Below are 60,000 nucleotides of genomic sequence, written 5' to 3'. Positions count from 1 at the left end.
CACAAAAAGAACAGAATAAAATACAGAATAATTAATGATGATGCCAAACTAGTTCATTATAATTTCATGTAATTATAATAACATTAACGTGTCTAAATAATGGCAAACTATACATTTTTATTATCATTTCATTTCAATTTAAAATATTATTTTTAATGTTTGTTAGTAATATTTTTAAATATTTAAATTGTAGTTCTCATTAAAATACTTCAGATTATTTTATTATAATAATTAGACTAAGTAATATAAATGTTATTTGTGTAAGTCTACACAATGATGCAAAACTATTTAATTTTAATATTAGTATAAATGTGTAATGTAAATTGTTATAAATTATGATACCACATTACATATTATATTTTTTAAATTGTTTTGAAATGTTTTAATTATAATATTATTATTGCATGTCACATGTTAATTGTTTTGGATAAATAAAGAAATAATAAATGATGCTAATGATTCCAGAGCATCAGGATGAGTGTCGGCAGTATTGAGAGTGAATGTGATGGTCCTCTCGTTCTGCAGCTGTTTCCTCATCAACACAGCGGACCGCATCATCCGCGTCTACGACGGCCGCGAGATCCTGACCTGCGGCAGAGACGGAGAACCTGAGCCCATGCAGAAGCTGCAGGACCTGGTCAACAGGTGTGTGTGTGTGTGAGAGAGAGATTGTGTGTGTGTGTGTGTGTGAAGAGACTGTACTGTACATGTGTGTGTGTGTCTCAGGACGCCGTGGAAGCGCTGCTGTTTCTCGGGTGATGGAGAGTATATCGTGGCAGGATCGGCGCGACAGCACGCGCTCTACATCTGGGAGAAGAGCATCGGGAACCTGGTGAAGATCCTCCACGGGACGCGAGGAGAGCTGCTGCTGGACGTCGCTGTACGCTCTCATCATCACTTCATATACTACCCATGTTCTTGATCTGATTCATATTCTTAAAGGAGACATATGCCTATTTTTATATATGTAATATAAATCTCAGGTATCCCCAGAATGTGTCTGTGAAGTTTCAGTTCATCGTCATTATGAAAATGCCTGGTTTGAGTGGAAGCAGAAACACGCTGTTTATGGTGCCTGTGTCTTTAAATGCAAATGAGCTGCTGTTCCCCGCCCCCTTTTTCAGAATACAATTGAAGTTTTTAATTTCAGCTTCAGTTTTAGTTGTTTATATGTAATCGCAATTTTTTTTATTTTTTTGTTTATATTTCGCAGTCCTGATTTTCTAAATTCAGATTGGTCTGAAGTTTCTAATTTGATTATAATAGCATTGTATTTTTGTTTGTTATTTTAACACATTTTTTTGAAACATATATATATAAATAAAGAAATATAGCAATGAATGATGATGCCAAAATAATAATTTTATAATTTTTATTTAGTAATACTATTACTATACTTAATCTTATTCAAATGCATAAGATAATAGAATTAAGAAACTGATGCCAAACTATTTATTGTATTTTTTTTAGATTACAAATATATATATATATATATATATATATAAATACAATAAAGTATAATAAACAATTATGCTATATATTATTACATATTACAGATAAATATTTATTCATATTCATTATATTATTATGATTTACATTTTTAACAAAAAATTCTGAATTGTGAAATAAAAATTGAAATTGCAAAAAAATTGCCATTACATTTTTTTTTATGTATTCCATTTCTGTAATTGTAGCGCTTGACCTCAAACTTAAGAAACTGAGAAATGTTGCCTTGGCCTCTAAAGGATGTTTTGATAGTTATCCTTTATTCTGCGGAGCATGTTTTGAGCTGAGTGTGGTGTGTTTGCAGTGGCATCCGGTGCGTCCCATCATCGCCTCCATCTCCAGCGGCGTGGTGTCCATCTGGGCTCAGAACCAAGTGGTGAGTGCTTCAGCTCAGAGCTCAGAGCCGTCTCTCGTCTTCCTGTGTGTGCAGACTGTGTGTGTCTCTGCAGGAGAACTGGAGCGCGTTTGCCCCGGACTTTAAAGAGCTGGACGAGAACGTGGAGTACGAGGAGAGAGAATCAGAGTTTGACATCGAGGACGAGGACAAGAGTGAGCCGGAGCAGACCGGTAAACACACACACACACACTCTCTCGCTCTCTCGCTCTCTCTCACACACTGCTGTATGACACTGATGTGTGTGTGTGTCAGGAGCGGACGCTGCCGAGGACGAGGAGGTGGACGTCACGTCCGTCGATCCCATCCCAGCGTTCTGCAGCAGGTCAGTCACACGTTTGTTTTCATGTTTAATCAGGTTTTAAATAAAATTGTGGCATTTGCAAAATATTTTTACATTTCATCCAATAAGTTGACGTTATTGTCAATATCATCAAACAGTTTCAAGGGACATTTTTGTTTGTTCAAATCGTTTAACCCAGTTTATTCTGTGTAATTCATGTTGTTTGTGATGTTGTTTTTCAATGTCAGGTTCTGGCGTTTTTTTTTTTTATCCAGTTTATTATGCCAAATCAATTTTAAATATAATTCACTAAATTTCATGTTTTTTTAATATCATAGTTAAAAATGTGTTTTTGTTGTTAATTTATAGTTTTGGCGTTTTAAAATTACTTTTTTTTTTTTATTGTTTAAATTTGTTTATTTTTGGCGAAATAACATTTCAATGCAAGTAACTAAATTTTGTTATTTTTAATGATTGTCCTACAGTGCAAATGTGTTTGTGTTCATTTATTAGTTTTTGATTGTTCAAAACATATATACGTTTATTTTGATATTCACATTTTAAATGTTAAGTGCACAACTTTATTTTAGATTATCTTAGTGTTTGTTTGTTTTATGTTTTTGTTTGTATTGTTTAATAAAGTTTTTGACATTCGCCAAATGAGTTTAGTTTGTTATTTTACATAATTTTAAATATTGTACAGTTTCATATGTATTAGTTGTACGTTTTTTAGTTATGTTTCGTATTGTTTTAATTTAGTTTGGCAGAATTTTTTATCATCATACCATTTTAAATTTGTATTTGTTAGTTTTCTCATTTAGACGTTTTTTTTTTTTACATCATTCGCAAAATGAATTTATTTTTTTACATAATTTTAAATATCTTACAGGTTCAGGTGTATTACGTTTTGTGTTTCTTCAAATTGTTTTAATTTAGTTTCACAAAAAATTGTACTTCACTATTTTACATAATTTATAAGATATTGCCATTGTTAGTTTCCTCGTTTAAATGTTTTTGTTTGTTCATATCGTTTAATCGGGTTTTTGCCATTTACAGAAAAGTTTTCATTAAACTTGCTGTATTTTACATTATTTTTAGTTTCATACGTGTTCGTTGTTTGCTTGAATCTGTTTATTTTTCACAAAATAAAATTTAATGTAAGTAGCTAAATTTTGTTATTTTTTTATGATCATGTTACAGCGCATGTGTGTTTAATTGGTCGTTTTGCTTTTTTTTTTCAAGTTTATTTTAATATTCACATTAACATTTTAAATGTTAATTGCACAATTTTCTAAATATTATTTTTTTTTTTTTTAATATTATTCAATCCAGTATTTTCAGAAAATGTAGTTCACTGACGTTGTTTATTTGTAACCTTATAGTAGTTTTTAGGTGTAATGCGTGTGTTTTCATGGCGTTTGCAGTGACGAGGAGCTGGAGGATTATAAAGCGCTGCTGTATCTGCCCATCGCTCCGGAGGTGGAGGACCCTGAGGAGAACCCGTTCGGTCCTCCACCCGACGCCGCGGGTCAGAATGCCAAGCCCGACGATAGCTCCGCCCACAGCGGCCCCGGTGACAAAAAACAGCGGCAGCCGTCGTCCGACGGAGGGCCACCCAAGAAGAAGATCCGCACCACCACCATCGAGTTACAAGGCGTCCCAAACGACGGTAAGAGCCGCTCGCTGCGGACCCCTCGCTCGCCGTGATGTCACTTCCTCTGACGTCTGTGTCTGTCTCGCAGAGGTCCATCCGCTGCTGGGCGTGAAGGGCGACAGTAAGTCCAAGAAGAAGGCGGCGGGGAGGCCCAAGGGATCGAAAGGTAAAGACAAAGACTCTCCGTTCAGACCCAAAGTCTGCCGGGACAGAGCAGAGGGGCTGGGGACGCCAGGTAAGACTACCTTTGACCCCTGTCTCACCTGTGCTCAGCTGTGATTGGCTACTTCCTGCTTGCCTTCCTGCTCTGACCTACTCCATGTGCGAGCGAATGCTTCAGGTCTACCGTCCTCCCCCGAACATTCCCATGATGCCCTGCGGCAAAACTCGTGTAGTAAAACTGTCCTACTAATTCATTCAAGATACTAGATAAAAACAAAGTGTGTCACTTGAATTAGTTTTGAATGCAAATCTTTGAAAGATTCAGATTCAAACGTGAATCAAGATGAGCGAATCATATGCTTAATCACGATTCAAAATTGTTTTTTGTTTAATATATTATTATTTTTACATATTCATGTTTTCATTTAAATAATATTAAATTAAATTATAGATTTATTTATTTTTAGTTTTGGTGCGTTTGTTTTGTGCTTTTGTAGTTTTCTCATGTTTTCCTACTTCGCTTTTAGTTTGCTTTAGTCTTAGCCACTTTAGTGCTTTTTTTTTCTTAAATGTAATAGTGACTTATTTTATTATTTCACATCACCATTTCTAATTTACAAGTTTTTCATCAAATATTTAGATTTATTTTATTTACTGAAAATTAATTTTAATAATAATAATACTCGTAGTAGTCATACGATTTCCAGCTGTGATTTTTATGTTATTCTATTCTTGCATTGAAGCATGTAAATATATTCAATACATGGATTGAAATTAGCTTTGGTGCAAATTTGCATTGCTTTGTTGCTTCGCTCTTTGGGGCTTTACATTGACCTGAAGGATTTAACAAGAGTTTTTATTTAAAAGATGTTAGTTTAACATATAGGTTTGTTTAATTTAACCGTATGAATGCTTTCTTTCAGGAAATCTGATCTCGTCCATGTACAAGCAGCATGAGGTTCATGGTTTGGACTGAAGCTGAAGGCGTGTGGCGCCCCCTGTCTGTGTGGATGAATGAAGAAGCTCTTTAGTGGGACTCTATGGACTACTTTTTTACGAAGAACCTTACAGCTCAACACCACAGTTTGAAGCCCGTCTGATCTGTAAAATCGCAGAGAGAGAGTGATAGGAAGAGGGAATCATTTATTTTTTATGTCGAGTAGATGGTTGTCTCTGTATGTAAGCACTAGTTGGGAAAGATGTCTTATATTTGTTTTGAATTTTCTTTTTTCTGAGACTGGTCATGTTTTATTTTTTATACATATTAAACCAGTTTTGTTTTTTGAGAGTGGTTTGTGTGTGTAAAATGTGTTTTGGTACAATATTTTTAGAGTTATGAAGGACATCTGCGGAATAAATCAACCCAGTGAGCCTCCTGCTCGGCAAGATGGCGTACTGAGTAGTCACACTCGCCGAAGGTCTGGTGCTAAAGATACCTCTAAGTGGTATTTGAACTGTGATACCCTCCAAAGGTGACGGTGGTTTTACAAAATGCCAAAGGAACAAAAAAAGAAAGACAAAAACGACAAGAGGCCAAATGAAGAAGAAACGGAGGGGAATTCCCCATCCCTTGCTGAACATGATTACTGCGGGTCAGAGATGGAGACGGAGAATGGCAGCGGAGGAAAGAGGAGTTTTGAGGATACGTCTGATTCTCCACCTCAAACTCCTTCGAAAGGAGAGCACCAGAGGAAATTACCCAAACAGAGTCCAACTGCAACTGATATATTGAATGCCGTTCAAGCTCTTCACATAAGATTCGATCAACAAGATGACAAGATGGCGGATTTAAACAAAAAGCTTACCGAAAACTCTGTGATGATAGCAAGTCTGGCAAAGTCTCTTGAATTTCAAGCTGGGGAAGTACAAGAATGCAAAGGAAAGATAGTCGGTTTGGAGAATGAGGCTCTTCTCCTGCGTAAAGAAGTTGATATGCTGAAAGAGAAAGCGAGAGAGAAGGATCGTTACTCCAGGAGATGGAATTTAAGGATTAAAGGATTGAAGGAGGTCATGGGAGAAGATATTAGAAATGCTGTCGTCAAACTCCTCGGTAGGATCGCTCCCGAATGGGCAGATGTTATGGAGCACTCGGTGGACACAGTTCATCGGCTTGGAAGACAGGAAGACGGGAGGAATCGTCAGGTGATTGTCCAATTCACCAGACGCCTACATCGTGACGGAATATGGAGAAAGTCCAAGGAATCATCCATCTGTAAAACGGAAGGCATCCGTTTTGCTGAAGACCTGTCCAAGGAAGATCGCCTTGAAAGAGAGAAACTTTGGCCAAAGATTTCTCAGGCCAGAAACGCGGGACAAAAAGCATACTACAGAGGTGCCTACGGTTATATCGACGGCCGTCGCATTCTTGCGGATAACTGAAGAGATTTAAATGTGATAGTTTCACAAAACTGATTATTCTTCGTAAGAATTTTTTTTTTTCTCCTTTGGTCTAAAATAGATAAGAGGGTTGGATTGGTTTTAAGAATATAAGTTAGAGGTGTCTTCACCAGTTATTTATGTTTTAAAGAGAAAGCAGTATCTTTCTATTTCTCATTTGTATTCATTTTTACATATTTGTTTGACTTGTTCTACTTGATTTTGTTTTCTATGAATGTTGAGCACAAGTATATCCTTCATATCATTAAATGTAAGAGGTATTAGAGACAATTTAAAAAGAAAAGCATTATTTTTGTTTTGTAAAGGGCTAAAGGCTCATTGCACTTTGTTTCAAGAAACACACTCTGTTGCTGCTGATGCCACGTTTTGGTCAAACCAGTGGGGTGGAAAAATGTTATTCAGCCATGGTACTAATTATTCCGCCGGGGTGGCTATTTGTTTTAATGGATGTCCAGGAAATGTGGTGACTTCTCAGAGTGATGAGTTCGGTCACTGGTTGGCAGTAGTGCTGAATATTGAAGGTTCTTACTTGATTTTGGTTAATGTTTATGGCTATGCTTTACCCTCTCAAAATAAGAACATGCTAGAGAAAATATCTGATGTTTTATTTGAATTAAAGCAGCAATACCATACCAGTAACATCTTATTAGGTGGGGATTTTAATCTAGTGCCCAATGAATGGCTGGATAGAAGTCCTCCCAGACACAATGTTGATCAGTGGAATCCAATAATCTTTGATTTTTTAAATTCTAATAGCTTAATCGACCTGTGGAGGGAAAGGAATTTACAGTCCACTCAATTCTCTTGGATAAAACCAAATGGGAATTATAAGTCCAGAATTGATTTGTGGTTAGGTACTTCAGATATATTTAACTGCAGCTCTGATATTTCTATTTCTACAGCTCCTTTAACTGATCACAGTGTTTTAGTCCTGCAGTTGAGTCCTGAAAACAAACCAACTTTCAAAAAGGATTATTGGAAATTGAATGCAGATCTTTTGAACTGTGACGAATTTGTAAGCACTGTTAAGGGTTTGATTAAAAATATTTATATTGATGTCAGTATTGGTACATACATGAAAAGATGGGAATATTTAAAATATAAGATCAGAGAATTTGCCATTGCATTTGGTAAACAGAGAATTAAACAACAAAAGGAATACGAGTATAAACTGATCCAAGATATAAATAGCTACTCTATTAAGACTAGTACCACAGAGATGGAAAAAAAAACTTTTTTAAATTTACACTCTCAATTAGACTTATTGTACAAGAAAAAAGCACATGGAGCTTTCATTAGATCCAGAGCTAAGTGGTTGGAGGAAGGAGAGAAAAGTACCTCCTATTTTAGCAATTTAGAAAAAAGAAGGCAGGAAAAAAAATCTATAAATGCTCTAATTATTGACGGTCATGAATGTACAAAAGAAGGGATCATATCAGAAGAAATTTACAAATATTATTCTACATTGTATACCTCGGAGTACTCTGCTACTGACTCTTCTAATTTTTTTAAGTTATTGGAAAGACACATCCCAAAGATTGATTCCATCAGTAAAGATATTTGTGATTCTGACACAACTATCGATAATCTAGATAGGGTGATTAAGAAATTAAAAACTGGTAAAGCTCCCGGTCAGGATGGTTTAACTGCTGCTTTTTACAAATTCTTCTGGGAGGATTTAAGAGACTTTCTATTTAAAGCCATAAACGATGTTATTAATAATGAGATGTTGACATCCACAATGAAACAGGGTCTTATTATTCTTATTCCAAAAGCAGGGAAAGATAAGAGGATTGTAGATAATTTACGTCCAATTACTTTGCTAAACACTGATTATAAAATACTCTCTCATGTTATAGCAGACAGATTAAAGGAGGTTTTACCGCAAGTAATCAGTGAGACACAATCAGGTTTTCTAAAAAATAGATCTATTTTTAACAATATTAGGCTTGTATTGGATCTACTAGATTATAATCACCTCATTAAAGATGACGGAGCTATTCTCTTTTTAGATTTCTACAAAGCGTTTGATACTGTTGAACATCCTTTTATTTTACAAGCTCTGAAATATTTTGGATTTGGCGATACATTTTTGAAATTAATTTCTACCCTCTATTATGACATCAATAGCTCAATTTCCTTGCCATTTGGGACTACACAACGTTTTATGATTAAAAGAGGTATTCGTCAAGGATGCCCCACATCACCGCTACTCTTCATTATAGTTGCTGAGCTTTTGGCAATTTTCTTAAAACATAATCGAAATATAAAACCTTTGACTGTGATGGGAACTTCTTTGATCATTAGTCAGCTAGCAGACGACACCACTCTTTTCCTAAAAGACATTTCACAAATTCCTCCTGCCTTGTTTGAGATTTCACTATTCTCAAAAGCCTCGGGTTTGAATCTGAATAAAAATAAATGTGAAGTTTTAACTATTCATGACCAGTCACAAGTGGTTGTAGCTAATATTCCGATCAAAACTGAAGTTAAGTATTTAGGAATTAGAATTTCCAAAGAAAAAAATTCAAGAGAACTTCTGAACATTGAAAATAATGTGACCAAATGTAAAACTATATTGAATAGCTGGCTTCAGAGGGATCTTTCTATTTTTGGACGCATTCTTTTAACTAAAATGGAAAGTCTTTCCAGACTTATTTACCCTTCATATTGTTTACCGGTGTCGGACAATATGATGAAAAAAATCAATCAAAATCATTACAATTTTATTTGGAAAAATAAATATCATTACATTAGGAAAAACGATATAGTGAAATCTCTTCAAGATGGAGGCTTAAATGTGATTGATTTTGAATCAATGAATGGTACCATTAAACTCAAATGGCTGCAGTCTTTTTTGAAAAATAGTAATGGTTTTTGGTTTTCTTTCCCTAAGATGATCTTTGAGAGTGTTGGCGGAATAGATTTTTTACTTAAATGTGATTTTGATATTTCTAAATTACCCCTCAAATTGGCTGATTTTCATAAACAGGCTCTCCAATACTGGAAGATGTTATACAAACATAACTTTTCGCCACATACAACTTCAATATGGAACAACAGATACATTTTGATTAATAGAAAGTCAATTTATTATAAGGACTGGATGGATCAGGGAGTGTGGTCACTGTTACATTTATTTGACTGCAGTGGTAACCTACTAGGACATAATGACTTTATTGTTAAATACAACATTTTATGTTCTAGAACCAAATATAACAAAATAATTAAGGCTATCCCTTCAGCACTAATTCAGTTAATTAAAGGGACATTACTGTATATATCACCTGTAGTACAAGTACCTAGTCTTTCTTTTGATGGTGTCCAATTTGTTGACAAAAAATGTAATAACAAATTGTTAAGGTCTCTCCTTACAGCTACTTACTTTCCAGCTCAACTAAAGAGGCATTTTCTTCTCAAGAATTTCACTCCGAAAACCATTTCAAAGATAAGAACTAGTTATCTTTCTTATCCAGTCTCACCGAAAGTTAAGGAAATTCACTTTAAATTACTGAATGACATTTATCCTTCAAATGATTTCCTACACAATAGATTCAATATCGGTATTAATACATGTACTTTCTGTCATTCTCAAATTGAAACGGTGGAACATCTCTTCTTTTCATGTGCTCACACCAAATTGTTTTGGTCAACTCTCCAGAATTGGTTAGCCTGTAAAACTTTTTGTCCAGCTCTAACTTTTGATATTATCAAATATGGTTTTCAGTTGGATGATAAATCTACAGAATTTGGAAATAATAATCTTCTTTTATTGGCAAAATTTTTTATTCATAAATGTCGGTTTTTGAAAATGTCTCCCATCTTTGAAGCTTTCAAAAACGAGTTAATTTTGATTAATAGTGCATTGGAAAAATGCAAATTTTCTAAAGCCCGGCTGTTAAGAGATTTTATTTTAGTAATACTTTAATATCTATGTTTAATTTATTTATGTGCTCGTATTTTTATATATTTTATTTATTTTATTTTATGTTTTTGAACATTGTTTTCATATTTTTATAAATGTTGAAAAGATTTGTGCTACTCTGTACTGTTCTACATAGCATTTTGTTTGTGCTCTGTTATTTTACATTTTGTAATGCCTTGTTGTTTAATAAAGGTTTATTAAAAAAAAAAAAAAAAAAAAAAAAAAAAAAAAAAAAACCAGTGAGCCTCCATTTTGTTTCTTGCACTGACAGTTTCCGTCCAGCAGGCGGAGTCATCGGCGCGGGAATGAAACCGAGCCAGGGAAAGACATTTTTCTGTTATTCGGTTCCATTTTGTGCTTTTCTACTGTTGGATTCCATTTTGTGTTTCTATGTTTTATTCACAAAGATCTAAAGACTGAAAATCGGACGAAAGTAAGTGAACAAAAGTAAGAAAGTCAAGTTTCTCTGAAGTCATCTCGTTAGTGATTCCTGCTGAGGCTCAAAGCATCACTGTTCCTCACATTATACTTTCTAATGTCTCTAAATAGTTTGAAAGTACATTTTCGCCAAGTAAGGAAAAAAAAATCATGCAATACAGTAAGTGTAAATGACCATGAGATGAAAGTAGAAATTATTACTTCAAAAGTCTAAAATTACGATTGTGAAAAGTATTAAGTCATAATTAGTAATTTTACATCATGATTATGACTGTCATAATTTCAACCTAAAATCATCATTGACTTAAGACATGATTTCAACCTCTACTGATTATAATGTAAAAGTCATAACCTTTTTACCTCATGAGTATAGCTTGTCATAATTTCGATGTAGTATGTCAGTTTAGAAATACATTTTTAATTTTACGTCAAAATTTCTACTGTTATGAATTTTATTTATTATATAATAATTTCGTATTGTCTCATAAATGTTCGACTTTTTTAATTGCATGATGTCGGCGTTAAAATCCATAATTTTGATAACAATTATGACTTTTAATGTCATTTTTAAGCGTTTTTTTACGAGGCAGAAATTACATTAGGATAAATATGAGTAGCCTGTTATTTGTAAAATATTAATAAAAAATAGTAATTACAAACCATTTGTTTGACCACAAAAAAAAAAGAAAAGAAAAATGCTATAAACAATGGTAAACACAAATTTAACGTTTTTTTTTTTTGTTTTTTTTTTTTTGCTACATTAACCATGAAATTTGTAGTTAATCTACAAATGGTAATCAATACGCTCAAAAAAAGAAAAAAAAACATGTTAACTACACTTTTACTACAATAAACCTTGGTTTAATAAGCTGCTGAGCATGTCAAGGATTTTTTAATCAATATTCATACTCAAGCTAGAATAAGCCAAAGATGCTCCTCGAAAATCTGTGATATTCATGAACTATAGGAAAGTCTTGTGTGAAAATGAGCGCGGGATTTCACTCGCTTCATTCAGAGACTCTCCGTTTCCGATATAAATGAAGTTTGTTGTCATGACAGATTTCACTTAGGAATGCCCACTTCAATAGCGTTAAAAAAAAAAACTCAACAATCTTGAAGTAGCTAATTAAAATCTCATCTTTATTACAACCACATGTACATCATATTCCAAGAAAGTGATTTCTAAAAGTGGAAACGAGCAAAATCCAATGAGAGGCAGTTTTTCTGTTAATGTTCCATCCGTTCACATCCATTATTCACGGCGCTTGACTCACGGTGGAAATGACGTGATTTCACCTCAGAAACGAGGGCGCGAGCGCGAGATGTGCCGCAGAGTCACAGTTGTGAGGGAAAATTGTAAACACCCCAGTGCTCCTTGTGCACCACAATAGTGCAGGTGGGAAAAATCCTGATTTTCTGCTTAATTAATAAAAAATAATTAGGTTTCGTTCATGAAATGCGATCAGAACTACTTTGATTAAATCATTCAGAACACCGTTTGATAACTGCTATCACTTTTATCAATTTCCAGAATTAATTCTGCTGGCGTTTCACGAGGCTCGTTGTGAATTGAAACCCCATAATTTAAGGAACGGTGTGCAGAAAATATCTGACATTTGCACATAAAAAAAAAAAAAACACCCACAGCTCAGCGCCTCATCTGTCTCTCCAAATTAACACTACTAATAATTCTTGTTTGAATCTTTATAAAAGTTCTTTGTTTCTTTTCGTGACATCAATTGTGAAGAGCACAAGAAAAATAGCTTTAAAAATACTCTACAGAACTACAGTTATAGTGCAAGAACCCGCACACATTCACAACACACGCTCATGTTTCCGCTGCCCGATCTCCAGCATGACCCTGCACACCCAATCGCGGCGACTCGTGATCCATCGATAGATTATCCAATATTATTCCCAGAGAATCAGGTTCATGATTGAAAATTGGGGCTGTGCTAATGCCACAAATTAGCTAGAGGAAGACAGTCAGAAAGGGATTAGTTTTTTGTTTTGTGTTTTTGTGCAAAAGTGACGTAATTCAGATGTCGTTTATAAGCTAGTTGCAAATAATGTTGAAGGAATGAATCTCTCGTTTAGCACCACCTTAAAATGATCCGTAACGTAAACTTTTCTTGGCACCAAATGAAATCCGCTTTGCCTGGCGTCGGTCTCTGTTGTATTGCTTCACGCGGTCGAATCAAACTGCAGTGAATTCTCTTCCTAATGAATCATCTCTTCACAACACAATGCAAAACAAGATACTGCAAACATAACATTTAAAAATCAATGTACTACGGTGCTCGGAAACGTCTGTATCTACAGTAAACCTCAATGTCAGGAGGTAGCTTTGTGTAGTGCGGCTGGTCCAACACACACAAACACACACACGTCAGTCTAAACACACGCTAGGTGGGTGTCGCTATACGGTTGTGACGGTGAGCAACGACGTAGGCAGCTGCCGGGCATCTTCGCTGGGACCCAGGCGCGTTCCGTGCGTTAGGAGTTCCTCTACGGTGGTCCAGTCGTCCAGCAGCTTCCGGGTCCTTAGACGACTAAGTTTCCTCTGGCTCAGCTCAAGAAGGGTACTACAACTGTCTCCAATAGTTCCTCCCAAGACTCCGCCGCTATGCACCAATCCTGACGCGGCTATGCCGCCGCCGCTTCTAGCCTGCAGCTGTCGCTGTTTCTGCAGCATGTGTTCGCGGCGCTCAGTGCGGCTCCAGTAGCGACCCATTCGGACCTCGCTGTGACTCTCTTCATCCGTGCTCATGCCGCTACGCTCGTCCGCCAGACGGGATGCTCTATCCCGCAGCATCTGGTTTCTTAAGGCCCGCAGGTTCCCGGCGGAAGGTTTCCTGATGGCAGCAGTGGGTGTGTGGCCCTCCAAGGTGCTGTAGAGACCGCCTCCGCCCCCTGAGCCTGCACGGTTGGCGGGTTTGGGCCAAGTGTCATTGGCATCCTGACTGGGCGTGTGGCTTAGGGTGTGGAAACGCCCGTCCCTTTGCCAGATGGGCGGCTGTTGGGTCACAAAGCTGTTCTGTAGCTGAGGTTCGGTGGATGCTCGGATCCTGCTGCTGTCATGGAGATCTGGAGGGATATAGCAGTGCTCATCAGCTGGAGAGATCAGAGACGGTTGACTCATTGCATGTGTAGCGTGTACAGTCTGTGTAGGGTGTGCAGTGGGGAGTACAACAGGGTGTGCTGGGCGATTGGCGGTGTGCATAAGTGCCAAGTCCGTCTCCTCGGGTAGATTCATGGGCGGGTCGACTCTGTGGCCGCAGGGATGCAGCGTGCCGCTACAGTAGTTGGGCGAGGCTGGGTGACTCGCCCGTCTGCGGTACTCCATGGGTGCAGGACGGTGATGCAGTGTCCTGCTTCTTCTCAGCATTCCCGTAGAACTCGGATGAGGTGGCAGCCGTCGCTGGCCGGAGGGCGTACTGCAGGTGGAGTACAGTGCGGGATTGAACAGCGAGCCGCTGCTGGAGCTGTGCCTGTTCAAACACGGCCGCTCCACTTTACGGTACTGCACAGACGACACGCGCGACAGACCTCGCGATCCCAGGACGGGCACGCAGACGTTTTGAGGCTGGACCGTCAGCGTTTCGGGGATGGCCTCTAGGGGGTGTTTTATCTGACTATCCCGCCGCTCACGGGAACAGGGCTCCCCCTGGTGGTGCATGCGGGCGTTGTAATGGCGCATGCGTTTCTCGAGCAGACGCTGGAAGCGCATAAACTCGCCGGTGCTGACACTGTAAAAACCAGAGTCGCTAAGTTCAGACGAGATGAATGACTCGGACGATGGCGACCCGCCCCGGCCGTGACCGTGGCATTCCTCAAGCCCCTCCTCCGTCTCCACCCCCGACAGCTCCCCCTGGTGGAAACTACCATCCGTCCAGCCGAGCCCACTGTCCAGCTCATGGTGAAGAGGCAGGTAACCCAGCGGTTTCTCCATCATGTAGTCATCGTCATCAGTCTGCCACAAACACACACATATTATTATGGCATTAGAGCAATAATATACTAGAAGTGATGAATTACAGTGATTTTACCATGGCAAAAAGCCATACCTAAAGCAACCTCTAATGGTGAAAAGATTTACTGCAGTGTTTTACCAAAGAGCAGCAATATGATAAAGACACAAGTATTCAACAACTATTTATTTTATATACTATAAAAACTATAAAATTTTCCATGACGTGTAAGTGAGTTATTTAACCGCAAACTCATATGTGCTTCATCCAGTCAGGTTTTCTCAGTATATTAATACATGCATTGACGATTTGATGAAGAATTTAGTACTTTTAAATGGCTGACAGAAATGTGCAATGAAAAAACATTTATTTTTAATGAGTTGGCAATTTGAGGTGACACGGGCGTCCATTGACTATGCAACAAAATTACGCAGAGCTTAACTATATGAAATGAGCAGCGACACCCAACAGCATTGGATACAGTAGATACTGCAGTAGAGTAGAAACGCCTACCATTAAGTTAACCCACAGAGTGTGAACGCACCTAAATAAATAAAGAAAAAACGTGCTTAAAATTTTAATTCATCATGAATTCTATTGATTGAGCGGTCCTCTATTGGAGCGAGAGAGTCAGTCTGGTGGCTCACAGTCTTCAGCTGTATTTATGATCGCTAGTTGCTTGGTAACACATAACTTACATAATATGTGACTCCTCGCCTCTCGGTCTGTGACGGATGAAGAGAATCACACGAGAACCAGAAAAAAGACTATCCCTCAGATGTGAACCTGCACCGCTGCTCTACATTCTAGAACGCTGCTTCTAGATTCCTCCGGTCTTCATTAATTGGTTGCCATCATATTCTGACTGCACTACACCACATTATTTTTAAAGTAAGACACTGGAGGCAAAAAAATTCATCAGGAATTTTCACACACTTTTTTCAAGGCTTCTTGGCTTTTCAAAACGTTGTTTCAGTTACATCCAAAATATAAGTGTCTGTAAAAAAACTAAGTGTTTATTTCATTGTATTTGATCTATCAGCTGGAGAAGTATGATGATATATATATTAGGTTTCAGTTTATTTTACTCTATACACCATGGGATGTACTGCCTTAAACGTACACTTTGTACACTACCCAGAGTGCTCACTGAGTGTTCAATAATTCAATGGTTGGTTCTTCGTCCATTATTCCTCAAGTCCCAGTCATACATTCACACTTTAAGTCGTAACTCTCACCTGACTCTGGAAACTTCTGGGTTCCTCCAGGTTGGCGTTACAGCATCTGATCAGACAGTTTTGTGCCGGAGACACGCCGCTGGAGAACTCTGAGTCCTGAAACCAGCACATCATTCAACGTTTCATTGACAGAACAGTTACTGAATGAGATGATGGTATTATCTTACATTGTAGGCCAGGCGTTCTCTGTGCTCTGGGTCTCTGGGCACGTTTGGTAGGTACTCGTATCTGCTTCCGTCTCTATGGGTGCCGGGCAGGGTCATGTGATTGTAGTACGTCCTGTCAGAACAACAAACACTTATATATTACACTTATAAATGTCTAGGTGGATATTATAAGCTGATAACACAAGCCACGCCCCCTCCCTCCAGCACACATCTCTGGCTCCGCCTCCTTCATCTTGTGAGCTGCTGACCTCATTCTGATAGAAAGAACCAACAACTGCATAAAGATGCCTGGAAAGAGTATGATGGCTATATGAAATATGAAGGTTACATCTCATATACAATAGTGATATTAACAATAGTTGGTCGTTTAATTATAATAATGATGCTTGTGTTAATACACACTATTAAATATAACTATATGGTTGTCATGACCATAGGTCATGACCATGAGCTGTGGGTCATGACCGAAAGGACAAGATCCCGGATACAGGCGGCCGAAATGAGCTTTCTCCGTAGGGTGGCTGGGCGCTCCCTTAGAGATAGGGTGAGAAGCTCGGTCACTCGGGAGGAGCTCAGAGTAGAGCCGTTGCTCCTCCACATCGAGAGGAGCCAGCTGAGGTGGCTCGGGCATCTATTTCGGATGCCTCCTGGACGCCTTCCCAGGGAGGTGTTCCAGGCACGTCTCACCGGGAGGAGGCCCCGGGGAAGACCTAGGACACGCTGGAGGGACTATGTCTCCCGGCTGGCCTGGGAACGTCTCGGGGTCCCCCCGGAAGAGCTGGAAGAAGTGGCTAGGGAGAGGGAAGTCTGGGCGTCTTTGCTTAGACTGTTGCCCCCGCGACCCGGCCCCGGATAAGCGGCAGATGATGGATGGATGGATGGATATATGGTTGTCATATTTTTAAAGGAACAAAAATAAACTGAATTTTGTTTTTACAAAAAATCGGCAAAAAAAGTTTCCTTCATGTTCTGTTTTCACTTAATGTATATAAACTTCGACTATAATAATATATGTTTACAACAAGATTTTTAAGAAATGAGTTCACTTTGAAAATCTGAGAAACTTCGCGCACATCACGTATACCTTGTTTGCGCGCGAGCCGCTAGGAGATTCTCCGATTCGCGCGCAAATGACTCTTGTGAACCAGCTCTTTTGAATGATTCCGTCAAAAAGAATCATTGAACAGTCTAGCAACTGTATTGAATCGTACTCAAGCAGCGAATCATTCAGAGCCGTTACGGAGTTCCCAAATTAACTGACTCCCTCACTGAAATGCGCGCCATTTGTCGAATTTGAAAACCGGGAACCGTTACTGCGACTAGGTTAGTGAATCTTATTAATATATTTACTAACTATTTGTTCATATGTCTGCTTGTAATTAAAGATACATATTCAAAGACTATTGTTTTGTATAAAAATATTATTAGTTATGGTTTAGCATATAGTGAAGTCCAATGTAAGGTCAACAGGTGGATGAGCATAATCAAACCAGCATTTACCTCTCTTAAATATTCTTACAAAACAGTGTGATATTTACATGGCACAAATACAGTCAGTGACAGCATCAAATTGAAACAAACAACACTTATTAGTCTAAAATATCCTGTCATCCCAATGCACACTTATTAACTTAATGCTAATGTAAGGCTCTATGCACTCAAATCTTCTTCCCAATTGTTGAATTTGGCAGCAAAACGGTAATTTGGCAACTAAATGTTTTATTGTAGAAGCTAATGACTGCGTAATCATGGTTTTAATCTGGAGCTACTGCATCATTGGCGTTTCCTTCTAGATTGGAAGGGTTCTTAATAATCCAAACCTCTTCTCGTGATATGAATCACTGGTGAGCGTGCAAAGCTGTTAAATGCAGTGAACAAAATAATATGCTTGCATGCACATTCACATGCGGATGAATGCAAAACCTATAGCATGACTGTGCCTTAAGGCCGCTCACATGCTAGAGATGGCTCTTGACGGAGCGCGAAGGATGAGAACATGTCAGATGTGTTTTGAGTTTAAAATCCAGTGAGAAGGCATAAATGGACCTGCCCCTCGGACAACTTTTGGTTACATGACCAAGCATTACAGTCGAAAACCTATGTGTTTTTTGTCCTTGATTCACAAAACGGAATGTATGTATGTAGTATCCATCTTTGTTTTGCAATGCAGAAGCTACTTTCTGTGAATTGACAAGACTTGCGATCCATTGGGTTAATAGTTAGAAGAATCATGTCATGTACTATTCACATTCAAATGGCTCTTGTGAACCAGTTCGTTTGAATGAGTCAATCAAAAAGATTCACCTGAAACTTGTTTTGGAGTTCAGATGAATTAAATAAATAACTAGAAGAATAACAAAACATGCAATGAATGGTAAAACTATTTACATTACATCAATGTAATACAACCACAATCAGTGTGGTTTTGATAATAATGAAAATAATATGATAGCAAATACCAGTTCCAGCAGCATAATGGACTGTTTTAGTTCAGGAAAAATGACTATAATCGAATAAAGGCCAGTTTACCTAGGACGATAACTGTAATGATAACTATGCTTTAATAATCGTTCAAATTCAATGAGAACAGGGAAGTACACACTACAACTATAACGAAATCACAATCACAAATGAAACCGTTGGAACCAGGATTTTTATTTTTTTAACAGCGATCAGAATCCGGTTCAAGCATTTAAAGGTGTATAATAAACATAACGTATTGCTGTGTTGGTGCGGACGCTAATATAGCTATCGTTCTACTTATCGTTTTTGGAATGAACACCATAAACCTTGCACATCCACGTTAAAAATGGCTGTGTTTGCTCTAATGGTTAAAGTAAGTACGCATGCACTCAAAAAAAATTTGTTCACGCACGACACATTCTTAATTTCGGGAAGCAACATAATTTAAACGAATGTAATAAGTAACGAATTTTCCCATGACAGAATGTTCAAAACGCAGTGCTTGAATATGATTAGACGAAGTGTATTTTAAGCAACAATTAAAACGCAAGAATGCATTGTGCGTGAACGCTTCTGAAGTGTACGTCTGTGTTTGTCCTGCAGGTGTCAGCAGTGAGCTACAGGTGTGTCGCACCTGTCCGAAGGAGGCAGTCGTGGCAGGGTGCACGAGTGCGGACGGAGAGGATCCCACGGTCGCTCCGTCTGCGTGCTGCAGTCCGTCGTCCTGTTATACTGCAGGCTCCGCCCCCGGCCCTCAATCTGAAGCGTGATTGGCTGCTCGTAGCTGGCCAGGATACGGAAGGCCTCTTGCTTCTGCAGGCGGGTCAGATCCTGACCGTGCACCTAAAGAAGACAGGACAAACGACAGACAAACGCAGTGACCAGAAAGCTTGTGATTAATTTGAGTCCCCGTTTATGCAGATATCGTGCGTTCAGTCGTTTGGCGTACGCTCTATTTCACCAGATTCGGTTTATCTTACGCACACACTACTATAGTGAAGCACAGCTGTGTAAACATATTTCCCTGCCTGAAGACCCGATCCGTCCGGGACTGAGCTGAACCTCAGGCTCACACACACACACACACATCTCATGATGAAAATAATGCTGCATCTTCATACCAACACACATCACTGCATGAGTCACGAGAGAGAGAGTGTGTGTGTGTGTGTGTGTCTGAAATAAGATGTGGTGTATCAGCATCAGTGTCACTCCTGATCACCATCAGCACACACAATCATGAGCATTCACACACACACACACACACACACACCGGACTCACCCCCATCCTGTCGCCCATCCACGGCCATGACAGTCGACAGCCCATCACCACGGCAACAGATGAGCGGGATCGTGTGCCGATGCTGTGAATTCACTGATGAAGATGATGGTGATGAAGGAGCGACGCAGCCTCTGCCGGCACACATGAACACACACACACACACACACACACAGAGAGAGAGCTGCAGTGAGAGAGACGCGCAGCAGAGTCAAACACACAGACGGAGCGTTGTCTGTCCTCTCTCTCTCTATCTCTGTGAGCACTCGCTCCAGAACACAGACACTCCAGCACTCAGGCCCCGCCCACCTCTGCCACGTCCTCGCTGTGATTGGCCGGGCCGCCACGTCTGTTGGCGTAACGCGAGAGCTGATTGGCTGGTGGGGTTCAGCCCTCATCAGACGCTCGTGGACTGGGTCTCCAACATCCAGTCGGAGCTGTGAAGACATAAATGTGCATTTAATTAATGAGAGGAATTAATTAACGCACTCATCACTAGACCTAGTATTAAAGAATTAAAGTTGAGTGTGTAAGAGCTGTGGTGCTTCATTAAGAGATCAGGTGCACCATTTTCACCTGATAAACCAAATCTAGATATATATATCTATATCTATATATATTTAAAATAAACTGTAGAGCATCCACAACACAATGCCCTGACATCACCAAGTTTGGATTCTTGATTTTTTTTGTCAAAGGAGTGATACTTAAATGAGAAAATCTAAAGATATGAAATAGCAACTAAACAAGAACAAATGTCTGTTTAAAGACAAGAACTTAACAAATTGCTTAACAACTCATGAGACTTAATGGATCATTTATGCATCAACTAAGTCTCAGATTATTCTCCTGACATACCTTGAGAGAAATAAAAACGTCACAGTCCCAGAGTTCATATTGAGATCTCAGTCGTTCTCACATTGTGCTCAGGTTTGCCATGAGATACCAGAGATCTCTTCTGTGTCTCTAGAGGACACGACACTTGAGATCACAGGAGAAAGAGAGCTCTCTGCCCATGCAAGCGTGTTGGGTTTTAAAGGTTTGGAGATGCCCTGCTAAACTCTCCGGTGTGAGATCCTGGACGTGAGCGGAGCTGACAGGCGTCAGGAGAACATGCACGCGTCTCTCCTGCGGCCAGCACATGCAGCGAGGACAGCACACACCACAGCAAAGTGCAGATCTGTGTCAAGCCATCAGAAGTTCCACTAAACCAGAAGAGAGGCATGAATAAATCAACCCAGTGTCCTTAAAGTCAGGGCTCTGCGAGCAGCTCGGAGGAGAAATATGGGAGAGAGAGAGATGTTCAAGTCAGGATTCAGACACAGCATTCGAGGTTGGGTTGCTTACTGGTTATATATAAACACACTGGAAAATGCTCACTTTGTCACATGTTTCTGCTTAAAGATAAGACACATACACACACACACACTGCTGGAGGGACGTGTCAGCTCAGATCAGAGGAGACAGCAGTTGCACTGCAGGCGGTGTGTGTGTGTGTGTGTGTGTGTGCGGGAGGACACACTCCTCCTCTGGGATTACCCATAATGCCCCAGCTCACCTCCAGGTGGCGACGTCTCACTCCTGTCTCCGAGGACACGCAGGAGCACCGCGGGTCAGACGGGTCACCAGACCCCAAACCAGAGACACGAGTGTGTGTTACGTGCATCCTTCATCAGGACACATTCATACACACACAAAGAGAGAGTCGTGTCTCCAGCCGGCGCTCGGAAACACAGGTGTGTTGCCATGGTGAGAGCCCTTCACGTGAACCAAGACAACTTCTGCAACACACACACACACATACACACTACAGCCAAATATAGACAATCCTGCTGTCAGTGCACATGACAAACACACACACACAACAGCAGAACCGCCATCTGTGTGCACACCAACCAAACTCACACTATACACTGTAGTATATTTAAAGTATGTAATAATTAGTGTGTGTGTGTGTGGATAAATATATATGACCGAATATATAACATGAAATCCTGAAGTATCAGTGTGCAGCAGAGGATTATTGTAACTGGTTTGTGTTATATCACTGAAATGAAAGCTGCTGGAAGAGGATGTGAGCGGTCGCCATGGTAACAGATACAGGGAAGGCACAGTGACAGAGATGAGATGCTGCGCGAGTCAGACTGAGATATCTACAGGAGTTAAAGGTGTGGTAAATCAAATGTAAACGGAAATACAAACGAGAGAATGTTTAGGTTGGATTAATTAAGGCTCGACTCAACATCTGTTTGTCGTGACGCGCGCTGCCGGCAGATGTCGCTGACGCGCCTCTAAATACAGATTCACGACTGAATTCATCATGTTTTACATATATATATATATATATATATATATATATATATATATATATATATATATATATATATATATATACGTTATCACACAGAAAACATTGTGTTATGTCATTCACACAACTAATAGGATTGAATGCATATAACTAGAAAATTAACAGGAGTTAGAAACTTTTTGTCTGTTATGTTTTGTTGGATTAGGGTTGGTCGTTGAGTTTGATTCTTTCTAGGTCGTGTGTAAGTTTCTGCTGAGGTGTCTCCTACGCTCGACAGATGATAAAAGAGAGGAAAACCAGCTCCGGACGCCGCACGCTTCTATAATTAAACGCTTAGGCTTTACGGTAAGCGCGCGCGTTCACGCGGTCTTTGTTTTTCCCCCTGAATGTCGTCACGCATACCGGAGCTACGTTTGACGTAAACTTCCATATTTGGACGCGGACGGAAGGCGAGCGTCATCACAACACGCAGTGTTTTCCATCCTGACAACCAATCAGTCGAGTGAGGAAGCCCCGCCCTCCGTTTCATTGGACGCTGGGCGTGTCGCTCACACCAGCGCGAATGACGTCGACGGCTTTGTGCGTATTTATGAGCGGAACCGCTTCTCTTCGGGACAGATCAGAGCGCAGCGGAACAGATCCGACTGGATCGGGGAATGTAGATTGCTTCATCCTCATTAAACCTGCCGCACTAATTCACCAGCATCAAAGGACAGCAGCTCCTGTGGGTTTTCACTACCAGCGGTTTTATTTGAACGGAATACAGTGATGCACGGCACCGGAGCAGAGATGATCCCGGAGGTTTCTGCCGCCGCGAGTTTCGTTTGCAGACTCTTGCGGAGCCGCGGACGCTTGAGTGACGCGCAGCTGCACTTGTTCAGAGACTGTCTCGCGCACGCGCTCTCAGGTACGTACATAAATGCTTTTATACTTCGTTTAAAAAATATTACAAATATATCAGCTTCTTTCAATATTGATTCACTGATCATATACTTTAGTAAAAGATAGTTTGGATTTTAACAAAAGTGTTTATTTTTCTGCAGAACACTACCAGCACCACTGGTTCCCCGACAGGCCGCAGAAGGGATCCGGTTACCGCTGCATACGGATCAATCATGAAATGGACCCTCTGATTGGCCGAGCAGCCGGTCACATCGGACTGACCAGCGGGCAGCTGTTCTCGCTCCTGCCGCGTGAGCTGACGCTGTGGGTCGACCCGTACGAAGTGTCCTACCGCATCGGCGAGGACGGCTCCATCTGTGTACTCTATGAGGCGGAGCCACCCAGCTCAAGCCACGCCCCCTCTGCGTACGACCACACGGCGAACTGCAAAAGCCGCTTCATGATGAGCGGTCGCACGAGTCCACCCAAAAACTACCTGATGATGGTGTCCAGCTGAACGCACGCGACCGGTGTCCCCCGGTGTCGCGCCTAACCGCCGAAAGTCTACCGTTCCTGCGACTTCACATTTCAGGCCTTTATTTACGACTAACTTTAAAACACTGGTTGTTACGCAACCGGACAACTGACTCTAGAGATATTCAGCACTGTGACTGCCACTGTGTTTATTTTTACAAACCCAAAACAGGTTTTGGGTGTTTCCACTGGTGCTCGCGCACGGTTTCAGTGCAATTACGATGATACCTCACGACTCTCGCAAGAATGTAAAGCAATTTGAATCGGGCTTTGCGCAAACCTTTTAGCAATTTGACTTCAGATTTCTGTACGTTTGCAAAGCTCACTCATGATGATAACAATAAAACTTGTTTGCGCTTTTGCTTGGTATAGCGCCACCTGTGGTGACTTTGAGAATGCAACTTATTTGCATATTTCAGGCCTTTGCAAACTCCCATAATCCCCTCTGCCTTAACCACAGCGCCACCACTCCCCTAATAAACGTCACTGCCTGGTTCTTTAAGTCTTACTGTGCAATACTCAGGCAATACGCTCTTTAACTTCCTCTGGTGATGTCATGAAATGGGTCGCACGGACTGAAGGCTCCACCGCTGACGTCTCTGGGGAAGTGATTGTGTTTTCCCAGGATGCTTTGTGTGTGTTGGTTGGTTTCGGGGCCGGAGTGCGTCTGTAGCATCTCGTGGGCTGCTGAGCAGCTCCTTTACTGTTTTAGATGTAGTTTGTAAGCTATTTTGAAGCAGGGTTGCATTTAATGTAAACATTTTTTAAATGCATTTGTGCAGATATAGAGCTTTTTATTACAATAAACCTTTAATGAATGAAATGTTCCTCTCTGGTCTGATGTCATTATGGTGTTGTAATGGAGGTTTGATATCTCTCATCTCTTGTAAACTCCCTCGAGCGGCGTCTGGTTGGCGTTCGGTGGGCATGCTGGCGTTATCTGGATGTGTCTGGGCTTGTTTTTCTCCTACACACACTGAGATGGGTGTTCAATTTTACTTATCAGCAGCCACTGCCCTCGTGAACTGAGCTGCCAAACTAAACACCATTTTCAGGCATCAAAGGTGTAATCAACGAGGTTTAATTCATGCCGCTTTATGAGAAAATGAACTGACAATTACATGAAGTGTTTCATGAAGTGTGCAATCCCAGAATGCACTACATGCAACACTGGATCATATTCAGAAATTCATCTAACTATGTTTATCTAATATGTTGTACCTCAGTAAATTTCTTATTATATTTGTACACTTGTTACGCACACGTAATTTTAGGTCTTCTATACTTATTTTTTTCTTCTCATATACATTACATTATATATACTATATAATATACTATATATATATATATATATATAATTCCCATTGTTTTTTATATTAAAATTAATGTTTCACTTTGTAAATATTAGTATAACAACCTTGTAGACTGTGACAAAGAGATGTTGAGTAGGAAAAAGTGAAACTTGATCCATTGATAAATTCATTTAAAATAGAATTTTACTTAACTCAACTGTTTAAAAAGTTTGCTTATTGTTTGTCAAATTATTTAAATGAATCAAAATTTTGCTACAAACTTTTAAACTATTGAAATTAGTAATTGAATTGTCATGTTATTACATGCTAACAAACTATTGATCCATTAAATGTTAAACTATAGCAGTCAGTAAGTCAGTTGTCAAGCTTTATTGAAATGAACGTGTTATTGTCAGATATCTGGAATGATTTATCTACAGTAAATCACTGTGTTCTGTGTGAGTCAGGCGATCAAAGCTGATTCCTGGGTGAAGTGTTTCACATCGTCCCTCATGAGGTGTTGTTTGGGTTTAGCACGCTAGCTTTCTGAAAGGCTAGCTGTTTATTTAGCAGTAGGCTAGGCAACGGCAGCAGTGCTATTGTGTCCCTCTGGCTGTTTTGTTCTGTTTGTGAGTGATTACACACAGCAGAGGATTTAGGAGGGTTTCTGTCCTGACGTCATAAAAGCTCAATCGCTGCTTTAACTGAGGCTGTTGTGAGCGACTCAGACACAAACACACACGGCCAGATGGCCACACACATATGGAGATCAACACTATTGTTCAGAGACTCTACTGACGCTTACACACACACTCACACACACACACCATTGGTTCAGCAGAAGAGAGAGACACACAAAGAGAGAGAGATACTCTTTACTTACAAGAAATGATTTGAGATATTTTTACGTGTTCAATGATATCGGGACATGTTGAGTGTCTCATTTGTTTGAGTTGTTGTCATCTACTGTGTTTAGATGTTGTCCGATGTTGTGATGGGGGTCCTGTGCGACCTCTGACCCTTCAGCTGCTGTGTTTTCTGGCCGTGTGATTGGCTGAGATACACTTATATGCTCTAACTGCACTTGTGTTTGTTTGTCTTTTAGCTCTAGCGTGGTGTCCATCCAAACAATGCAATATCTCAAAGTTTGAGCTCATATAAAGATCACAGACCAATCTGAGCACAGTTTGAGACGTTATTAGACACTTCAACCTTCCCCCGAACATCTAACATCTGCTAATGTGTTTAAAGTGTGTTTTATGGGTGTATCTTGCTGTATTTAGTGGTGATCTGGACTGTTTCGGGTGTTTGTGAATGTGATTTGCGTGTGGCATCCCCCCCTTACCCCCGTGTTTCTGGATCAGAGAGTCGCACACAAATGATTTGCAAATCAGACTTGTTGAGCTCAAAGCTCCTGGAGTTTCAGCAACAGCGTCCCGTGGGCGTGTGAACGACGGCCATTCACTGTGTGTGTGTTTAATGCCTCACAAAAGAGTCTCAGGCTGCTGGAGGAAGGGCACAGGAACTGCTAGATCTCAGATGTTTCTCCTAAAACTCCTCAGGAGAATAAAACAGTGCCAAATGAGTCGCTAGTCTTCATCCAGTTAAAGTATACAGCTATTAAATGAATGCAGAGGATCTCAAATCTGAGCCTGTTTGAGACATTATTGTATTTATTTATATTTTATCCATAGTGCAATAACTACGTTTTCTGAGTATTCTATTTTTTTCTTGTCTGTCTAAGCTTTAGAAGATTTAGAACTAAGCTTTCTAATTTTTTCGACTGTTTTCTTAGTTTTTGGACTAAATTTTCTAAGTTTTAGAACTAAGTTTTTATGTTTTTTCCCCAAAGTTCCCCAAAGTTTTCTAAGATTTATTTAAGTTTCTTCTAAGTTTTAGTACTCAGTTTGTACGGTTTTTTTAACATTTCTAAGTATTCTGACTACGTTTCTAAGGTTTTTTGTCTTAGTTTTTGAATCTTTTAAGAAAAAAAAATGTTTTTCTCTCTATGAGATTTAGAAAAAAAATTCCAAGCTTTCTACATTTACTAAGTTTTCTGAGTTTTAGTTCTGTTTTTTTTTTTTTTTTTTTTTTTTTTTTACGACTACGTTTCTAAGTTTTTTCCCCAAAGTTTTCTTGTAATTTTTGTGTGTCTATTTTAGTGTGTTTTGATGTTAAGGCTGATGTTAAATTAATCTTCATTTTCTATCACTACGTACTAGTGACCATAAGTAGATAGTAGATAGACCATAAAGTTTTTGATCTGAATAGATTTAATAAAAATCTTCCTTTCAGTCCGTTGATTAGCCCTTGAGACTCCAGCAGGATCGTCTGTGGAAAGAGTCCAGGAAGAAAACAAACCACGCGGAGGAAAGTGAAGAGGTGTGAGCAGATTTAGTTTTGTGAGAGTTTGTAAAGTGATTTAGTCGTGTTGACGTGTTTAGCAGCTGCTTGCAGAAGTCTCACAGTGTCTCATTGTCCTCAAGTTCCCGGGACCCTAAACCAGCAGCTGTCTCTCCACACACACACACACACACACACACACAGACACACACACACAAACACAGACACACACACACACACACACAAACACACACACACACACACACAGAGACACACATACACAGAGACACACACACACACACACACAAACACACACACACACACACACACACAGAGACACACACACACACACACACACACACACACACACACACACAGAGACACACATACACAGAGACACACACACACACACACACACACACACACAGAGACACACACACAGAGACACACACACACACACACACACACACACAGAGACACAGACACACACACACAGAGACACACACACACAAACACAGACACACACACACACACACACACACACACACAGACACACACACACACACACACACACACACACAGACACACACACACACACACACACACAGAGACACACACACACACACACACACACACACACACACACTACCCCCAGATCCTAACACAACTAAACCAAACCCCATCACAGTCCAAACAGTCCCTCAGCTGTTAACCCTTCGTACACACGCTGAGTATAGATCACACACACACTCAACAGATCCTCTACACTCGGCTCAGACTGGCTCTAAATACTAAAAGCACTAAATACTCAGAAGTCATTGGTCTCAATATGAACTAATTTAAGCTGCTCTCCGCTTTAATACTTCAGTCTCAACTTATTTTCTGTTAATTGCAAATGGTACATTTATGCTTTTATTAGTTTTGTTTAATTTCTATTTAGCTTTAGTTTATTTCTAGTTTATTCTTTATTTCAGTTTAGTTTAAGTAGTTATTGATATGTTAATAATGCATCTTTTTCAGTACCTTCCTAAGAAAACATTTCAGATTTGAGCTTGTTTTAGTAATGTTGTTATGTGCTTTTGTCATTTAAAATATTTCTATTGAACTTTAATTCATTTTCATTTCAGTTTTAATAATTTATTGGTATTTTAACTCAATTAATAATTCGTAGCTATTTGACAAGGGAATAATTCTAATTTTCTTTTCTCTTTTTTAAAAGTTTTTTTGTAACTAATATTGCTGTCATGCATTAATATGTGTGACTAGTGACACGTCTGTAAAAATGAGCATCATCTGAGTCTCTAAAGTGAAGTTTCTTGATTAATTTGGCCATGTACCTGATCTCTGTTCATGACAGGAAGAGATGAGCCCAGAATTCAGACTATTTCCTGTTTCTACCACTTGTTTTTTCAAACACTAAAAGGGCTTAAAGAACTGAATGACTAAACTAACACAGATTTAGAAGTACTTTACTTAGACACACACACACACACACACACACATGTTGGTCCAGCACACAAACACACACACACACCGTTCCATAGAACAGACTTTTGCAGAAATTCAAGATTATTTGTATTGTTGGCATGTCACCTAAACACACTCCACCCTCATCAGCTCAGATAATAGAACTCAACACCAGTGTGTGTGTGTGTGTGTGTGTGTGTTCTGGTATGATCTTAGTCTGGGTGTGTCCTCGGTTTAACGTTCCTCTCCTGTACACACACACACACACACACACACACACACATAGAGAAAGATATGTTTCCAGTCTGAGGAGGAAACCCCAAAACCGCAGTTTTTTCTTGTCCCTCGTCACTGGCTGACGTCACAACAGCTCAGCCAATCACAGACTGTTGTCGAGGAAGAACTGAGATCAAGTGTGTGTGTGTGTGTGTGTGTGTGTGTGCGTGTGTGTACTGTAAAACAGAAATACATCAAATTCAATTTCAAATTCCGTCTTTGCTGACAAAAATGACAAAAAGGCTTTTAAAAACGTCTCAATATTTGTTCTTATTTGCCACCTCAACTGAGACAAACATTTTAAAATGTAAAAAAAAGAAAGAAACATATATGCCGCTACACTTAGTTCAGAGATAATCTGAGGAACAAACTAGTTTGAGCTCCGATCACAAAGAGAGTAAAGCTGCTGACCTCTGCTGGGCACATTGCAGTACTGCAGGGTCTGCTAATAAATTGGGCATATGCTGTAGGTCAGTGGTTTTCAACCTGTGGTCCGCGGCCCCCTAGTGGGCCGCGGTGGTATTGCAGGTGGGCCGCCAATTATTTTCTGTTCATTTCCAGTCCATTCTAGGGCTGTGTGATTAAAAGAAAACGTCCTAAAATCACGATTTGAGCGTGCGCATATGCCTAACTCCAGGTTCACACACTGTCTGTGATGCGCCTTTTTTCTGAGCCAATGTTGACGGATCAGAGCGTTCTCACTGCGGTAAAAGGCTAGAAATAAAAACGTGCGAAAATAATTCATGTCTAACACATGAGCAGAGAGTGAATTTGTTAGTGAACAGGATGCAGTTTAAGTGAGAGGAGACACGTTTTAAGTGTGCACACTCTCTCCTCGCAAAGCAGCGTGTATCTGAGCAAGCACGACCGGTTTTGTGACAGAGCAAAGGAAATCTGCTGCGAACAGAGAGATTCGCACTCGTGCATTATTTTAATGTGCTTTCGCGTTATATTTATGCGCTCTCACTGCTGAGCGCATACACATACTGTATACACACTGCAAACACCTGAGGTACCGCTACAATTAATGAGCTCTATGAACAATGCATGGCAAAATAGAAAATAAAGTCCCTGTATACAGGATTTTATTTTTTTTTATTTTTTTTGCCACAAGTCTATACATTTTTTTACTTCTTCACTATAGTGATAATTTTGACTTATGTCTGTTCTAGAAATGTTACAACTTTTTGATAAAGCTCTGATTGGTTTTCTTTTGGAAATATGTTTCAAATTAATCCTGAATGCATTTATGACTGTAAAAGCACAATTGCAAAATTGATAAAAAAAATCGCGATAGTTTTTTTTTTTTTTTTTTTTTTGTCCATATCGCACAGCCCTAGTTTATTCAATAAATATAGTTTAAAATCTAGCTTCTGAGTACTAAGTTATTAACCCAACAATAGCGGGGTCAGTTAATTTTTTTGAAGTGGGCCGCGCAAACATATGTGTTTGGTTGTGTGGGCCACGAGTTGAAAAAGGTTGGGAACCACTGCTGTAGGTGATGAAATCAAATGTATTGTAAGTTTTAAGAACAGCCACGTTACGAGGTTAAATAACGTCCGTCCTGTTATCTCACTCTGATTCAGATCAGAAATAGCGCGCGTTTTCTAACGTCTTAGCAGGTTAAAAACTCTTTCTTAAACACGCTACGCGTTAAAAGTGTTCGTTACTGATCTGAGGTCAGTCCGTTGAGCGGAATCGCTGCTGTTGCCATGGTGATCGCCTCGGACTGCATATAAACACAACCAACAGTGAAGCATGATATTCTCACTATATATAATAATCAAAATACAAAAATACCATTAAAATAGTTTACTTGAATAAAATAAATCAGTATACCATAACTCCTATAAGTGTGACACTGTAATTTCCTAATTATTGTGCGGTAGAACCGTAGTATGCCAGTATGGTGTACTATTTCTGATACATTTTCAGATACAGTTTTTGATTGTTTGTGTTGTTTTTACAATAATAGTGATCCATATGAAAACAAAAGCACCACGTGAATGGATTACTTTAGCTAAACTGTTACTTACTTTAAAGTACAGACCCTAGTGTTTCGTTATAATCAGAGTTAACTGTGTCTCTGTTGTTAGCAGCGCCACCTGCAGAGACTAATACACACTACAGCTCAAAGGCTCGGGGACTATTTTATTTTTTTGTGAAAGAAATTAAAACTTTTATTCAGCAATGATGTGTTAAATTGTTTTGATTTATATTGTTAGAAAATATTTATATTTTGAATAAATGCTGTTCTTTTTAACTTTTTATTGTGTGTTTGTTTGTTTGTTTATAACAGGCATCACAAAGGCTTTACAAGACTTTACCAAATTTAACACTTTGTCATCATCAAATGAAAGCTTTCTTACAACAGACTCGAGAATATGATGTTCGCGTAGCTTTGAAGTAAATGGAACTTTATATAATTGTAAAACTGGGATAACAACAAATAGGTCTGGCTTTGTAAAGCAGCAAAAACCCTTCCTATACTATCCTATTCCTTTTATTTAGACTTTTTAATATCGTTTGGTTTCACCTTGCTGTGTGTTTTATTTTCTGTTACTCTTCAAGTGTTATACACATAGAAAAATGTATTATGTATATTATGCACACTTCATCATAAGCTGCTTTATTTTGTTGTATTTGAATATAAACCTCATTAAAAAAAATCAATTGTGTTCAATTTCAAATATTCAAAATTCAAGCAAAAAAAAAAAAAAAAATTAATAAATCAAATTCAAAATTATTTTAAATGTCACATAAAATTCAGTTTTGTTAAATGACACTTTTCAATCATTCAAATTTACACAATTTAAATATTATAGTCATATTATAAGCTCCATAAAAGTGCAGTTTATAATGACCAAAGACAAAGAGAGGTTTAAACTCCATGAATCTTGACCTGACCAAATATTAACTCAGATTTTATCAAACTGCACATAAATCTTTTACTTTGGCTCCGATACATAACATACATTTTATTTCTACATGTACACAAATCACTTCATAAATCTTAATAATAATATATACTTTATTTGATATAAAACGCTGGCCTATTTTGTATATTTCAATAACAACACATTTACAAATAAAAAATAAATAAATAATAATTAAACTAAATTACAAAACTTATAATGCATAACTGGTTTATTTTATTTATTTATTTATTTATTGGAGGGCTTTTCGTGAATAAAAAAATAAAGTGTCATTTTATTTAAAAATAAAAAAAAATAAAAAAATGTACACCATTTTAAAATGAAATTTAGTTACCGAAAAACATTCGGTATTATTCATAGGTTATATCTATATATATTTTACTGTTATTTGCATTATATTACTTTTTTAATATAAATGCATCAAACAATAAACAGATACATTAAAGACTGGAAAACCAGAGGGGGAAAAAAACACCTCACCTCGTAAAAGTTCACATAGAAGATTAAATATTTGCAACGAGCGGTGACGTCATCGGCTTGCGTCCAGCAGGGGGCGCGTGGCGCCGTGAGTCCCGCATTGTTTGGATCAGCTGTGCGTGGATGTGAAACCCCACCCAATGAGGAAGAACGCGCCGCGAGCAGCAGCAGCAGCAGCAGCAGACCCGGACCGAGCTCGAGCCGCTGTTCACCATGATCGCGCTGTTCAACAAGCTGCTGGACTGGTTCAAGGCGCTCTTCTGGAAGGAGGAGATGGAGCTGACGCTCGTCGGCCTGCAGTACTCGGGGAAAACCACCTTCGTCAACGTGATCGCGGTAAACAAGCCTTTCCTGCCGCTCGCTCCAGTAACGGGTCTCGTGACCGACACCGCGCCGCTGATTACACAGAGATCAGACACGAGAATATGATGTGTGTCAGCTCAGAAACACAGTGTGTCCGGGTCAGCAGGTTCAACATCGTGTGCTTCATTAGATGAGATACAATAGAGACGACTCAACTTTATTAGATATGTTTCACATACAGCATGATCAGATCCAGTGTATCATATTCATTATATACGGAGTCATCAGATGAAACAGTGTGTCAGATACTATGTATCATACAGTGAGCTCGGATCAGACACACTGTTGAAGAAACAACACAACAGATTCAGCATCAGCAGATCATCATTAGATCAGACACTAGAGATTCAGCATCATAACGCAGACACAACCTTATTAGATGTAATGTGTCACATACGGCATCATCAGATCAAATCAGATACGGTGTGTCATATATATCTAATTAGATACAAACTGTCCTGAACAGAATTCATTCATGTATTAATTTAGCTGACAGAATGTATCACATACAGTATCATCACAGATACAATGTTATTAGATATAATGTATCAGATCAGAATATATAAAACACAAAGCATCATAGAGAGCATTATAACTTTCTTTATCAGACACAGTGTATCAGATTGAGTCAGACTGGGGGATGGGGGGGTCCTGTCCAGCATCTGTCAATCAAAAACCCAGTTTCTCAGCCAATCAGTGTCTGGCATTGTGTCCGATCATGTGTATTGTATTGAACAGTAATCGACACACACACACACACACGTCGGTGCCTAAACAAGGTGTTTAGCAGAGAGGTTTGGTGACATCAGATGGGTGATGTGTGTCTCTCTCTGTCTGTCGTCCTGCAGTCGGGTCAGTTCAGCGAGGACATGATCCCTACGGTCGGCTTCAACATGCGCAAGATCACCAAGGGAAACGTCACCATCAAGGTCCGGAGATCTGTGTGATTCAGATGAGATCACACCAGTGACACTGCAGAGACAAACAAGCATCTCAATATTGACTTCTTATATGCAGTATTTGTATTTAAACAATTCATTTTTACAATTCATTTGAAATAAATATAAATAAAAACTGAGAGCAATATTTTAAAAACAATGTTAACTGAATTTGGACTCATATTTTAGTGTTTACTGTATATATCAAGCTCAGTCATTCAAACCTTTTAACAAAGTTATTGCAAGAAAAATAATAAAAACGAAATGTTCCTTTAGTTTATGGGAAGCATAAGTTTATCAATAACTATAAACATTTCAACTTAAATTAGCCAGCTCCTCCCGAATTGGAACCCTCTTTTATACATTAAAAAAATGTAAAAAGTCATCTTTAAAAAAAAAAAAAAAAAATCTAATTTTTTGGGATTTAATTTACATTTTTATTTAGTAGTCATTGTTAGAAAATAGCAAAATGACATCTGTTTAACATTTTAGAGACGTTTCAACATGAAAAAAAATTAATTAATAATAAAAAGATAAAATAAATAGCTAAAATATAGCTTTACCTGCAGCTGTCTTAAAGTGCATAGAATTTAAAAAAATGATATTTTTTATGCATTTAAAAAATAAGTTGTCTTTAAAATGATATTTATATTTAATTTTCATGTTTATTCAGTAGCAATTGCTAGAAAATAGTGAAATCACATCAGTGTTTTAAATTGCAATCGAAAAATTACAAAAGTTGCGCATTTCATATAAAATAGTCAAATAAAATACTGCTTTTTAATTTAAATTAAAAACATAAATTGCCTGAGAATTTAAAATATTTAAAAATTATATTTTTTCATCTTTAAATAATATTTAATTCAATTTAGTAGTTGTCTTAATCTGTAATTCGATTTTAAAATTTCACAAAATAAATGTATTTAGAAATTTACTAAAATGCATAATTTTATTTATATAACTGTGTAATAATAGGACTATGTGATATTTCCATCTGGTTTACTGTGTTCTTGTGTGTTTGCTGCAGTTGTGGGACATCGGCGGTCAGCCGCGCTTCAGGAGCATGTGGGAGCGATACTGTCGCGGCGTCAGCGCTATCGTGTGAGTTTAGTCATCATTTCAGCTACGTTACGTAAATGCTGTTATGATGTCATGCGCATATAACAGATCGTGTGTGTCATTCAGGTACATGGTTGATGCGGCCGATCCGGAGAAGATCGAGGCGTCGAAGAACGAATTGCACAACTTGTTAGACAAACCCCAGCTGCAGGGAATCCCAGTGAGTCTGATGTGATCTTTTACTATTTTCTATAGATTTTTTTTTTGTCTGTCTCTGGATATTGGATTGGCAAAGTTTCCTTCTTTTTCCTCAGGTTCTGGTTTTGGGCAATAAGCGAGATCTTCCTGGAGCTCTGGATGAGAAGGAGCTCATTGAGAGAATGTGAGTTCATCTGAAACTGAATCCAAAGCATCTGAAGTTTTAATGTAGTCTGGTTCTGATCTGATGACTGAAAACGCTTGTTAAATGTGATCTTCAGGAACCTGTCAACCATCCAGGACAGAGAGATCTGCTGTTACTCAATCTCCTGTAAGGAGCAGGACAACATTGGTAAGACTCGAATGATACTTATGTTAGTTTTACATTATATAAATCAATCGCTGCGAACTTGCAGCAATGAAAGTTACCATTTAACAGGCTTTCTGTGTTACTGTACCTTTAAGACGTCACTTAAAATGTCTGTGAGCTCTGTGATTGGCTGACGTCTGTGTGTTGTGGGCAGGTCAGTTTGCTGGAACTTGAATAAATGCAGGCGGCATATATGCTAATAAGCTTGTGGTCATGTGTTTTCTAGACATCACACTACAGTGGCTGATCCAGCACTCGCGGACCCGGCGGAGCTGAGGAGGCGGAGCCAGCATCTGATTGGAGGAACCGCATCATGTGATCAACTGTATTTTAGGCGTCTCTTGATTTCTTTCGAGACAAACAAGCATCCGCCCCTCCCTATGTTCTTATAAACTAATCCACATCATTTACATCATTGCTTTTTTACAGTTTGTCATGAAGTCACATGACATGTGACATGCTTCAGGGCGCTCGCGCCGGCATTTTATTTTAACGTTTTTGTCAAGATTATGAGAACATTCCACATGATCTCTGAATGTTCGCTGGTAGATTACGTTGATTTACACTGTTGCTTTGCGTTTAGCAAGATGTTAAATCTTGCTATCATTAGTCTGTTAGCGTGACCCGGTGCTAGCGTTGTTTCTACAAACATGACATCATCCCGTGGGCATCAGGGTCACATGGTTTGCGTTAATATTGTAGCATTACGAAATATTTTTATCTGAAAGCACATGAATCATTCTGAAGAGTTTAATGTGTCCAAGAGTAGGTTTTATACATTTTTGTTGTTGTTTCTCAGTCACTATGACAACAGCATTGTATTGTTGACATCGGTGGGTTGTCATGGCAACCACGTTGTTTTGTTTTTAGGAACGTCAGTCTGCGAGCGTGTGCAGAGCTGCATCAGTTTTTTATTTGATTTTTCGACAGGACGCAATACTGTATCAGAAGAAAAATGTTGATCTGTCTCTGTCGGACCCTCATATCGTTGCGCTAATAAAAACAGCGGAGAAGCCGCAAATGTTGTGCGAATATCCTGCTGAAGTCCAGTGTTGTTTCTGAACGCTGTTCCTATTGGGGAGAGACGAAGATCTTGTGATTTTTCTCGCTTTGATTATTTCGTTTACAGCCTGTTTCGTTTTTATCGCACGTGTGGGCGTTTTTTGTGCTTAAATCATTACGGCTTATAAACGCGTCAGTAGATTATACATATGTAAATTGACATATTTTGGTTGTTTTTTGCATGTTTTTACTCATGTTTTTTCACAGTGTTTTTCAATTGGATTATGTAAATAGCAACTTGAACCAAATGAGATGTCCCTCCTAAACATTACAGTGTTTGTCTTATTGTGATTAGCATCCTATGATAATAATAACGATAATAATATTAATATAGAAGACCCCACTCATATCACAGCAATCTGAACAAACAGATTGTGTGTGTGTGTGTGTGTGTGTGTGAGAGAGAGAAAGTGTAAGGGATGGTGTTTTGTGCACGGATGCCATCATGTAGAATAGAGTAATACTTACTTTATAAATGCCGAATACCGATAATTTTCCGCAATTGCTAATCACTTTATATTAATCTTCACTAATGTTTGATTGTCATTAGTTCATCGTCTACACAAGAGTGAACGACGCAATGCAATAAAATGGTGGTAATCAACACTGCTACACTTTTTACAAAGTCATGTTACTAAGTCGACTTTGATTTTACAAAGTTTGTGTTACAATCACCGTAGTTACAGAAGTTATTTTTACTAAAATGTAACTGTCATCAAAAAGTACTGCAGACAAGCTTTGTTGATAATAGCAGTCATTACGAAGCCAACTTTTAGTTCTGTACAAAGTTGTGCACTTGTGACATGGACAGCATTAGTATAATGAAGCCGATGTAACAAAGTTGATTCTGAAAGTAATTTGCGAAAAGTCAAACCATGAAGTTACATTCATACTCAGTTCATAAATGGCATTGTCAAAATCAACTTTATAACATTAATTTAAAAAGTCAACCTCAACTTTGTTGATCATACCCAAGTCTTTTTCAAAGTCAACATAGTTGCGCACAACTTGCGCAAGTTGCGTAATATCAAGTTCATAAATGACTTTGTTGAAGCTGATTTGCAAAAGTCAAGCTAACCAAGTCAACTTCGTTGATTTTATTGACATCTTTTATGAAGTTACAATAGCAAATTTGTTTTCATAGATTACTTGGATAGCTGTTCATTCCAACTGTTACGTGACTTTGTTAGGTTCGTAAATTACTTTGTCAAAGTCAAATTTGTAAAAGTCACTTATGAGGTCATCCTCAACTTCGTTAATGAAGTGTGGAGTGTGTAGCACTTTATGGATTATGACGGTCGGATTGTTGCTTTGTTGTGTTGTGTTACTTGAATCGCCATTGATCGCAGAACGTTAGTTCTTCTGCTGCTCTTTTTGGAGTTCATGTTCTCTCCTTCATCATGGACATGAGCTCATGGGCTCTTGTCATCTTCTGTGTATGTGTGTTGATTCAAATTTGTCATGTCTAACTACATCTGGCCATAATGTTTTGATTTCTTTTGATATTTTAATTGTTTGTAGCAGCGTCACTTCTTTTGTTGTTGGGGAATCATGCGATTTCCCCCCTGCATGACTCTTAATGGGATGGAGCTTGTTGCTATAGTTACTGTATTATCAGCGTGTGATTGGACCGAGCTCGATGATGCCCCTCCCCCTCCTTTATATGGATCAGACAGTAACTTTTTAAAGCAGTCACATAACAGGTGTTTCTTTACCAGACTCGATCACTTGAGTTGTTAATTTGGGATCTTTTGATTCTCTCGTACTTGCTGTGATAACTCTACATGTCGTTCTTGTTATTTACAGATTATTTAAAAATGAAATTAAATGATTTCCCTCTCAGAACCAGGGTTTCTTCTTTCTTTAATAAAGATGTGGTTTCGATTTACGAAGAGTTTAAATGTGGTGCTTTTGGGGTAAATGTGATCAGAAAAGATTCAGAATAGTGTACTATATTATACTATGTGTTGTGCACCATTTTTTACTTTTTTGCAATTGCGGAACCCTTAATGATATACAAGTATGCTGTATCCCACAATGCAATGTGCTCAACCTACCTTAAAAAAATAGATTGTATTTATATACTGTGCACTACAGTGAGCTTCAGTCTTCAGATTCTCCAGCAGAGGTCAGAAGAGACATACAAATACTTCTCTGATTAATTATTAATAAAAATCTGAAATCTATTCAGCAGTTTTTCATTTTAAGGTTAACTAAACGTTTACTGATTTAATGTGACAATTAAAAAATAGTTATTAAGGTGAGACACTGCAGGCAAAAACACTGTTTTTTCAAGCACCTGTCAATTTTTGAGATTTTGGGCTTTTTGGTTTTTCATAAAGTGCTTTTTCAAACTAGTGGAAGGAAAACATCCAAAAGACACTGTTAAGTGTTTCTTTTATAGCACTTTATCTGTTTGTGTCAATAGATTTCAATTACAATACATATTTTTAAAGGCCGTTTTCTCAAAATGAGTTTTTTCTTCAACACTGAGCCATAAATCTCCACTTCAGTAGCACTTACACACACCAAACTTGACATTTTTATTCCTGTCTATATTCTGAAGGTTTTTACAGAGGGATTTGTTCAATTTTCCATGATTATATACAACATTTTATTCCCCCCAAAATTGTGAAAATATATTGTTTTCTGGCTGTTCAAAGTATTTTCTCAATTATGGAGTGACAAAAAAAGATAACCAGAATTCCCTCTGTAAAAACATTTGGCTCTAATATCTCAAAAAAAAAATACGTTTTTTGAAACTGACTTCATCTAGTGTTCAGATTTTTGTACTAGACATTTATGCAAATTAGCACATGTTTAATTAAATAATGCCTCATTTGCATATTTAAACATAACATTTTTGAAAACTTGTAATACAATTTTTTTTTTTGCAATAATCAATGTAATCAATCAACTGGGTAAGTAAAGTGATAACTATTAGTTATTTTTTTGCCCTATTCACCTGCAGTGTCTCGCCTTAAATAGTAATACATGTTAACTTAATATTTGTCCAAAAAAAAAGAAAATATTAATTGATCTCATACTGAAATTGCACAGTCTCAGAGATCAGAACCCCCAGCATTCATGGTTTTATTATAGTAAAACTGTAGTAACCCATGGTTTTTTGGCGTATTGACTCCCATTTGTCTAACCACAGATTTACAACATATACCGTGGTTAAACTATGGTTAATATAGCGAAACCATGGTTAATTTGTGGTTACCATGGTTTAACTATAGTAACCATGTTTTTTTGGTTTATTTGTAGAAAAACCATGGTTAATTTTCGTAAGGGATAGAAACCGCGCACTACACTAACGTCATATCAGCGGCTTTCGCGCTCTTTTTTATTCAAACGTACACAAACGCTCCGGCGCTCTGTTAGTTTTAGCGAGTTAACTGGGTTCCTGCGCGGTCTGTCTGTTTACATTCATCCCGTCAGACCCCTCACTGCTGTTTGTTTTGGACCGGTTTTGGCCTCTTATTCAGCCTGTAGGATGTGAGAAGTCCAGAGGTCAGTGTTGTCACGGAAACGGTGACAGCGCGCGCTGACGAGCCGGATGTCCAGCGGGTCTATGATCCGGTTCTGTCTTCCTGCTCCCGCGGACGGACGTCGAGCCCCGCAGCGCTGCTGACGGTCGGTTCCGCCGAGCCCGCGGTGATCTGGAGCGGCCTTGAGAGGGTTTCCACGGCTACCTCACGCGGAGCTTCGGTCCACTTCAGCGGAACAAAACAAACAGTGTCAGAGAGCCGTCAACCAACACAAAACACACACACATACAACTCTTGAATAAATATAAACACACACTCTCTGAGGAGACTATAGTACTGTGGTTTCCCTAAAACACATCATTAAATACGGTTTTGTAATACTACACTACTGTAATGTGAATATGTTAAACACTCAGTACCATAACACCACAGTACTGTTTTCTATGTGTGTTTTATGATGCTGATTGTCATTCATGAATTCATATCTGTGACAAAATAAGCCATTATGAGGGACACTGTGGGTTTCTAGTTTAGGAACAAAAGTGTTCTCAGAAGTGAGTTAAATGTGACAAAACCTTCTTTTGTGGACATCTGGGGACCGCTTCATTTCGAAAAGATTCATAAATAATGTTTTTTGTTTATTAGTTTGTTTAAGACATGGTTTAAGGAAGCCCGTTTCTGCCACTGATTTAAAAAAATATATAAAAAAGTTAATTGCAACCTTTTTTCCCTCTGAATTGCATGATATAAACTTGCAATTCTGAGACAAAGTTGCAGTTCTAAAAAATAATTAAAAAACATCTCCTTCAAAGTTGTACCTTATAACTATATTATAAAGCTTATATTTCACAATAAAAAATAAAATAAAAAGTCAGAATTATGAGATTTAAACTAGTAATAGCAAGAATAAAATCCGATTTTTTTATCTCGAAATTGACTTTTTCTTCTCAGAATTGCAGTTTTCGATCTCGAAATTCTGACTTTTAACACAATTGTAAGTCAAGTCCGAATTGTGAGATATAAACTCGCAATTCTGAAAACTCTTGAATATTCAGAATATTCTTTTTTCCCCCTGACAATTGGACTTTATAAGAGGAAAAAGTCAGAATTGTGAGAGAAAAAAAGTCACAATAACCTTTTTTTTTTCCAGTGGCTGAAATGGGCTTCCATAATGGATAGTGTTTGAGTTAGTTTGTAGCTGTAATTAACATAATTAGTTATGTAGATTACACGTTTGTCAGCGTGTATTTTGATTTTGTGCTAAAAAGTTCGCCTGAGGGGATCACCATAGCAACAGAGGAAATGCTCAAGCGCTTTTGGAAATATTACTGAATGGCAGATATACCAATCCATCATTGTGTGAGTTAATGGTCTACAGACAAAACTGTTCACAGAAGTGAGTTAAATGTAACAAAAAACTATTTTGTTGACATAATTTGGAAAATCAGTCAATGAATAATGTTTAGAAAAATATGTGTAGTGATTGAGTTTATAGTCAGAACTTTTTATAATTAGTTGATGTAACCTTCTAATTTGATTACAGGTTTATCAGAGCATGTATTTTCACTTTTTTTTTTTTTACTCTAGACAAGGAAAACGGAAATTGCATTCACCTGAGTTCGCCATAGCAACAGTGCGCTAATCGCATTTTCGTTAATAATAGTATATAAAGCAGATACAGACAAAATATTTTAGATTTACATTTTACAAATATATCACAAAATTATACTATAATATTATCTAAACATTAAAAAAATATTTGTTTTTGACATTATGTACAATTTCACCACAAGGGGCGCTGTTGTGGACATTGTTCCTTCTATGGCCAGTTTTCACGTTCAGCTCAGATAATCTTTCTGATCAAGTTTTGGAAACCTGAATATCATCTGGTTTAATCACCCCTTGTGTTCTAAGGTTTTTTTTTTACCAGACAACAAACTTTAAAAGATTGTGCCCCAAGAATCAGCTTGAAACTACTACTACTTTTTTTCTTAAAGTGTAAAACACACTCTTGACCTCATTCTGTACGGTTCGTGACAGCACAGAGCGTTTAATCCACCCCAGATTACTTGTTACCCCATTCTTCCCACAGAACAGCTGAACTGCCCCTCCGTGTTACCCACATCTACGCAAGGGTCCCGTCTCCACAACAACCGGCGGTCTGAGAGAATGTGAGTCTGTTTCTGTTCCGCCGCTGTTTGGAGTCTGAATGCCGAAGCTGGCGTGTGACAGTCACTTAGCAACCGCTCAGGGGCCGCTATTGATATTCAGTGCGGGGGCCGCGGCTCGGGAACAATACGGTCCTTATGGGCCCCCACGACTCCTCCTGAGAATCTACTGTAGGAGGAAAATCACTTCAGAACGGCCAAGAGACAGCAGTTCAACTGTGTGTCCAGTTCTTTCACACAGACAGGTCACATAAGTACAAATCCTTTGAGTGTTTGTGTGAGTCAAACAGAGAAGCAAAAAGTATTTTATTTTAAAAGTATTTTATTTTATTGGCTGCAACCGAGTACAAAAAAGAAATACAAAAGATCCGATGCTAACAATATGTTCAGCTATATCAGGTTCACTTTCGCTATTATAATCATTACTATCTAACGTGTTAAAGTTGCAAAGTTTTTTTCACTATTTTCCCATAGTTCATAGAGTCGTTTGTCTCCGCTGAGAGTTTGTAAACGTGCACAAGTCGTTTCATTCCAGCAGCGAATCAGACAGTCTTTTGATATGTGAGACAGACTCAATAAAAAAAACATTTTTTTTTCAAAACTTATAAAGATTGATCTGAAAAGATGATTTCTGCTTTTCCAAACCATTGGTTCATTGACTATTAAAAGATGAAAATTAATTAAGTGCATAAAAATACAACATGTTTTCAAGTTTGCCGCAACGGTCCATCCAGCAATACAAAGTTTATGGATAAACAAAATATTAGTTATTAATTCCAATGAAGTACAATAAACGTCTTCGTATTTCTGTAGTGTAGAAGTGATGGATCTATAAAGAAAATAGACTTAGAGACTGAAATACAGCAACTAATCAAGGATTGTTAAGTCGCTAAATGTGATAAAGTAAAAAACTAGACCTTTTGGACGTAGATAAAGAAATGGGAAATTGCATTTCTGCGTATAACTCTCCTCATCCAGCGTTGAATCATGGCATGATAATTCTATAGCTTATAATATTTAAATTTGATCATATTTTTAATTTGATAAAATGTAGTGATAACACATTTTTGTAATCTTTAAACAAAATAAAGTCAAATAGGTTTGGAACGTTTAATGGCAACGGAATTAGAATTTTTGTGTGAACTGTCCCTTTAAGAGTGTTAGCGATGGGCGATATTTCATTCACAGTTTTTATAAACGGATACGGATTCTAACATTCCGAGATCAACATGGCGTTCCGATGATCAGCTCGGGTGGACCATCCTTCACTTTATCGAAGAAAACTGCGGGCGACGTCCCCGACACGATCTTCAGCTTCTCCTCCTGGACGGAGACAGGTGAGGACAGGGACGAGGAGACGGCTGTGGCATTGGTGGACGAAGACATGGACGACGACGAAGGATCCGGCAGACACTCATCACAACAGCAGCAGCAGCAGTCCATGAATGCCCGTCCGAGAGAGCGACACATACAGAGCAACAGGATGGGCGTCGCTGCCGCCCGCACGAACAACAGGAACTGGCCAATCAGAGCGAGCAGTGCCTTTGTGGCCACGCCCACCTCCACGCCTGCGTAGGCCAGAACGATGTTCCAGGCGTTTTCCGGCAAACTGCAAATGGCGTAAATGGATGCCAAGGCCACCACTGTACGAGTCAGCTGACGCTCCCGCCGCTGCTTCTTCAGAGACGAGGACGCGGAGGACGATGAAGATGACATGGAGGACGGACGCGCGGCTTTGCTCTTGGCGTTCTCGCTCGTGACGTGTCGCGTGAGCAGCTGACACGCGCCGGTGAACAACAGCGGCATACAGAAGAAACATCCGAAGGTCCACCACATTCTGGCCTGATGGTACGTCAGCACCAGCGAGTACAGCGTCTCGGGAAGCGTCACAGATGGCTGCTGAATGCACGAGTCCACCGGCAGACCCGTCCGTGGAGACACTTCCTGCTGCAGCTGCCACATCAACAGCTCCGGGGCGGCCAGAACCAGAGACCCCACCCAGATCACCGACAGCTTGGCCAGGATGGACTGACAGGGCTCGATCTGCTGTGGCCGCGGCTGAACGCTGGTCACCGCGTGGAAGCGGTCGATGCTGAGCGCACACAGAGTGAACGTGGTCACGCCGAGAGACGTCACCTGAAACACACATCAACAAACACACCTCAGCAACATACAGACTGACATGAAATCACATGACCAGCAAGAAACAATGGTAATACTACATTTTTTGGACCTATAGCACCATAAAAGTTTTTTTTCTTTTGGGATATGTACCATAGTTAACATATATGTTTTGGACATTCACCATGAAGATACCTTGTTTTTTGGATATATGCAATGGTAAAACCATTTTTTATATGTGTTTACCATGTTTTTTTTGGATTTCTACTATGCTGACATGGTTTTTAGACATTTTCCATGGTGATACCACTCCTTATTGGATGTCTACTATGGCGATACCATGTTTTTGAACATGTAAAATGATAAAACCACTTTTTTTAGGACATTTACCATGATCATACCATGTTTTATCATGGTTAACAGTTCTATGGTCATACCATGTTTTTTTAGACATGTACAGTGATCATGCCACATATCTATTCTGGTGATATATTCATGTTTTTGGACATGTACCATGGTAAAACCATGTTTTGTGGACATCTACCATAGTAATACCATGATTTTGGATACCATGATTATGTTTTTTGAACATAAACAATGATACTTTTTTTTTAACATATACTTTGGAAGTACCATGATATTATTTGAAATGCATTGGAAAACCATCTAAGTACCATGGTATATGAATATGCAGTTATTCAATGCTATGGTATATGGGTTATGCGATCACTAGTCAGTAAGTGTGATATAGGCTAAATAAGGGTTAATATTCCCGAGTGACTGTGTATATTATACAGGCTGAATTAATTTGCATCTCATCTAATGTGTTAATTTACTGCCATATAATAAAATGTTTTAGCACACATAAGTGGGTCAACAGACATGCAAACACCCTCCATAGACAATCCTGCCCTTGAAACACACTCTAAACACTCATTCAAAACGCTAATGAGCCCGATTAGTGCCGCTAATTACCCGGATATCTCATTTACATGACAATCGGGAGAGCTGGTGCTGTAAAGAGGAGGCTGGAAAATGAACTCAAGAAACGACGGTTAGTTACAGTTTTATGTTTTAAGGGTGAATAAAAGAGATAATTAATGTCTGCTCATTTACAAAAAAAAAGTACTGTGGTATTGACACGTTTTTTGGGACGTCGCACCATGGTAATCTGGTTTTTGATAGAAACCTTATTATTTGAAGTAACATGGATTTTTTGTTTGTTTGTTTGTTTAGATGCCCAGGTAACATTCTTTAATGACATTCTCAAAGTGTTAGCACAAAAACATCTACCCAGCTAACAAAAATATGTTCTAAGAACGTTATGCTAACGTTCCTGTTAAGTTCTAAAAACATAATTTCAGAATGTTCTCCATGAGCTCATAACGTCCGGTTTTTGGAAATGTTCTAAAAAGTTGTTGGCTATCCAAACGTTAAGGAAATATGCATAGTTTGGATAACAAAATAATAAAAAACTATCAGATATCTGATCTCACTCTGAAGCCACTCTGCCTCATATAGATTTATTTATTCTGAAAATATTTGGTTGGAAGTTGGCCTGGCGTATTTAAATGTTTCTTGAACGTTCAGATAACATTCTAACATTCTAAAGTAATGTTCTCATAATGTTTGCTAAGTGATACAATTGGATGTTTCACATCTCATTACATCTGCAAGACGTGTTTTAGAGTGTTTGCTCATCTGTGATACATCTACAGGATGTTTCCTATCAGATGTCACACAGACGTTTAGAAGATGTCTTAGATGTTTATGATGTAATACTGATATCTTAGAGATGTCTATCAGATGTTTGTACACAGCAGATGAAGAGATCTTTAACAGACCTCTTCATCTGCTGTGTACAAACATCTGATAAACATCTCTAAGATATCAGTTTTACATCATAAACATCTTCTAAACGTCAGTTTGACATCTGACAGGAAACACCTGTAGACATCACAGAAGAGCAAACACTTTAAAAACACGTCTTGCAGATGTAATGCAGACAGACATATCTGTGATGTACGTGTGCTAGATGTGTGTATATTTGACATATAAGAACAGACTGCCTGATTGGTTGCCTAATTAATTGACTGATTGGTGCTTTGATTGATCACACACCTCCACGTATGGCACTATCCTGCAGGACAGATCTCCCATCAGTCTCCTCTTGGTCAGCTCGTTGAAGATGACCACCGGCAGACAGAAGAACAGGAGCATGAAGTCCCAGAAGGCCAGGCTGGCCAGCGCGCAGTTCCACGTGCTCTTCAGGTAATAGTTGTGCGTCACGATGCACATGAGCGCCAGGTTACCCACGACGCCCGCGGAGAACGCGATGAGCGCGAGCAGCATGACGGCGTACGCGCTGTACGACTCCTCCGTGAGCGGGTGCAGCGGGTTGTGGACGCGCAGGGAGCCGTTGAACACTCGCGGCGTGGTGAAGAACGCGTCGGGGTCGGTATGCGGTCGCGGGTGTCGGTGCGCGTTCCGCTCGCGCTGCTGCTGCTTGTGTTTGGACCCGCGCGGAACTCTCGGCGCGCGCGCATCTTCATCAGCTTCAGCATCGCGATTCAGCATCCGCGCTGCGGAGGGGTTCAGCTCCAGCGACGAGGCTGATGATGATGGTGATGGTGATGAAGACTCCATCAGGCTCATCTTCATCTCCGCCGCGCGTTTATCCGCCTGAAGTGAGCCGACGAACACAATCAGAGCGAACAACGCGCTCCGCATCATCGCGACGCTCTCACGGATCCGGATGATGAGCGATGTGCTGTGGATGAGCGGAGCTCCAGTCTGATCATCTCAACAAGTCCTGCTCCTCTAGATACTCCTCAAACTCCTGAAGAGCGCCAGAAGAAACCCTGCCCCCTTGTGGACGAGAAACCACACTGAGAGGTGGAGAGTTTTTGGAGATGTTTCCAGAGGCCTCACTACTGGGGCACGTGCCCCAATATAAATCTCAAGTTTATTTACTTTATTTGTCAGTATATCCATTTAAATTGATGACTGCGGAAACAACAACTGGTCTATATGCAAAGTAGTAACCTAACTCACGCTTGTAAAAGCGACGCTGTTTACAGCTCAGTAAACAAGAAGTTCATTAAGAGACTTCTGTTGTAGACACCATATTACATGTTTTTGCTCCATTTTCCAACAGAACTCATTTCAAACACAGCAACAGCACTGTTCCATGTCTCTGAGCAACATGACAGTGATTCGTTTTCATGTTTTAAATCATTTCAGATATCATCGTTAATAAAATACAAATAAAATTATTTATGCATTTGTAATTTCAGGTTAAATGCTGATGTCCTGCATTAAAGCGTGTGTAAATACTTCTAAACACCTCTTCAGATGCAGCTTCTGTGTTTTAATTTCATTTCCTTGAAAAAAAAAACCTCAAATGTCTTTTTATTCCAATTCACTGATTAAATGTAAGAATTTGACTCAAAATATAATGGACACTTTTAGAAAAAAAAAGTTTAAAGTTATTGGATAAGATTATTTGCTATCAGTGTGAATAAAAAAATAAAACTCCTGTTTAATGATTTTAGACAGTGATTTTACTGAAGGCTACCAGGATAATGATAACTGAGTTTATTACATTCATAAGCACAAACCAACTATATCTTCTGTTTCCAGTTTGTAGCGTGGATGAATCATAGCATTAATCTGATTCTCATGTTTAAGAACCTGTTATCTCGAAAACAATGTATGCTATTACTGCCCACTGACTTGCTTTCAAACCTATATTATTATCCAATTTCTGAGCCTTAAAACATCTTGAAATGTACACATTTAGGTCAGGAATTGTATTATTATATTCTGTAAAAAAAATTGTTGTTGCCAAAAGCGTCTCCTGCTGTCAGAAAATTAATGTGCATTGTATATATATATATAGACCTGTCTGCTGTTTTTGTTGAGATAAATGTGAACTAGTGGATCAATAAGAAGATATTGCATTATATATATATATATATATACTCTTAGAAAAAAAGGTTCTATCAGGCGCTACATATTTGGAACCCCTAAAAGGTTCTATATAGAACCCTTTTTAAGGGTTCAATCAAAAGAACCCTTTAGGGTTTATATGACCTTTTAGGGGTTCATTCATGATTATTTCTTTGTCCTTTCCGGATTAAATATTTCATATAATTGACAAACATCAAGACCCTAAAATGTAAACATGTAATTCACATAAAAAGTCACCCATTAATACTGAAAAAAAGCACACCCAAAGTGCATAGAACTAGTCATTTATTTATATAAACAAAAAGTAATTTCAGATATTCTAGGCTTTAAATGTACAAATCAACCTTGAAACACCTGGCTTCTGGAGAGTTTAAACAGGTATTGCTCAACACAATTCATCATGTGAGTGATGTGCTTGGGGTATTCCACACTGAATATGAAATAAGTAGCAAAGAGGCACTCCATTACCTCCATCACATCCATCAAAAATCAAAATACTTCAAAATCAAAGTACTTCTGCTGAGATTCTGAAGTATGCTCACAATGGACACTTTACTACTCCATGAGAACACAGGAGAGGATTTATGAGTGGCAGTGAAGCAATGCAACTGAGGTTTTAAAAAATGTATTTAAAAAAATAAATGCAAAATGTCACAGTTCACATTATTTTAATCTCCGATCTCGTTTGCAAGTGTTTTGTTTTCATGTATGTCATTGCAGCAGCACATTTAACTTTAATTGTAATTACACTGACTGGATCTACCTGTGAATCAAATTATTTTAATGCACACCTTTTAGCCAATCAGAATCAAATATTCAGACAAACCACGGTATAAATAGATTTATTAGAGTAACCATTCAACAGAACTTGAAGAGCAGTCTCTAGATTAAGGGGTAACTAAACCCCTGGTCAGAGCCTGACTCCACCCACTGGCAATATTTGAAAAATGGGCAGAGCCAAGCGGAGATGGAGGGGGCGAACCGAGGGTGGGGCTGAGCGGGTGGGGCGTGAACCTGAGACCCGCAGTGAGATTGACTAGTGACGCAACTAGCTTCGCAACAGAGCGTTCGTTTGAAGTAGAGGACTTTTCTCCTCCACCTTCACCTGAAGTGGAGGATGTCGAGGTGTCTGTTCATATCAATTTGAGCAACTGGCTCAAGCTGCGGTCTTAACTCCAGCACCGCGTCGCTTTTCAGCGCCAGCTGTGAGGAGAAGCCCATTTCCACCTCCATTGCGTTGGAGAAGCAATCCTGTGTTAAATGCAGTTTGCACACTCCAGCGCTAGGCGGGAACTCGCGGTCTTCCAGGCCAAGTGCATGCAACCACTGGCGCCTAATTTTAAAGTCTCCAGGAAAACTATGCAGTCCAGCAGCGCTGTCACAACCAGCAACACACCTACGTACCATCCTGACCACTGTACTAAATACAGATAAATCTACGCTAACTTGAAGCTATGCTAACTGATGCAATACTATGCTAATAACTAACTGTGCTTCAAACAATACTAACGTTACACTAACAACTCTTTTAAATCAACTCTTTTAGCGCATCTCATTAGATTTTTGATATGTTGGTGTAGCAGGTTGTCTTTTACATAGTTCAGCATTTATCACAGTAATGTGCTCCTGAAAACTTAATTGATCTTCTCCAATATTTTCCAGATTTACTATAATTTGAAAAAAGTAGTAAATAACAAAATTCCTATTGTATATTTATACAATCTCCTAATATTACTGGTCAATAACCAAGCAATTTTAAAGGGGGGGTGAAATGCTGGTTTTCACTCAATATCCTGTTAATCTTGAGTACATATAGAGTAGTACTGCATCCTTCATAAATCCAAAAAGTCTTTAGTTTTATTATATTCATAAGAGAAAGATAGTCTGTACCGATTTTTCCCGTAAAAACACGACCGGCTGGAGGCGTGGCGTGTGGGCGGAGCTAAAGAATCACGAGCGCCAGTAGGCTTTTCCGTTGAGAGCATGTGGAAGCTGTGACATTATCGTGAGGGAAAACCCATCATTCAAAACAAACCATTGCTTACAGTCAGATTCAGTCGTTTATTTATGATCCAGAATCAGATCCAGAGGCTGAAACTGAACGAAAGCAGCAGCAGCAACGACTCGCTCCCAGCGGGGCTCGAACCCGGGTCTCCGATGGGAGGCGCACGCTCTAACAAGGAGGCAGAGATATTTGAAGCAGTTTTACTCACCGCCTGCGGTTCCAACACATGATCGTGACCCTTTTTCCTTGGGATTGCATCATCCTTAAGAATTAAACAATACGCAAATCCGTCGTCAAACTGGGCCTTGTTTGTAAAACAAGCATCTTCGAAATGCAGGGAACAAACAAAAACACTTGCACAACTCCTTTGATGCTCTGTAAAAATAAACTCCATCCACTGGTCCCTTAATGCTGTTTCTCTTTTGGTAATCTGTGCAGGGTTGTCTTGCCCTGGCAACCAAAAACACACTTCTTTTGTGACTTTTCGCGACGCTCTCGCTCTGATCAGTGAAATGTCTGTGCTGCTCAGCCTGGCTATACGGGAGTGCGCTCTTCCGGGAGAAGTGCCTCAGGACACATATAAGGAAATTCCGCTCCATCTAACGTCACACAGAGCCATACTCGAAAAAAACTTTCCGAAACTTGTGACAAACTGGAAGGAGTATTTTGGGAACAAAAATACTCCTTCAAACGTACAACTTAATTTTTGAAACTTTGTCCATGTTTAGCATGGGAATCCAACTCTTTAACAGTGTAAAAAACTCAGTATGCATGAAATAGCATTTCACCCCCCCTTTAAGACATTTTAGTGAAGAAGGATAAAACAGACAAACCTCCTGGGACTGGGGTGTATTATCAGTTCAGGAGTTCGGAGCGGGTTCACGAATCATTTGAGTCAGTTCGGGAATTTTGGAGTGTGAATCATTTTAAATTAAATTAAATTAAAATTTATGCAATTAGCAGACGCCTCCCAGCCAATATTTCAATGTTGAAACAACGTCAGGTACCAGGGTTGAAACAGCGTTGAATTACCTTTCGATTTTGCAAATTGGATCAAAATTGAAATCGCGACGCTGTTTCACCGTCTTACCTGCATCACATTTTAAATTTATTATACTTTAAATTGTCATTTATTTCTGTGATGCAAAGCTGAATTTTTAGGATCATTATCACATGATCCTTTAGAATTTATTCTAATATGATGATTATCAAAGCTTAATATTTTTCAGAACATGTGATATTTTTTTTAGGATACTTTGAATAAAAAGTAAAAAAAAAAGCTATGTTTTTAAAATATAAATATTTTGTAATAACAATATATACTACTGATCAGTAATTTGGGGTCAGTAATTTTTTCTTCTTAAATAAAATCAATACTTTTATTCAGCAAGGATGTGTTAAATTGATAAAGTGATAGTAAAGAAAATATATTATTAGAATATATATTAGAATTTTAACTTTTTTATTTTGAATAAATGCAGTTCTTTTTAACCTTTTATTCAAATATATTAGACAGCAGAACTGTTTTCAACACTCATAATAAATCAGAATATTAGAATGATTTCTAAATGATCATGTGATCGACTGATGTTACATGTGACACTGAAGGCTGGAGTAATGATGCTGAAAATTCAGCTTTGCGTCACAGGAATAAATTATTTTTTAAAGTATATTCAAATAAAAAAACAATTATTTTAAGTTATGATAATATTTCACAATATTATTGTTTTTTCTGTATTTTTGATCAAATAAATGCAGGATTGATAAACAGAAGAAACTTCTTTCAAAAACATTAAAAATGGTAATGTTTCCAAACTTTTGGTCTGTACTGTATGTATGTACCCAGCCGGCATTTCAACCTTGATTCAACGTTGAAACAACATCAGGTACCATGCTTGAATCAACGTTGAATTACCTCTCGATTTTGCAAATTGGATTCACAGTTGAAATCGTGACGCTGTTTCACCGTCTTACCTGCATCACGGGTGAATTATGGTCGTTCTGCAGACCTTGGATTAACGCTGAATGAGGTGTTGATTTTGAAACGTTACTCAACGTTGATGACACGATGTTGTTTCACCGTCGTACCTGGCACCATGTATAAATACACACTTGTATGTTCAATTAGATCCTAGTTTGCATTTAGATCAACAGTACATGATAAAGGCTAACAATCAAATGACTGGCAGCAATGGCTTTACAATCAACTTCAATAAACTATCACATGCTCAAAACTGTAAAACAGTAGTTTTATTTTGGAAACATACTGTATAAAACAGATGAAAATAATCCCAAACTTTATGATGCAGAATATGCACGGATGTATTGTTAAAAACATGTAGTAGAACAATCCAAATACAATAATATTTAAAGGTTTTTGTAAAATAATTTGGCATATAAATGGATAATTTCTGCGGCACTTGCAAGAGAAACCCTTGTACCTTTATGAGTGAAACCAGTTGATCTTTTATTTTGGAGGAAAACTCCAGTTTCTGTCAAAAAACATGTTTTAGTAATGTGTCTCATGACGAGAGATGTGTACATTTGTGCAGTGAAAATGTGTTGCACAGTTTGAGAAGGGAACCTTCAACCAGGACCGCTGTAAGGGAAGGGAAGAATTAGGACAATTCCAAGGGCCCAGCGTGAGAGAGGGCATGGGGAATGCAGAATGAGATTTCTACCAAAGGAGACTCTAAAATGTTAGAACCAACAGCCTCGTGCGTATAGTGTGGTCGTGCTTCGGGTGATCCTTGAAAGAGTCCCAGCGCTAGGTCCATTCTGACGCCGTCCCCTCCACTCTCTCCCACTTGTGTACTTTCTGTACCGTCCTGTAGAAACATTTACATTTAATCAGTTAACAGACTTTGATATTGCAAAATAAATCACACAATATTTTCACTTTACAGTTCAGTAACAGTGGAGTTGGAAACAAAGTGGACAACACTATTCATTAAACATTTATTAAATGTATTCAGATGAAAGTTTACAATTCACAAATTATTCATAAGCAGTGTTTTCAGAGCCCCCAGTTACACTGTTTTAATCAGAACACTAACATTACAGTGTAGAAAAACAAGTCAAATCAAATGAAGTACATTTTTATTAAACGAAGTACAATCAAAACCTATCACAAAAGGTCAAAGCATCTCTAGCAGAAGTGACAGTGCAATGTAGCAGATGAACAATTTCTTACCAATGTTTCAAGAATAAACTGGATCCTCGATGACTCTACAAGGGGAAAGAAGAAATGGTTTACTGAAAAGTTCTTAAAAAGCAGGATTTCATTTTATACCATTTCTTTAAACCATTGGTTCTCAAACTTTCTATACCAAATACCACTTCAGAAAATATTTGTTATTAAATATTAAGTTCCACCATAATGACCAACATTAAATTTCAGCAGCGTAGTAGGCCAAACTATTCAGCTACAGCTCTACCGTTAAAAAATGAGGCAGTTTTATTCTAATAAGAGTATTTATTGTTGTATATATTTATTTGTAATATTTATTTAATTTAGTGATTCACCTGCGTAACCACTAGAGAGGGTCTGACACTGAGAACCACTGCTTTAAACAATCCTCATTTTAAATTCATTTTCATTAATTCATTAAAATTGTACCGACATTTGCACTTACATGTTTCAGAAAACACTTTGAAACTATTATTAGAATAAAAACATATATAACACACCTAATGCATGGGATTCATATCAGGAAAATGTGGAAAAATCTCTAAAAGACAGACATTAACACATAACTTTCCAGCAAGACAGTAGGTGAGCATCTAACTTGATCATCTGTGATAAAGCAATGCAAAATACACACACGGGTATTTATTTATCTTCTGCAGGTTACATGTCCTTTATGCTACCCATTTGTAAACTCTGGTTATACTTTACTATTTTCAAAAGATAATAAAGATAGCGATTTCCTTACCTCATTTTTCCAGTATGTTTGCAGGACCTCACAGAACACATCTGACCCTTCTGCAAATCATTTGACTCAGTTCGCGAGTTCGTAGCGGGATCGCGAATCAATTGAGTCATTTCGCGAGTTCATAGCGGAATCGCGAATCAATTGAGTCAGTTCGCGAGTTCATAGCGGAATCGCGAATCAATTGAGTCAGTTCGCGAGTTCATAGCGGGATCGCGAATCATTTGACTCAGTTCGCGAGTTCATAGCGGAATCGCGAATCAATTGAGTCAGTTCGCGAGTTCATAGCGGGATCGCGAATCAATTGAGTCAGTTCGCGAGTTCATAGCGGGATCGCGAATCATTTGACTCAGTTCGCGAGTTCATAGCGGAATCGCGAATCAATTGAGTCAGTTCGCGAGTTCATAGCGGGATCGCGAATCATTTGACTCAGTTCGCGAGTTCATAGCGGAATCGCGAATCAATTGAGTCAGTTCGCGAGTTCATAGCGGGATCGCGAATCATTTGACTCAGTTCGCGAGTTCATAGCGGAATCGCGAATCAATTGAGTCAGTTCACGAGTTCATAGCGGGATCGCGAATCATTTGAGTCATTTCGCGAGTTCGTAGCGGGATCGCGAATCAATTGAGTCAGTTCGCGAGTTCATAGCGGGATCGCGAATCATTTGACTCAGTTCGCGAGTTCGTAGCGGGATCGCGAATCATTTGAGTCATTTCGCGAGTTCGTAGCGGGATCGCGAATCATTTGAGTCATTTCGCGAGTTCGTAGCGGGATCGCGAATCATTTGACTCAGTTCGCGAGTTCATAGCAGGTTCGCGAATCATTTGAGTCAGTTTCTCCAGTGTTGGGCAGTAACGTGTTATTAGTAAAAAATTAATAAATTTTGACTGAAGTGCAGCCTAACCTGCAGCAGCGACGCATTGTAGGATTGGTGGATGCCATGTACAGTACAGACATTACTATTTTTTAATGTGTTTGAAAGAAATTTCTTCTGGTCATCAAGCCTCATTTATTTGATCAAAAATACAGAAACAATTTAATATTGTGATGTATTATTACAATTTAAAATAATTGTTTTTAAATGTATTATACTTTAAATTGTCATTTATTTCTGTGATGCAAAGCTGAATTTTTAGGATCGTTATCACATGATCCTTTAGAATTTATTCTAATATGATGATTGATTATCAAAGCTTAATAATTTTTCAGAACATGTGATCCTTTTTGTAGGATACTTTGAATAAAAAGTAAAAAAAAAAAAAGCTATATTTTTAAAATATAAATATTTTGTAATAACAATATATACTACTGATCAGTAATTTGGGGTCAGTAATTTTTTCTTTTTAAATAAAATCAATACTTTTATTCAGCAAGGATGTGTTAAATTGATAAAGTGATAGTAAAGAAAATATATTATTAGAATATATATTAGAATTTTAACTTTTTTATTTTGAATAAATGCAGTTCTTTTTAACCTTTTATTCAAATATATTAGACAGCAGAACTGTTTCCAACACTCATAATAAATTAGAATATTAGAATGATTTCTAAATGATCATGTGATCGACTGATGTTACATGTGACACTGAAGTAGTGATGGGAAGTTCGGATCATTTTACCGACTCGGACTTTTGAGTCTCGTTCAGCAAAATGAAAGAATCTTTTTTCGAGTCATTTCGTTCATTTTAGCAAAATGTTATTAAAATATTAAGTGCTACCTCCCCAACACATCTAGTACTTACGCAAACGTTGATCACACTACAAACAATACAAAACTAAAATGCTATAAGATAAAGAAAAAAATATTGATTCTTTACCTGGGTCTTCAGTCTGTGATTAGCTCACCTCACCTCTTATCTGACAAGAAGTCTTCGGGTTTAAGTCATTCCTTAATCACGTGACAGACCCATACGCAAAACCAACGCGGTCTCGAGCCGGAAAGAGAATTGATTAGTTCATCTCATGAGTCTTTCGGGTCTCGGGTCGAGTTTGACTCGTTCCTTAATCACGTGACAGCCCCATACGCAAAACTAACACAGTCTTGAGCCGGAAAGAGAATTGATTAGTTCATCTCATGAGTCTTTCGGGTCGAGTTTGACTCGTTCCTTAATCACGTGACAGCCCCATGCTCTATTTCTGACATTTCTGTCACTGTGTTTTTGTTACTGTTTGTTGAGGATCTGTGGTTTGTTATTATTTTATAAATAAATAAAACCCTGTTATAAATAAAATTTTGATTAATTTGTCTTCTTGACTGTCTATCGGTAAATAAACACTAGGCTATATAATAATATAATAATCCAAGCTTACAATAAAAAAGTATTTATAGACTAGTTTGTTCATTTTTACTCCAATTTTGAGTTTGCTGGTATAATAATTGCTTTTCCTAGGCAGACTTGACATATTGGTGTAATATATGTATAAGAAGATTGCTCAAAAAAGGACATAATGACATACATTAAAAGCAAATAACATTTTGAATTTGAATTATTAATGTTAGTTTAAAACATTAAGGTTATGATAACTTCAGCTTTAACAGTTTTAACCCAGCTCAGAGTGAGGAGTTTCAGATCCTGGTGCGCTGCCAGTGCAGGGGCCATGTTTTGGGAAGACTTTGACGAGAGGTTAAGTTTGAGCTTCTGCTACCTCTTCTGAGACCTCAGATGCTATGATGGAGATGCCAACCTTGCAGAGCCACTCTTACCCCGCACATCAGACCCTCTGGCCTGGTGGAGGAGATGTTCACCAGTATACACAAGCCTTTCTGAAGTCACAAAGACAAGACTTTGCATTGTGGCCACATCCGTGCCATCTGAAATTGTTTTTTTCTAAAACTGGGCAGATTATCTCAGACAGAAGAACTCACAGACTCAGCCCATCCAAGGTCAGGGAGCTTGTTTTTTTTATTTTTATAATGCAAACAAGTCCTAAAAATATAGCCACAGTGTGTTATTTATTTTAAAGCTTATTTATTTTTATTTATTTAGAAAAAGACTAGCTTGTTGTGCAATATTTTTGTTGTTGTGATTTTAAAGGTAATTTGTTATTGTTATAATGCTCCGTAGCTTTAGTATCTCTTAATTTTCATTTATTTTTTATTCAAATGGTTTAAAATTATTTTGGGAATAGTTATCCTCTTTGATATAAAGTTTTTATTTTGGCACCAAAGTGTTATTTATTTTAAAACGCATTAATTTAAAATTATTATGTAAAAAAAGCAAAGCTTGTTGTGCAATATTTAGTTTTTCTTTTTTTATATTGTACTTTTAAAGTTCATTTGTTAAGGTTATTAGACCCTGTGGCTTTATTATCTTTTAATTTTAATTTCATTTTTAATTATTTACATTTTTATTATTTTAATTTATTTTGGAATAGTTGTCCTCTTTGTTACAAAGCTTTTCTGGCACAAAAATAAACCATTAACAACAATTGAAAAGTATGTACAGTGTTTTTAATGTTTATAAAGTGTCATATGTTACAAAAGTATGGTTTACACAGACAATCTGATTTAATAACTGCACAACTAAACAAAAACAAACAGACAGAAAAAAAAGAGCAACATTTTAAGCATAACCAACTCTTTATTTCCACATTCAGTGTTATGGAAAAGTACCACCATGACAGAAATTAAAAGCAACAATTTGAAACCAGAAATGCATCACGTTACTGTAAGAGTAAATAATACTAATAATAAATAAGTTCTACGCACCAATTTTGTAAGGAAAGTTGTAAATTAACTAATTACTCTAGCCAATGTTGTCACATCGCTGGAGAACGAAAAACCCGAAGAACCGAAAGATGAACTATTCAATTCTCTGCATTATTTTACTGTCTATGGTTTTAGCGTATGGGTCTGTCACGTGATTAAGGAATGACTCGACCCGAAGACTCATGAGATGAACTAATCAATTCTCTTTCCGGCTCAAGACTGCATTGACTGACAGGTGAATTACTACGACTAGAACAGAACCCATGGAATAATGCGCATGCGCGACTGAACGAATCACTCCCCGAGACGACTCGTTCTTCCCGAGTCACACTAAAGATTCGTTCAAAATGAACGAATCGTTCAAGAACGACACATCACGCTGGAGTAATGATGCTGAAAATTCAGCTTTGCGTCACAGGAATAAATTATTTTTTAAAGTATATTCAAATAAAAAACTATTATTATCACAATATTACTGTTTTTTTCTGTATTTTTGATCAAATAAATGCAGGATTGATGAACAGAAGAAACTTCTTTCAAAAACATAAAAAATGGTAATGTTTCCAAACTTTTGGTCTGTACTGTATGTATGTATGTATGTATGTACCCAGCCGGCATTTCAACCTTGATTCAACGTTGAAACAACATCAGGTACCATGCTTGAATCAACGTTGAATTACCTCTCGATTTTGCAAATTGGGTCAAAATTGAAATCGTGACGCTGTTTCACCGTCTTACCTGCATCACGGGTGAATTATGGTCGTTCTGCAGACCTTGGATTAACGCTGAATGAGGTGTTGATTTTGAAAAGTTAATCAACGTTGATGACACGATGTTGTTTCACCGTCGTACCTGGCACCATGTATAAATACACACTTGTATGTTCAATTAGATCCTAGTTTGCATTTAGATCAACAGTACATGATAAAGACTAACAATCAAATGACTGGCAGCAATGGCTTTACAATCAACTTCAATAAACTATCACATGCTCAAAACTGTAAAACAGCAGTTTTATTTTGGAAACATACTGTATAAAACAGATGAAAATAATCCCAAACTTTATGATGCAGAATATGCATGGATGTATTGATAAAAACATGTAGTAGAACAATCCAAATACAATAATATTTAAAGGTTTTTGTACAATAATTTTGGCATATAAATGGATAATTTCTGCAGCACTTGCAAGAGAAACCCTTGTACCTTTATGACTGAAACCAGTTGATCTTTTATTTTGGAGGAAACCTCCACAGTTTCTGTCAAAAAACATGTTTTAGTAATGTGTCTCATGACGAGAGATGTGTACATTTGTGCAGTGAAAATGTGTTGCACAGTTTGAGAAGGGAACCTTCAACCAGGACCGCTGTAAGGGAAGGGAAGAATTAGGACAATTCCAAGGGCCCAGCGTGAGAGAGGGCATGGGGAATGCAGAATGAGATTTCTACCAAAGGAGACTCTAAAATGTTAGAACCAACAGCCTCGTGCGTATAGTGTGGTCGTGCTTCGGGTGATCCTTGAAAGAGTCCCAGCGCTAGGTCCATTCTGACGCCGTCCCCTCCACTCTCTCCCACTTGTGTACTTTCTGTACCGTCCTGTAGAAACATTTACATTTAATCATTTAACAGACGCTTTTATCAAAAGCTACTTACAAATGAGAACAATAGAAGCAGTCAGGTCAACAAGAGAAAAACAACAGTATACAAGTGCCACGACAAGTCTCAGTTAGTCTAGTACAGAACGCATAGACAGGTTTGAAGATGAGTCTTTAGATGTTTCTTGAAAATGAGTAAAGAGATTGGGAGGTCATTCCACCAGCTGGACACAGTCCAGGAAAAGATCCGTGAGAGTGATTGTGAACTTCTTTGGGATGGCACCACAAGGAGTCGTTCACTTGCAGAGCGCAAACTTCTGGAGGACACATAAGATTTAACCAGTGAGTTTAGGCATGTTCACAACCTTTCACAATAACTTTGATATTGTCAAATATATTTAACTGAAAACTGAATGCAAAATAAGTCACACAATATTTTCACTTTACAGTTCAGTAACAGTGGAGTTGGAAACAAAGTGGACAACACTATTCATTAAACATTTATTAAATGTATTCAGATGAAAGTTTACAATTCACAAATTATTCATAAGCAGTGTTTTCAGAGCCCCCAGTTACACTGTTTTAATCAGAACACTAACATTACAGTGTAGAAAAACAAGTCA

The 60,000-nt window shown here is 38.3% G+C and overlaps 5 protein-coding genes across 7 annotated transcripts in view; 3 read left to right on the top strand and 2 right to left on the bottom strand.

The window, feature by feature from the left end:
* LOC127942708 (retinoblastoma-binding protein 5) overlaps positions 1-5,287 on the top strand; it is a 10,085-nt gene extending 4,798 nt beyond the window's left edge. Inside the window, exons 7-14 of one of the 2 annotated variants that reach the window (XM_052538619.1) lie at positions 526-645; positions 727-880; positions 1,811-1,882; positions 1,956-2,073; positions 2,156-2,225; positions 3,608-3,852; positions 3,926-4,003; positions 4,923-5,287. In XM_052538619.1, coding sequence (XP_052394579.1) covers positions 526-645; positions 727-880; positions 1,811-1,882; positions 1,956-2,073; positions 2,156-2,225; positions 3,608-3,852; positions 3,926-4,003; positions 4,923-4,975 — 910 coding nt within the window. In that variant the 3' untranslated portion in view covers positions 4,976-5,287. Of the gene's footprint in view, positions 1-525; positions 646-726; positions 881-1,810; positions 1,883-1,955; positions 2,074-2,155; positions 2,226-3,607; positions 3,853-3,925; positions 4,073-4,922 lie in introns of both variants that reach the window. The other variant, XM_052538618.1, reaches the window with a different exon arrangement.
* Positions 5,288-11,877: 6,590 nt separating this feature from the next.
* LOC127942706 (E3 ubiquitin-protein ligase PDZRN3-like) lies at positions 11,878-21,723 on the bottom strand. The gene is made up of 6 exons (XM_052538615.1): positions 20,736-21,723; positions 19,881-20,314; positions 19,233-19,441; positions 16,136-16,247; positions 15,969-16,064; positions 11,878-14,732 (listed from the first exon to the last, which is right to left on the bottom strand). Exons 2-6 carry the CDS (start codon positions 19,923-19,925, stop codon positions 13,179-13,181), a joined length of 2,016 nt encoding a protein of 671 aa, XP_052394575.1. The 5' UTR covers positions 19,926-20,314; positions 20,736-21,723; the 3' UTR covers positions 11,878-13,178.
* Positions 21,724-22,769: 1,046 nt separating this feature from the next.
* LOC127943395 (protein BTG2) lies at positions 22,770-24,424 on the top strand. Its single transcript, XM_052539864.1, has 2 exons — positions 22,770-23,092; positions 23,229-24,424. Exons 1-2 carry the CDS (start codon positions 22,954-22,956, stop codon positions 23,582-23,584), a joined length of 495 nt encoding a protein of 164 aa, XP_052395824.1. The 5' UTR covers positions 22,770-22,953; the 3' UTR covers positions 23,585-24,424.
* Positions 24,425-32,482: 8,058 nt separating this feature from the next.
* LOC127943242 (ADP-ribosylation factor-like protein 8A) lies at positions 32,483-38,227 on the top strand. Of its 2 annotated transcripts, XM_052539559.1 has the most exons (7): positions 32,483-32,728; positions 33,604-33,684; positions 34,721-34,794; positions 34,879-34,972; positions 35,067-35,134; positions 35,232-35,302; positions 35,547-38,227. In XM_052539559.1, exons 1-7 carry the CDS (start codon positions 32,606-32,608, stop codon positions 35,594-35,596), a joined length of 561 nt encoding a protein of 186 aa, XP_052395519.1. In that variant the 5' UTR covers positions 32,483-32,605; the 3' UTR covers positions 35,597-38,227. The 2 variants fall into 2 exon arrangements, with proteins under 2 accessions (XP_052395519.1, XP_052395520.1); XM_052539560.1 differs by lacking the exons at positions 35,067-35,134; positions 35,547-38,227 and having other exon boundaries at positions 32,499-32,728; positions 35,232-35,285.
* A 4,121-nt stretch (positions 38,228-42,348) lies between these two features.
* LOC127942556 (G-protein coupled receptor 37-like 1) lies at positions 42,349-47,521 on the bottom strand. Its single transcript, XM_052538347.1, has 2 exons — positions 46,287-47,521; positions 42,349-44,180 (listed from the first exon to the last, which is right to left on the bottom strand). The coding sequence occupies exons 1-2, from the start codon at positions 46,896-46,898 to the stop codon at positions 43,269-43,271; spliced, it is 1,524 nt and encodes a 507-aa protein (XP_052394307.1). The 5' UTR covers positions 46,899-47,521; the 3' UTR covers positions 42,349-43,268.
* Between the last annotated feature and the right edge of the window lie 12,479 nt (positions 47,522-60,000).

The sequence above is a fragment of the Carassius gibelio genome, chromosome A22, assembly GCF_023724105.1.
Source record: "Carassius gibelio isolate Cgi1373 ecotype wild population from Czech Republic chromosome A22, carGib1.2-hapl.c, whole genome shotgun sequence".
NCBI lineage: Eukaryota > Metazoa > Chordata > Actinopteri > Cypriniformes > Cyprinidae > Carassius > Carassius gibelio.
The sequence above is the reverse complement of the archived record's forward strand: the minus strand, read 5'-3'. Positions and strand labels throughout refer to the sequence as shown.

Bases quoted from the DNA above. Each gene is read 5' to 3' on its own strand.
- LOC127942706 (XM_052538615.1), bottom strand. From the start codon at position 19,925: ATGGGCTGTCGACTGTCATGGCCGTGGATGGGCGACAGGATGGGG. The intron at 19,442-19,880 runs GTGAGTCCGGTG...TGTCTTCTTTAG, and splicing joins GGATGGGCGACAGGATGGGG to GTGCACGGTCAGGATCTGAC. The intron at 14,733-15,968 runs GTGAGAGTTACG...TGTTTGTGGCAG, and splicing joins CCAGAAGTTTCCAGAGTCAG to ACTGATGACGATGACTACAT.
- LOC127943395 (XM_052539864.1), top strand. From the start codon at position 22,954: ATGCACGGCACCGGAGCAGAGATGATCCCGGAGGTTTCTGCCGCCGCG. The intron at 23,093-23,228 runs GTACGTACATAA...ATTTTTCTGCAG, and splicing joins TCTCGCGCACGCGCTCTCAG to AACACTACCAGCACCACTGG.
- LOC127943242 (XM_052539559.1), top strand. From the start codon at position 32,606: ATGATCGCGCTGTTCAACAAGCTGCTGGACTGGTTCAAGGCGCTCTTC. The intron at 32,729-33,603 runs GTAAACAAGCCT...GTCGTCCTGCAG, and splicing joins CCTTCGTCAACGTGATCGCG to TCGGGTCAGTTCAGCGAGGA. The intron at 35,303-35,546 runs GTAAGACTCGAA...TGTGTTTTCTAG, and splicing joins TAAGGAGCAGGACAACATTG to ACATCACACTACAGTGGCTG.
- LOC127942556 (XM_052538347.1), bottom strand. From the start codon at position 46,898: ATGATGCGGAGCGCGTTGTTCGCTCTGATTGTGTTCGTCGGCTCACTT. The intron at 44,181-46,286 runs GTGTGTGATCAA...TGTGTGTTTCAG, and splicing joins GGATAGTGCCATACGTGGAG to GTGACGTCTCTCGGCGTGAC.